Source organism: Bos indicus, chromosome 2 (genome assembly GCF_029378745.1).
Source record: "Bos indicus isolate NIAB-ARS_2022 breed Sahiwal x Tharparkar chromosome 2, NIAB-ARS_B.indTharparkar_mat_pri_1.0, whole genome shotgun sequence".
NCBI classification, from domain to species: Eukaryota; Metazoa; Chordata; class Mammalia; order Artiodactyla; family Bovidae; genus Bos; species Bos indicus.
Window position 1 is genome coordinate 91,842,239 of NC_091761.1, and position 72,089 is coordinate 91,914,327.

Consider the following 72,089-nt stretch of genomic DNA (forward strand, 5'->3'; position numbering starts at 1 on the left):
GTAAAGTGAACTGGGGCAGCTGGATCAACAGGAGACAGACAATCAGACAAGGCCAAATGAAATACCAATTCTGGTCCTGAAGCAGAGGAATGCTTTTTTATATATATATAAGATATTCATCTATTTATTTGGCTATGTTGGATCTTAATTGCATCATGTGGGATCTTTTCTTGCTGTGCACGGGCTCTCTAGCTGTGGCACAAGGGCTTCAGTAGTTGTGGCACATGGGCTTAGTTGTCCTGTGGCATGTAGGATCTTAGTTCCACGACCAGGGATCGAGCCCATGTCTTCTGCATTGCAAAGCGGATTCTTAACCACTGGACCATCAGTCCCAGGAATGCTTTTTAATATACACCATCTGATACTTCACCCTGCCTTACCTCCCTTTGCTACTCTGATTTAGGATCACAGCGTGTACATTGCATATTACAGAGCAGCATATCATAAAAGGCAATGCTCATGACGATTAATCCATTCACCACAGTTTTATTGAGTGCCTTCTCTGTGCTAGGCATTGTATTGGGCTGAAGTTTGGGGGTGAGCAAGCTAGGTGTGGTACCTGCCCTTAAGATTTTAGCCTCTAACAGAAGAGATAGACAAAGCACACACACTAAAAAAGAGAAAAATTACAGATTGTAGCAATTAAAGAAAAACAAACTGGATATTGAGGTAAGGAATAAAAGAAGCATCCAATTTACATGAAGGAATCAGAAATGACTCTCAGGAGGAGGAGCAAGGCCTGGGAAGGATATGAAGGGGAAGAACTTTCTAGGCAGAGGAAAGAGCTCACATTAAGGACCTAATACCTAAAAGAAACTGGTGTTTTAGAGGATAAAAAAAACAATGCTCATGAGTTTGCAGCAGAGTGGGTGACAGGGAGAGGTGGCAGAAGTCCTTCAAAGACTTTTGGATTTACTACCATGGAGGACAGGATGTCAGGTAGAGGGTGTAGAGAATTTACAGGGAAGTCAAGAGGCTTGACATCACCAACCAGAGCTTGAGATCTGAGCCTGAGTGTGGTCCTTCCACTACATGTTCAAAGTCTTGTCTCAGCTACTGTATGTCTCATCCTGTTGAGTAATGGTGAACAGAATGGAAAATTGGAGTTCATCTGAAATGCAGGAGAAAAGCAAATGCAGGCAGACCTGCAGAGCTTAGGACTGTCACCTGAGTATAAGATTAAAATGAGCCACCAAGTCAGGTCAGTGTTTGAAACTAGAGGCTAAACAGAAAACTGACATTGAGATCTACAATGTTACCTGCTCTTTCTGCTCCTTGATCTTATGTATATATCTGTCCAGGGTATAGACATGTGTGCTGTGCTGTGCTTAGTTGGTCAGTCATGCCCAGCTCTTTGTGACCCCATGGACTGTAGCCCGCCGGGCTCCTCTGTCCACGGGGATTCTCTAGGCAAGAATACTGGAGTGGGTTGCCATGACCTCCTCCAGGGGATCTTTCCAACCCAGGGATCGAACCCAGGTCTCCCACATTGCAGATGTATTCTTTACTGTCTGAGCCACCAGGAAAGCCCAAGAATACTAGAGTGGGTGGCCTATCCCCTTTCCAGGGGATCTTCCTGACCCAGGGATTGAACCGGGGTCTCCTGTATTGCAGGCAAATTCTTTACAAGATGAGCTACCAGGGAAGCCAGAAACATGTGGGAGGCGTCCTTTATAGGTGTCATTAAGATGCTGTCAGATTCTAATACTGAGATTTCAGGGCATGCAGTGCTTCGGGGGGGGGGGGGGGGACGGGGTGTGTGTGTGTGTGTGTGTATGTGTGTGTGTGTGTGTGTGTGTGTGTGTGTGTTCCATGTGTAGACTGATGAGATGCTGATGGCTGACTTAAGCAGGGTTCTTGACCAGGAATCTGATGTAATCTTGGACATGAAAAAAATGATATGTTCATTTTCACTAACCTCTCTAACTGAAATTTACCATTTCAGCAATGTATTGAAGCAACCAATCACAGTAATTTTAGCAGTACTGGTGACTTTGCCATTAATAGAAATCACAGATATTTTCATATCATGGAGTTGTTGCAGGTATCTCAAAATATCACTTACACTTATCATTACTTCAAAATTACAGTTACCACACCATCGCTAGATCTTTTCATTTAATGTATTAATAAAGCAAAATTTTTACTATATCACATTTAAAAAAATATTAAAAAACTGCATTTCAATAATTTTGGGTTTTTTTTTTGCAGTCCTATGTGGTTTTGTTTTTGTTTTTGTTTTGCATTTCAGAATAGGATTGTGAGAAGAGGTTTTTAGGCTCCCAGACTGCCAAAGGGGTCCCTGACACAAAAAAAGATTAAGAATTGCCAGACTTATTAGATGATCCTGCGAGCTGGGTAAAGTAATAGGAATGTTGGGGACAAAATGGCCACATACCCACTTTCACATGAGGCATTTTTGCATTTAGACTGAGTAGAAAAGGGAAAGAGAAAATAAGTGCTTGCCAGTCCTGTGTCTGTGCAGAAACGCATACGTGGCTTTGTTTGTTTTTTGGCCATGCCATGTGGCATGTGAGGTTTTAGTTTCCTGACCAGGGATCAAACCTGTGCCCTCTACAGTTGGACGTACAGAGCCCTAATCACCAGACCACCAGGGAATTCCCAGCACATACATATTTTTATGAAGCTTGTAGACCAACTCAGAGACTGAACTTCTCAGAAATAAAAAGACAGTTATAGACCCAGGGAGAACAGGCTTAGATCCGACAGAACACACCCACCATCTTGGCTACACAGGGTACATTTCCACAAATCTTTCCTAAGCAGAGATCTGGGAAAACAGACATCATTTTCATGAAACTCTGACCTCCAGGGCCTGGCAACAGTCCATTCAGTCAGCCTCAGCCCTCTCTATTCCTTTGGACTGAAGCCTCAGGTACATAGAGATGGCTGAGACAAGGCCAGTGCGCCTCAAGAGCCAGTTGCCACCGCATACTGCTCTCTCACCTGACGGAGGCTATTCTTAGGAAGTCTAATTTCTCAGCAGAGACATAGCACCAGCAGTGAAGCCCTGAGAAGTCAACCCAGTTTCCCAAAAGTCTGAGGTGGCATCCAGAGAAATGAAAATGCTGACATTAAAACGCTTCTACTGAAATTACACGCGTCTACTTCTGTATCTTGAAAGGAGGAAGAGAAAGAGAGGGAAGAAGAGATGTTTGTTCCCTTCTTCAGCGATTTTAAAAACTGAATTGAAACTTAATCACTCCAACCCTCAGGCTCCATCACAAAAAATGAATGATCATTTCTGCAGATGCCTGATTAATTCATGCAGTCTAGTGGAAGCTCCTTCTGAAGTGGCAGTTTATTGTCAAAGAGCAAGGAGTCAGACTCAAGGAGTTTGTCTCCCCTTTCCCAAGAGAACTGTCTCAGAACTGAAAGAAGTGTGTTTCAGTCCTTTTCTGTTACTTACTAGGTCTTCTCATCCATCAAATGTACCAAAAATAATGGCTCCTATAGAAGATTTTTATGAGATAATGTGCGTGACTTGAAACGTGCCTGGCCCACGTTAGTTAATCTCAACTAACTTCCATTTTCCTGGACAAGTGGGATGACCTCAAAGTAGTTTCCTTCTTTTTCATCAATGCTAAGGTGTTAGCTTATGTCCTAGGTGTATTCCTATCATCTCCTCCACTCTCCCCCTCCACACACAGATTATCCTCTCCCTCCTATTTCTTCAGCCTTTCTCTCTGTGATGTCTTCCATGCCTGAGCATGAAAACATGCTTCCCTCTGTCTTCTCACAAACAAACCCTACCTTGACTTTTCCTCTTCCTCTGGTTCCTGTTGCCTCCCACCCCTGTTTTTGAGACCTGCTTTCCTGCAGGGAGATGGTGTTCTGATCTGGGCGTCATGGTAGCTGAATGGTAAAGACTCTGCCCTTGTGGGTGGAGGCTGTGGATTTCTAGCGATGCCTATGATTGGTGGGTAAGTCTGTGTGAGTCTGGGGTGTTAGTTATGGCCACACACTTAGCCACATTCTCCAGTAGTACTTTATTGGGGATCTAAGCATTTCCACCATCATGACTCCTTTGTCTTTCCTAGTCTCTCTGATTTGATTTATAACTGAATTATCGAGGGCGTGGATGTGTGCAAAGTCCCTTCAGTCATGTCTGACTCTATAGCCCACCAGTCTCCTCTATCCATGGGTATTCTCCAGGCAAGAATACTGGAGTGAGTTGCCATGCCCTCCTCCAGCGGATCTTCCCAACCCAGGGATTGGACTCAGGTCTCCCACATTGCAGACAGATTTTTTACTGTCTGAGCCACCAGGGAAGCCCAAGAATACTGAGGTGGGTAGCTTAACCCTTCTCCAGGGGATCTTGCCGACCCAAGGATGGAACCCAAGTCTCTGATGTCTTCTGCATTGGCAGAAAGATTCTTTACCACTAGTGTCACCTGTGAAGCCCCAAATTAGCAAGTAGAAGGGTGCACTTTGTGAGCCTCCTCAAATCTCAATGATGGAAAAATGCCAAGATTCAAGGGACAGGTGGGGAAGAGCAGCCTGCAATCTGATCCACAGTCATGCTCAGGGAGCCAGAGAGCTTTTCCTGTCCTCCCCCATGTCTTTGCCATGCTCCCATCAAACTGGTATGAGGGCTCAGAAATCCCATTCACTGTGATTTGGGCAGTCGAGATCAATCAGTTGGAGTTAATGAGAGAGATTAAACCTATTTGAAAACCGGGATCCCATATGCTGATGTCTCCTAAATCGGTAATAGCATTCCTAACCTGCTCTCTGACCCATACAGTGAGGGGTCCTCATTGTCCTTAGTACAAAGGGCAAACTTCTTACCATGGCTTGGCCAGCCTGACTGCCTGTCACCTCCCTTGCCTTTCCTCTTTGTTGTTTCGACTCCAGCCATACCGTGCTCCCTGTGTTTCCCTCGGCAAACCATGCATACACTGTTGTTGTTCAGGTGCCCAGTTGTGTCTGACTCTTTGTGACTCATTGTGACCCCATGGACTGCAGCATGCCAGGCCTCCCTGTCCATCACCATCTCCCAGAGTTTGCCCAAATTCATGTCCATTGCATCTTGAGACTCCCTTGGACAGCAGGGAGATTAAACCCAAAAATCTTAAAGGAAATCAACTTTGACTACTCATTGGAAGGACTGATGCTGAAGCTGAAGCTCCAATACTTTGGTTACCTCATGCGAACAACCGACTTATTGGAAGAGACCCTGATGCTGGGAAAGATTGAAGGCAGGAGAAGAGGGTAACAGAGGATGAGATGGCTGGATGACATCATCAATGCAAACCATGCATATGGGCTTTTGCAAATAGTGTATGCTTGGCCTGGAAGCAAAATCCCATTTCCCCCCACTGCTGGTCTGGCCAGTTTTGCTCACCCTGCACATCATAGCATTCCTGCCCTGAAAGCCGCTCCTGGTAAGGTAGGGGCTTCTTCCTCAGTGCTTTTCCAGACTTGGGTTCCCTGGGGACAAGGATGCTGCTTTTATCTCCCCTGACTCCTCAGGGTGCAGAACAAGGTCTTCCCTATCATGGGCCTGGAACCCAGGTTTCTTGGATGAATGAGTTCATTTTCAAGGGTGCTGTAGACTTTCCTCCTCTTGTTAGTTCTGCTTTAAAGCCCGCTAAACAATTTCAGTTTTTTTAGAAGGTCCTTTTTAACAATTTTGCATAGCAAAACTGGGAAAATTTCATACAGTGAAACCAGAATAAATTAGATTTCTGATGTGGATGAGATTTCCTTGTGTTTCCGATGTCGATTCTGGTCCCTCAGTGAAGTAGATTTTAGTTGCCCCAATCCTGAGCAGTCTATATTATGCTGTTGTGGTTGAGTTACTAAGTTGTATCCGACTCTTTTTGACCCCATGGACTGTAGCACCCCAGTCTCCTCTGTCCTCCACTATCTCCTGGAGTTTGCTCAAGCCTGTATTATAACAGAAACTAAATGCTCTGAGGACAAGTTCAGTCTAGAATTTTCCTTAAGACCGTGAATATAAGACATGACATGCACTGCGGTGTTAATGGATGCTTCTGGATGAATTTCTAGACAAATCCTAGATTTGTGGGGATGGTGGGCCATAGCCTCTGTACTCTTGTTCTGTACTCTTACTACTGGGCTTCTTGTAATATCCCAGTTATAGTTTTTCCCCTTCGCTCCTTAACTTTCTTTTTTTCCCTTCTAATATTTCCAGGAGAAAATACAAAATCCTCAATTTCATTGCCTCTACACTAGGAGGTTAGTAAAGGTTTTCAGTCTCTCACTCTTGTGTGTATTAAGATGTGCAAGTAGAGAAAGAGAGAAAAATACTACTTTTCCCAAAACTTACAAGAAAAATTAAGGCCTAAACCTTGGGTTGCATCTAACTTTGTTCTTTATCTTTAATATAGCAGATGCTTAATAAAATTTAGCTGCAGTTCTCTTTATAATTATCAGTATTATTTTTAGTAGTAATAGGATCCAGGATTTGGAAGCAGGTTGTCTTTATAACAAAGCAAGTGTGGGGAATATATTGCCCTGGACCTACCTTCTCAATAGGAAGTGGAGATTGTATATATTAGCTGGAGTTCACCCAAGCTACTTTTGGGACAAACAGATCATGTGTTCTGAACAGAGGTCAACAGCTGTTTCTCCTCTGTGGCTTCCAGAAATGGGGACAGATGTATTCAGATTGACCTTCCTTATTCACTGAGTGTGGGAACGGTTGGAAAGGGTAGGGGGGAGGGAGATAAAACAAGAGGGAGGGTGGGAAGATTCCCATGGGGGCCCAGTAATATGAGAGAGCATTGAAAGCAATGTTCAAGTTAACAGTTCTATTTCCTGGAGGGTCTGTGCTAAAACACATGTGAGGGGGAGGAAGGTCCTTACATTTTTTCCGAAAGGAGGAAAACCAGGCATGACAGTTTTCCCAAGGCCCAGACAAGCTCGCACTTCCTGGAGAGGTCAGAGGTCATCTCCTTACCATTCCCCCTGACTGCACAGCAGGGAATAGAAGAGGGTCAGATCAGGTTCAAAACAAGATGTGAAGTGAAATACATTCCTCACCTTGCCCTCCCAATTCCAGTCGTGTTTAATTAACATTCCCCTTTCTAGAAAATATCCAAAATGTCCCAGTGGCTTCCAAAAAAATAAAACATTCGGCCGACTCAGGGCCCTAGGTAACTTTGTATAACGACTGCCATACACAGGTGCTGGTCTGCTGAGGTCGAAGGAACATGGCCCCATGAGACCATTAGATTTCCAGAATGAGAGGATTGGCACAGTAGACTTCCCTGATAACAATATCTTTGGATCCTAAGACTGTCAATTGTCACACTGTCACAGTGGTTTAGCCTGGGTCTGATTGGTAATAGTCTCTCAATCTTTAGTGACAGTGACGATGCTTTCAGTAGCTACCCCTCCGCTTCTGCTTTTTTTCAGATGACCAAGTGGATGAGCTTGTTGTCACAGAACCGTCCTAAAGCTCAGATCAGCATTGCCTGGGCTTGTGATGTATCCTTGTTGACAGCACACAAATTCCAGGTCTCATCAGGATTAAATCCTCTAGGATGATGTCACAACTACAAAAAATTTGTTTTTTCCTCTTGATTGGGTGTGCTTGAATATAGGATCAGCAGAGAAATATGGGCTTCCCTGGTGGGAGTTGGTGATGGACAGGGAGGCCTGGCGTGCTGCAATTCATGGGGTCGAAAAGAGTCGGACACGACTGAGTGACTGAACTGAACTGAACTGGTGGCTCAGATGGTAAAGAGTCCATCTGCAATGTGGGAGACCTGGGTTTGCTCCCTGGGTTGGGAAGATCCCCTGGAGGAGGGCATGGAAACCCACTCCACTATTCTTGCCTGGAGAATCCCCATGGACAGAGGAGCCTGGTAGGCTACAGTCCATGGGGGTCGCAAAGAGTCGGATATGACTGAGCAACTAAGCACAGAGAAATATGAGAACCCCATACTGCTGACTGAAGGAAGGCTCTGCACATCCTATAGAATTCTTGCTGAATTTTTATGAAGTTGGTGCTGAAGCATAGATGTGTCCATCAGGAAGATGCATGCCTCTTTACAAACCTTGCTCTTAGCCACTGCCCTGTCAGTAATAGATTCAAGCTGTTGGTTTTTCTATTTGGGATGGTGTCTTCCTTTCCCATGATGTTCGAATCTAGTTCAAATCCCAGCTTTGCTACTTACTGTGTGATTGTGGGTAGATTACTTAACCTCTCTAAACTTCTGTTTCCTCACCTATAAAATGGAGATATTTTATATCTCCATTTATAACAACACCTTGGGTTGTTGTGGAGATTGAGGGAGATAATGAGTACATGATGCTGAGCACATACCTGCTAGCAGGCAGCTCCCAGGAAATGTCATTCTAGCTACTGCTTTTACACGTGGAGAGACAGGACTGCCTCTGTTACTGGTCAAAAGATTCTTTTAAACTTTTTATTTTTATTGGAGTATAGGCGATTAACAATGCTATAATAGCTTCAGGTGAACAGTGAAGGGACTTAGCCATACATATATATGTATCCATTCTCCTCCAAACCCCCCTCCCACGCAGGCCAAGTGGTCAAAAGATTTCTGTTGTTGTTGTTTAGTCGTTAAGCCATTTCTGATTCTTTAGCGACCCCATGGACTCCTCTGTCCATGAGGCAAGAATACTGGAGTGGGTTGCCACTTCCTCCTCCAGGGAATCTTCTTGACCCAGGGGTTGAACCTGCATCTCCTGCATTGGCAGGCAGGTTCTTTACCACTGAGTCACCAGAGAAGCCCCTAAAAGATTTTTAGGTAATTGTTTTTCTTTCTCTCTTTAGAGTTTTTTGATGTAGACCATTTTTAAAGTGAATTTATTACTAGATTGTTTTCTGTTCTCTATTTTGGTTTTTTGACTGGGAGCCATGTAGAATCTTAGTTCTCTGACCAGGGATTGAACCTGCACCCCCTGCTTTGGAAGGTTAAATCTTAACCACTAGACTGCCAGGGAAGTCCCTAGATAATTGTTTAAAGTTACTTTTCACTGTATTTTTCATGAAATCCTTGATAAAGCCCCCCAGATTCTTTCTGCAAATATATCATTCTTAATATTTCTTTACTTGGGATTAGTCCATCAATACAGCAATTATTTCTTGGTTTTTGTTTCTTTTAGTGTTTTTTAATTTCTTCTAGTGGCAGTATAATTTTTTTTCAGGTTTTGGTTCTGGTGGCTTGTGGTAATATACAGGTTTTTAAACCTCATTTTTATCTGCTTTTTTGAATAAGATTTTCATACAAATAGCTGGAGTGATACCCCATAGCTCAAAGGGAGAATCTCAGGCCTCATTACTTCCCTACAACCACCACGTGAGCATTTGAACCTCTGTGAGGCAGAGGTTTGGGAAAAATTAGAAACTAATATGAAAGACAAGCTTCTAGCAGGAATTCAGATCAAAGAAGATATTATCCTGGTAGGCTTGCTTTATATGAGTTAGAGATGGCCAAGGGTTTCCCACTGACTGACTTGGCAACTCTGATTCTTAAAGACTCTTCAATGATAATTCATATAGTTTATATCGGTTTATGTTATTGTTAAAGAATTGCCTGGCAAGGAGGAGTACTATGCTGATTTCTGAAATGATTCTGGTAGCACTGTTGCTATGAAGTAAAGTGAATCCACAGAAGTAGATCGAACAAACATTCAATGATCTTTTGGTTGATCCAATAAATATTTCTTCATCCCTTGTAATAAACATGACATGGAGGTTCATTAAATCTTATTTCTATCTTTAGAGTGGGCTCTCCAGATGGCTCAGATGGTAAAGAATCTTCCTGCAACGTGGGAGACCTGGGTTCGATCCCTGGGCCGGGAAGATCCCCTATAGAAGGGAATGGTTACCCACTCCAGTATTCTTGCCTGGAGAATTCCATGGACAGAGAGGAGCCTGATGGGCTTAAGAGTGGAGAGATTCACTCATTGTGCGACATATGCACCCTATTGAGGGAGGCACTTTGATCCTCATTATACACATGAGGAATTGACATTATGACTTTCTAAGATTATATGGCTACAAGGTGACTCAGATGGAGTTTGACTCCTACGACTGTGGGACTTCATGTCCTTTGCTTTTTGCCATTGGAGTTCCCAAATATGTGATTCTTGTCCCCCCAACTCCCAGCAGGGTGTCCTACAATTCAACTCAGTTCTGACACTATTTACCTGGAGTTAGTGTCAGATCCATCGGAGAAGGCAACGGCACCCCACTCCAGTACTCTTGCCTGGAAAATCCCATGGACAGAGGAGCCTGGTGGGCCGCAGTCCATGGGGTCACGACGAGTCGGACACGACTGAGTGACTTCACTTTCACTTTTCACTTTGATGCATTGGAGAAGGAAATGGCAATCCACTCCAGTGTTCTTGCCTGGAGAATCCCAGGGATGGGAGAGCCTGGTGGACTGCCGTCTCTGGGGTTGCACAGGGTCAGACACGACTGAAGCGACTTAGCAGCAGCAGCAGCAGCAGTGTCAGATCCATAGGTTAAGGGCTCAGTCCAGTAAGACCACCTCCATTTCAGAAAAGTGAAAGTGAAGTCGCTCAGCTGTGTCCGACTCTTTTTGACCCCACGGACTGTCGGAAGGCAACTGCAAGTCCCTGGTTGTCACTTGTTCTTCTGACCAACGGGCTACAAATTTGGTTCCCACAACCCCCCTTGGGTTCAATAATGTGCTAGAGTGGCTCACAGATCTCAGAAAAATACTCATGCTTCCTGAGTGTTTATTACACAATAAAGGACTTGATAACTGAACAGCCATGGGAGGAAATAGATGTAGAGTGAGTTCTGGATTCCAAGTGCTGGAGCTTCTGTCCCATGAAATTGGGGTGCCCTACACTCCCTGCTTATGATGTGTTCACCAACCCAGAAACTCCCCAAAACCTGTAGTTCAGGGATTTTATAAAGTTTTTTTTTAATCACTTAGGCATGATTAACTTTTAACTCAATCTCCAGCCCTTCTCTCCTCCCCAGAGAATAGGGGATGAGACTAAAAGTTCCAAGCTTCTGATCATAGCTTGAACTTTTTGGTCGCCAGCTCACTTCCGAAAGCTCTCCAGGGACCTAGCAAGAGTTACCTCATTAGAAAAAAAAATGTTCCTATTATCCAGGAAATTCCAAGGGATTTAGGAGCTCTGTGTCAGGAACTGGGGCCAAAGACCACATATTAAAACAAAAGATCCTCCTAGCATTTTTATTGGAGAAGGCAATGGCACCCCACTCCAGTACTCTTGCCTGGAGAATACCATGGGTGGAGGAACCGGGTGGGCTGCGGTCCAGGGGGTCGAGAAGAGTCGGACACGACTGAGCGACTTGACTTTCACTTTTCACTTTCATGCATTGGAGAAGGAGGTGGCAACCCACTCCAGTGTTCTTGCCTGGAGAATCCCAGGGACGGGGGAGCCTGGTTGGTTTCCGTCTATGGGGTCGCATAGAGTCAGACACGACTGAAGCGACTTAGCAGTAGCAGCAGCATTTTTATTGATTAGGGAATTGAAAAAGTTTTAGGAGATCTTGGTAGGAGCCAGGGATGAAGACCAAAATACATATTTCTTATTATATCACAGTATTACATACCCTGAGACTTTTTTTTTTTTTTTAAAGGATCTTACCTCTAGGGTTAGTTCCTATTATGTTTCAAACAGCCTATAGAATTTGGTCACTTGTATTTTTCTCTGACGAGCCATGTAGTGTGGACTTCAGTATACCTGTTGATTTATTAAGGTCATTTGTTCCATCATAGAGCGTATGTCCTTGAATTGTAAGAGTGTATGTGGGTTTAAGGAATCTGGAATTTCTTCAGAAAAATACAGGTGAATGTTTATGAAACACTGTTTAATTAAGTCTTCCCAGTGCCATCTTGGGTCACTATTCTCTTTCTTCTCCACCCTCTGGTCACACATGTCTAATAAGACATCTTGTTACTATTTTTCTAGATTCTCTATATATGTATTAATGTATGATATTTGTTTTTCTGACTTCACTCTGTATAATAGGCTCTAGGTTCACTCACCTCGCTACAATGGACTCAAACTTGGTTTTTTTTAATGGCTGAGTAATATTCCATTGTATTTATATATCGCATCTTCTTTAAGTCTTTCTAGGTGGCTCAGTGGGTAAAGAATCTGCCTGCAATGTAGGAGATAGAGGAGAATCGGGTTCAATTCTTGGTTTGGGAAGATCCCCTGGAGGAGGAAATGGCAACCCACTCCACTATTCTTGCCTGGAGAATCCCATGGACAGAGGAGTCTGGCAGTCTATAGTTCATGGGGTCGCAAAGAATCAGACACAGCTGAAGCAACTGAGCGTGCACACACCAGAAAGGCAATGCATATTCCCTATCCTTAGTTCTGAAGGAGTTTACAGTCCTGGAGAGGGCTGACAGTAGGGAGGCAGTACGGGGCTGTGATTATGGCATGGTAGTTCAAGTTAGAAAGGTCTAGCTTCTAATCTTGGCTCCACCACTTCCTGAGACTTATTAACCTGCTCTCAGGGTCAGTCTTCTTATCTGTACAATGGGGATATAAAAGCATGTTTCTTATATAGATTGTGTAAGTATACTTTGAGATCAGGTGTGTAAAGTGCTTGGTTCATGAATGCCATTATTATTATGGGAAATGTCATCCAATCCTTTGGCCACCTGAGGGGAAGAGCCAACTCACTGGAAAAGACCCTGATGCTGGGAAAGATTGAGGGCAGGAGGAGAAGGTGGTAACAGAGGGTGAGATGGTTGGATGGCATCACTAACCCAATGGCCATGAGTGTGAGCAAACTCCAGGAGACAGTGAAGGACAGGGAAACCTGGTGTGCTGCAGTCCATGGGGTCACAAAGATTTGGACACGACTTGGTGACTGAACACGGAGAAGGCAATGGCATCCCACTCCAGTACTCTTGCCTGGAAAATCCCATGGACGGAGGAGCCTGGTGGGCCGCAGTCCATGGGGTCTCGAAGAGTCGGACACGATTGAGCGACTTCACTTTCACTTTTCACTTTCATGCATTGGAGAAGGAAATGGCAACCCACTCCAGTGTTCTTGCCTGGAGAATCCCAGGGACGGGGGAGCCTGGTGGGCTGCCGTCTATGGGGTCGCACAGAGTCGGGCATGACTGAAGTGACTTAGCAGCAGCAGCAATAGCAGTGACTGAACAACAACAGCAAGAAGGATGGTCTCAGTACTCCATGCATTGATAGATTGAAAGTCTCTTATTTCATCTCTATCATTTCTCCTTCTTAGGGTATGTGAATGCCATTGAATTTCAAGAGTAAATGTGAAAGGTCTGTAATGAATTGATTTGTTTCTTTAGTATGTTAAAAAAGGAAGGCAAATGCCAAAGTTTGTGTTTCTTTATATTCTAAAGAGTGAACATCAAATACCCTTAGTCAAGTAATAAAATCAAGTGTACTTAACTACTGTTTTGTGGGTTTGTGTAAATCAGCTAACCTCTCTGGGCATCAACATCCTCTTTCACAAAATAAAGGAGCTAGTCTATATCACTGCACTCCTTTCCGACTAAGGTTGATTCAATTAAGCACTACCACATACATGGTATCAACTAGATGCTCTATGCTTGAAGTGTATTTCTTTTCTATGCTGCTATTAATTTGCTCTTTAGTCTTTTGTTATTAATCACAGAAAATATGGGGGAGTCTTTGTTTCTACTGTACATATTCTTAATCTCTATGGTGAATTTTAGAGTCCCTTGTTCTAGATCTGGGTGGTGTGGGGACTCCAGAATAGGGGTAAGCTTTCAGAGAAGGATATCTTGACTTATTTATTTATTTGACTGTGCTGGATCCCAGTTGTGGCACTGGGATCTTCAGTCTTTTTTTGCAGCATGCACACTCTCAGTTGCAGCATATGGAATCTAGTTCCCTGACCAGGGATTGAAATGAGGCCCCCTCCATTGGGAAGGCAGAGTCTTAGCCACTGGACCACCAGGGAAGTCCTATCCTGCCTTTTACAAATTGTTGCTAGAAAGACAGTAGGGTAAGATAGAAGTTCCTCTATATCTTCGAGGAACTAGGAATACTGGGTCAAATTTGAGAAATGAATCTTCTCTAGAAGATGTCCCCCTCATGACTGGGGACATGACTTCATCATTTTCCTTTAGTTCAAAGGTGTAAGTGAATCATTTCCAAGGACAGATTACTCCAAAGGGCAGAAAGATATATTGGTATAGGAGAGCGGAGGTCATAAAAACTGTGTGAGAAAATTAAAATATGGACAAAGAGGGTCTACTAGAATGGGAAATATTTTTGATTTGTCACTTGCCAGACAAGAAGAATGGAGGACATGAAGTCTTCTTGCACTTATAGCTAAATCATGAAAGATGTTCAATATAGTACTTGGAAATAGCAGAAATTTGTTAATTCCATCAGGGGATTGTTAGACAACTTATGGGCTTCCCAGGTAGCTCAGATGGTAAAGAATCTGCCTGCAGTGTGGGAGACCTGGGTTCAATCCCTGGGTTGGGACGATCCCCTGGAGAAGGGTGGCAACCCCCTCCAGTATTCTTGCCTGGAGAATTCCATGGACAGAGGAGTCTGGCAGGCTACAGTCCACAGGTTGCAAAGAGTTGGACATGACTGAGCAACTAACACTCACAGACAACTTATGAGGTGATTATAGAATGAAATATTATTTATCAGTTTCAAATAATGTTTATAAAGAATGCTTACAGGTCATGGAAAAAATGCTCAGGATATAACCGATAATAGTATAGATCTGTTGAAAACTATAAATAAAACCAGATATTAAATATGTAAAAATCTTAATAAAAAAGGACCAGAATGTTAACAGTGTTTGTATCAGAGTGGTAAGATCATAGATGAATTTTGTTTTAGTGATTCTTTTGACATTTAAAAAAGTAAAAGTATCTCTTTCTAAATTTTCTATATGAAATATGTCCTCTTTTTATTGTTGTTGTTGTTAAGTCACTCAGTCGTGTCTGACTCTTTGTGACCCTATGGACTGCAGCATGCCAGGCTTCCCTATCCTTCACCATCTCCCGGAGCTTGCTCAAACTCGTGTCCATTGAGTCAGTGATGCCATCCAACCATCTCATCCTCTGGCATCCCCTTCTCCTCCTGCCTTCAATCTTTTCCAGCATCAGGGTCTTTTCCAATGAATCAGCACTTCGCATCATGTGGCCAAATTATTGGAGCTTCAACTTCAGCATCAGTCCTTCCAATGAATATTCAGGATTAATTTCCTTTAGGATCGATTGGTTTGATCACTTATAGTTAGAATAAAAATCAATATACAAAACATTATTATTATTTTTTAAGACATATACATAAACTTCAAACTAAGTTAATCACATAAAGCTTAGATTTTTCAAGAAACCAGAAAAAAGTTACTGGAAGGTTTTTGAACAAGCTGTGGAGTACAAGATCCTGAGACCCAGGCTCCCAAAGAGGATAGTGGGGCTGGCCATGACAGGGGAAGGCCCCTAAACACAGAAGACTTTCTCAGAAGGTAAGGCCTGCAGAGGCGTGACTCCAAGCAGCCTCCTTTCATGCCTGTCACTTAACCTCTAATTTCCTTGAGGAACATACAGACCACGAGACACCAAGAGGCTTTTGTCACCTCACTGCCCCCTAAAGACACAGGATACTTTCGACTCCCCCTTTGCTTAGGGAACCTCCTCCAGATATTCAGTAGGTGGGGTGCTTGCAAGTGAGGTGTCTCTCTCAAAGTTCCTTGAAGTGAGTTGGGAAAAGTTGGGCATAAACTAAACAGTTTATGTTCCACGCTCCATGGGGCTGCCTACATCCAACACAAACGTTCAATTCCTCATATTTATAAGTTTCAATGCTGATAACAAGTATTTCCCAAATCTTCAATATAATCTTTTTAAAAAAATTATTTACTTATTATTTTTGGCCATGCTGTGTCTTCATTGCTGTGATTGGGCTTTCTCTAGTTGCAGTGAGCAGGGGCTACTCTTCAGTATGGTGTGAGTTTCAGTAGTTGCGGTGTGTGGGCTCAGAAGTTGTGGCACACAGGCTTAGTTTCTCCACGGCGTGTGAGATCTTCCTGGACCAGGGATCAAAACCATGTCCCCTGCCATGGCAGGCAGATTCTTAACCTCTGGACCAGGGGGGAAGTCCCTCAGTATAATTCTTATTGGTGTCTTTTGGACACAGTCTATCCCCATCTTATGAAAAGCTCTCCTCTTTTAGAATCGTCTCATCTGTCTACCCTTACATTTTAGATTTCAAGCACAGCACCCGTTTTTCACAGCCCTGACACCCCTCTACAGAGCATGATTTCCATGAGACCATCATAGAGTGACTGATACTCTTTCAGTGACAAGAAAAGGTTTGCCTTTAAAAGAAGAGGAAAAGTCAGAAGTCATCAAAACAATGTAATATCCTGTGTGAAATGTTTGAGGTTTGAGTCCCTTGATCATGTGCCCTGAGACAAGTAAGTTGGCGGTGGTGGCTGCGGATGACGAGTCGAGTCACTCAAGTGTGTCTTCGGTTCCCCTCACACTTGGGCTTCTCAGGGAGGAGGGGCTGGAGCCGTGGCCCACCGTCAGCACCATGATCCTCAGGCTGCTCCTGGCTCTCAACTTCTTCCCCTCAATTCAAGTAGCAGGTAAACAGTTTTGATTTCTTTCTTCCTCCAGCGTTTTCTTTTGAGGCTTTCGGTTCATTTTATTTCATTTATTTTTCAGGAAAAAATGTTTTAAAATCATGCACTCTCTATTTGGTATATTTCAAAAGGTGCAATACTTTTCTTCATTTATCAGTAAATGGTTCATTTTAAATTTCGAAGAACTCAGGACATTTGGGCATTTGAAGTGTAGTTTTTGCTATGAAATGGCAACCTGTTATTGAAGAAACTCATTGATTCTCAGACTAGAGCCAGCAAAATACTTAAATAAGCATTCTTTGGAATGAAATCAGATTTATTTAACTATTAGTTGGTAATGTCCCAAGAATTTTTAGCATTTGTATATACATATATATTTTTAAATGTAAGAAAATTGCTGTATATGCAGGTTGGTTCTGAAAGCCCTGGATTTAGACTACCTGGGTTCATATCACAGATCTATTTCTTGATAACTGAGCTTAGACTAGTATTTAAACTCTCTAAGCCTCAGTTTCCTTATCTGTAAAAAGGGAATGATAATAACTTCATCTCAAGGTCATTGTGAGGATAAAATGAAACAACCATGTGAAATGTTTAGCACAGTCAATGCTTGGCCGGCAAGATAAATGTTGGCTATAATTACCATGTCTTGTTGTTTAGTCACTAAGTCCTGTCCGACTGTTTTGCCATGTCTACCTGAACTGAAAGGGTGCCAGAATGAATTCTGGAGCTGTCACACAAGCTGGTGCCATACAGATGCTAATAAATTAGTTTCTTTAAACAACTGGTTGATATCTATTTCAAGTGGTTGAAATTCTTTAAGTTTTCAGTGATGATGGGGATGAAGATGAAAAGCTTGATGTGATCACAGTTAACCCCATTTCAGATAAAGATTTGGGGGAAGGAATGTTAATTTGGCTAAAGATCTATATGTAGGAGTTGTTGGAACCAGGGTCTGAACCACCTTTGTCTGACTCTAGGGCCTGTGCTCTTATGCTACTCCATCTAATAGGATGTGCTTTATAATGTATTAGCTCCAGATATGTCCAGGGTTAGATCATCTTTGGTAAATCACAGTTCCCAACAGAAAGAGTTTGTTGCTTACTTGGGTGGGCTGGAGTCAGGTGTTCATTCAACTTGTTCTCAGAGTTAGAAAATGGTCCTACTTGGCTCGAAAATTGGACAGATAGGGGTTAATCGGCATATTGAAGTAAGGGTAGTTATTTTTCCATATAAGATACAATGAAAGGCCAGCATCTTCCATTTTCTTTCTCACTTATGTTGGTAGTATGGGGATTGCATGATTTCTTGCTGTCCTTTAAATACCACGTTCCAAAGAGTGTAATTACCCAACCTGTGCAATACACCCATCCATTGCATTGTTGAGGTGCCAGTGAGCACCTTAAAAATTCTGTGTACTTATAAAAGGTGTTGATATAATAAAAGACATGAGCTAGTGATGAGATAGGTTAATACCCAGCACTATGAGCTAACAAACATACTTAAAAGAATCTTCAATGTCTGTTTTTTAAGGGATCTCTAAAATTTATTTTTAAAGACTATTTAAAATCTCATAATTTATTAGGCCGTAAAGAATGGGCAGAAAGGAGAGAGAAGCCTCACTCCAACAGAAAACTATTTAAAACCGGGAACTGTGCACAGCCACCATCATCAATTCATTCACTCCCTTTTGGAGACAAGTTTTGTAAGACTCAAGGCTTTATATGTTTCCTTTAGCACATTTACTAAAAGGGGGATAGCGAGAGAAGCAATGAAAAGATCACACACATGGAAACTGTCTTTGACTTGAGGTACATCTATGTTTCAAATGCCAGTTCATCCCCCATAATCACTTTTAAGATTTGGTGCTGAGTGGCCATCTAATGAAGTAGGAAAGGGGTAGAGAAGGCAATTTCTTTCTTTCTCTCTCTTTTTTTTTTTTTTTTTTGAGAAGGCACTTTCAAAATGCCTCTTTCAGTAAGAAAACTTATGAGAAAAAATAATTACAGGATATAAAATGTCTGGTCCCTTCTAATCAGTGGTGCAAAATCTTCCGTGTGCTTTTTGTTTCTCTCCTCTTTACCCTCCATGAAAAAGTTACAGTTAAGGAAATTCTCTGGTCAAAGTGGAGCCATCCTCTTGAGGACTGTGAAAGACTAATGCTATCTCTGTGTTGAGATGTGTGCCTGCGTCTATGTGTGAAGGACAGTTTTTTTGACCAATTTAACAGTTCTAACTCTTCGTCCCAAAGCATAGCTTTAAATATTTATCCTATGAAGGTCAAAGCTGAACCTGATTCTTCATGATTTTAATGACATTATAAAAGATCTTTAGAGTAAAATTAAAAAAGAGTGACTCAGGAAGCATAAGAAAACCTTAACTGACACAATTCCTTTACTAACATGACATGTCTTTTTTTACTGGATAATTATGCAGTTGAGATCCGAAACAGAGGATTTTGTTGACTTTGTAATATGAATCCAGCTTAGAACTGGAGGCCCTTGAAAGGGAAATAATTTGTGGTTGATGATAGAAGGAGGGTACCTATAATACATAGTATTGTTCATTGATGATTTTTCAGTCAATATTGGTTATTTTTTCCAGCAAGCTAATCATCCAACATGAAGGCAAAAATCAGGACAACACATTTTTTTTTTTCAACGAGAGCTTTTCTTTTCATTTCTTCCCAAACCTTAGCAAGGAAACTGTCCAAAATGGCCAATTTGAACACGATTGATTTCTCTGGTGCTGCTCTATTCCCCACAGCATTTCTTTTTCTGACTGAGGCACAGAAGGCAGGAAAATGATTGATATTTAATGAAAAACCATCAGCAAAGCAAGGTAATTAAAGGCTTTATTTTTAGTTCAGCAAATGACCCCTCTGAGGTAGCTGTACACAAAAGTCATTGACTTCTCTCAGGAAAGTGTTGCTCTGAGGCTGGGCTTGGGGAAGTTAGGTAGAAAGATGGACATGGAAAATGCAGGGTTGCTATGTCTACAGGACAACCAATACACAGTAGCCAGTTATTCTGTTAAAAATTGACTGGGTTTTTTGTCATTTCAAGTAAAATTAATGGACATTTCCAAAGTGCAATTAAGAATTTGCTTTAAATTGAGAGAGTAGCACTGAAATATACACATTGCTGCTAAGTTGCTTCAGTCGTGTCTGACTCTGTGCGACCCCAGAGACAGCAGCCCACCAGGCTCCCCCCTCCCTGGGATTCTCCAGGCAAGAACACTGGAGTGGGTTGCCATTTCTTTCTCCAATGCAGGAAAGTGAAAAGTGAAAGTGAAGTCGCTCAGTCGTGTCTGACTCTTAGCGACCGCATGGACTGCAGCCTAACAGGCTCCTCCGTCCATGGGATTTTCCAGGCAAGAGTACTGGATTGGGGTGCCATTGCCTTCTCCGGAAATATACACATTACCATGTATAAAATAGATAGCTAGTAGGAAGCTGCTGTATAACACAGGCAGCTCAGTCCGCTGTGACCACCTAGAGGAGTAGGATGTGAGGTGGGGTGAGAAGGAGGTTCTAGAGGAAGGGGACACATGTATACTTGTAGCTGATTCATGTTGGTGTACAGCAGAAACCAACGCACCATTGTAAAGCAATTAGCTTCCAATTAAATTTTTTTAAAAGTAAGAATTTGTTTTACTCTGTTCTTACACCCAAAGATACTCCTTTTATTTATTTATTTTTTAAAGGCAACCATCCAGAAAGAACTTTTACAGCAAAGATTGTAAAATTAATGCCAATATATCAATACCAGGAAATAGGATGAGTCATTTTCACAGGTAGATTAGAAAAAGAAATGAATCTGTAATGGTTATTCTGAAGCTCCCACATTCAAACCTTTACTATGGGGAGGGGGAGGACCTCACTGTCTCTCCTTTAAACATACACCATCCTCTTTTTTAATATCCTTATTCTATTCTCGTGTCAAAATGCCACATGGCTACCATTCAGCTTTTATCATGTATGGCTATCTTTCTCCAAGTATTTCCTGCTGGCAATGTGCTGACATTTACAAAATGAAAATTATTATGCCACCAACATCCCAGAAGAAAACGCCGTTTGTGGTTTATCATCTTTAAAACAATAGCTCTTTATTCACATGTATTGGCTTTGATAACAATACACAATTTTCACTGCAGACTTTCTTGTCTAAAAATCAGAGGGCAGGCCCTCTGAAAGCACAGTTATTTATCCTTTTTCCTTTACATCTTGGTTCAATTTTTGTTTGCCTTTTTCTAAAAGAAATTTCTTGTTTATGAAAGTTCACAGAGGCTGGGACTTCTCTTCTTAGTAGATGGTTAAGCTAAACTTGAGAAAAAAAATTAACAGCTAGGTGACTATGTGACAGACTGAAGGGGTCTCTGGTTTTCTAAGATGTGTTAAGGAATCTGTGTCTCTTTTGGTAATTTCTTTGACTCTTTTTTGGTCAATGACATGGTGTGGTCATAAAAAAAAAATGTACCCAGAGTTTTCGGTCTGAGAATCATTGTATTGGTCCCTGAAGCCGGAGGTAAGGTAACCCAGGCCCCACGGAAAGTAGGTACCTAATTGCTTGTTTGTTAAATTCTCATTTTGATGACTCTTAGCACTAGAAGAGAGGTGGGCTGGATATGTTCAAGGGCTACTCAGCCGCTTGTTACAGGATATGAGAAAGAGTTTAGACTTCTTGGACATTAGGATTTCAATACTAATTTCCTAGGCATCTTAATTAAGTCTATGTGTGACCATTCAGGTTATTTTAGCTTAAATTTTCATTGTCTAAAGAGAAGTGAGTGGTCGTGGTAAATTTCTTACTTAACTGAGCTGTGACTTTATCTCTGCATCACCATTACCGTCATCTTTTTCATGTGTCATCATCTTCATTATCTTGGGGACTCTGGTTGCCAAGGTAACCAGGTTTATAGTTCCTGATGGTGTCATAAGAGTCACCCACTCACAATTTACTCTGATCTCTAATCTAATCATGAGCCCCTTTCTGCATATCTGAGTCACCTTGTTGGGTCACAATCTACCATGTAATGTATTGATTATAAGAGTAACTGCTAGTCATTACCCACTCACTCAAACAGGAATATACATTACGGACATATCTTACATTTTTAACAGTGACTTAGATTCCCCTGCTAAGAGCTTAGGTGGGTGATTTTTTTTTTAACTTGAAAAGATAGACAGTTGTGCTTTTCATTGCTTAGGGATATTTGACGTGTGCATTACTTTGCCAACAAAGGTCTGTCTAGTCAAGGCTATGGTTTTTCCAGTAGTATGTATGGATGTGAGAGTTGGACTGTGAAGAAAGCTGAGCACCGAAGAATTGATGCTTTTAAACTGTGGTGTTGGAGAAGACTCTTGAGAGTCCCCTGGACTGTAAGAAGATTCAACCAGTCCATTCTAAAGGAGATCAGCCCTGGGTGTTCTTTGGAAGGACTGATGCTAAAGCTGAAACTCCAATACTTTGGCACCTCATGTGAAGAGTTGACTCATTGGAAAAGACTCTGATGCTGGGAGGGATTAGGGGCAGGAGCAAAAGGGGACGACAGAGGATGAGATGGCTGGATGGCATCACGGACTCAATGGACCTGAGTTTGAGTGAACTCCGGGAGTTGGTGTTGGACAGGGAGGCCTGGCGTGCTGCAATTCATGGGGTCGCAAAGAGTCGGACACGACTGAGCGACTGAACTGAACTGAGCTGAACTGAAATGTCAGAACATCACTGTGGCTGTATTTGCAGCTTCTGTGTAACCCCGATGACTTGCTTTGAAATTGAACAGGACTAATAATAAGGGTACATAATTTAGACCAGCTTCAGGAATGTTGAGTCCAGGAGGATTCCGTTTCTGATTCACAGACTCTATCCTATAGAAAGTGGGTCAGAATGGAATCTTAGGAGAAGAATGTTTCCTCCCACCACGAGGCTCTTGGGGAAACTAAAAAGGGTGTTAGTAAGTTACTCTTCTCTGAAGTGCCTGCTCCTTCTTATGCCTTGGGAAGACAGATCTTCATGTCATCATTCAACAGGTATTTATTAACATCTTCTATGGCTTCCCTGGTGACCCAGGGATAAAGAATTCGCCTGCCAGTGCAGGAGACATGGGTTTGATTCCTGGGTTGGATTGATGCCCTGGAAAAGGAAATGGCAAGCCACTACTGTATTCTTCCCTGGGAAACCCCAGGGACAGAGGAGCCTGGTAGGCTACCGTCACGCGGTAGCAAAAGGTTGGAAACAACTTAGGGACTAAACAATAACAACACATGTTTTAGGTTCTGTGACTGATACAAAACCCAGTTTGAGCTTCAGTGAAGTTACAAATGAGAATTGTGAAATCTTTCCAGAATTTTTTTTTCTCTTTCAATTTAGGAACACTGTGAATGATTTCCTATCTATACTAATTGATTTTAAGGAAAACAGTTATAAGCTGAAGCATCCATAGAATTGCTGAATTCAACCACAGACATTTTTTAAAGATGGGAGGAAACTTAGACATCTCTGAATTTATAGAAAAGGAAGTTGTGTTGATGGTTCCTAGAAGATGCTACTAGAAGATGACATTGCAATGTTTTCTGGCACTTTGGGATGCTTTTAGCTTGGACCCATTTTACTTACCTAATCTATCTATCTCCTTTCACACCCTAATATAAGATCCTTAACCCTTTCTTATATTGTGGCTTTCTTCACTGTCTCACACACCTGTACTCATGTTTATGACCTTTCTGATGCTGTTTCCATTTTGGATTCCCTCTTCCTTTCCATGGGTGTCTTAGGTGGAAAAGGCAACCCACTCCAGTATTCTTGCCTGGGAAATCCCATGGACAGAGGAGCCTGGTGGGCTATGGTCAGTGGGATTGCAGACAGTCAGAAGCGACTTAGCGACTGAGCATGCATGCCTCCTTTCCATGCATCCAAACCCTAATCGACTTTCACTTTAAGTCTTTAGTGTAAGATCCATCTCCCCAAGGAAGCATTCCCTTGGTATTCAGTCTTTCCTATGATCTTATAAGAGGAGTCCCAGTGGGAGTGTAACTCCATCTAACATATCTATTAAACTTCTCTTATATTTCAGCTTCTATTGGGATCTGAAGGAATATAAAAACAGGAAAAGAGATATAGACTTAATTAGCACACAAGAATTGCTTCTGTAATTAAGTAGTTCTCTGTGCTTTTAGAGACTTCAGCTCTAGTTGGAAAGACTATATATAACAGGATATAACAGCTGGAAACAGATAAATAAAACTTGGCAGTTTCCTACTTCATCATGCTATTTTGATGCTATAATGGATTTGCATATATTATTTTTGTAATCCATTATGTTCCCTACTCCTCTCACCTAAGAAGTTCTTCTCTGAGACCCTACATGGCAAACTGAGGGACTTCTTTCCTCATCAGGATTCCTAAAATTATTATTGTGTGCTGGTACATCTGTTTTTTTCCTCTAGACTGTGAGCTCCTTACAGACAGGATTGTATCGTATCCATCCTTATAACCTCGAAACTATGTGTAGTGCAGGATGTGTTGTGGATGTTGGGCAAATATTTGTTGAAGAAGGAAATGAATGAACTAAAAAGAGGAAGTGTAAAATAATTAGTAACGTTAATATAGAAGCTTTTATGGAAATCTGGGAGTTAAGCTGGACTTTAAAGCTAGATGAGATGTGAATGCATGATGTTATAATAATAATTGCTAGCTAATATTTATTTTACACTTATATACACTGTTTTATCTGGCATTCCCTGTATTAAATCATTTATTCTTTCCCTAAATCCTTTGAAGTAGTTACAGTGATTATCTTGTCCGTAAGATGGGAAAACTGAAGCATAGAGCGGATAGAACAACTTATCTGTGGTCACACAGTCAGTGAGTCAGTCCAGGTGCTCTTGCTCCAGGGTTCATGTTCTTACCAATGTTATGTTGCCTCAGGATGGAGAAGAAATACAAATGAAGAAATTATACCAGGATTATCATCCCATGTTCTTGGAATAGATGGCCAGTCTGAAGGTATAGAGGCTTGGAGTGATGGGTTTGAGTCAGGTCAAAAGGATTGAATGCTCATAATGGAAATTGAAACTTCATTTTCAAGACATTGGGAAGCAGCTGAAAGTTTGCAGAAGCAGGATGATCTAGAATGTGTGGAGACTAGTGACCAGGAGATCATGTCACTCTGTCACTTTGTCAGGAAGAGGGTCATAGGATTTGGGCAAAGGTGGAAATAGAAAGAAGTGACTATTCTGAGAGATGTTTTGAAAATAGATCTTTCAGGGCTTAGTCCCTGGCTTGTGAAAGGGAAGGAGGGAGAAAGAATGATGTCAAGATTTTGGCTTAAGAGGAATGCTGGTATCACCACCTGAAACCAAGATTTTGTTATTCAACTGAGTTTTGGAGGAAAACAGTGTTTAAGTTTAGATGTACTGAGTTTGAAGTAAAGACTTGAGATGTCAGAAAAATGTCCAGTACATAGCTGAAGATATGGGAACCAGGTAAGAAGAAAACATTTAGGAATCCTCAACTTTGGAATAAAAGTGAAGTGATGGAAATTGATGGCTAGTAGAAAGGAGAGGGAACAACTATAGAAAGGCAGAGAGTTGAATGAAGTTTGGAAAATAGGTCTAGTTAGGACTTAGCTGAAGAAGAGGCTGAGCTAGTGAAGGGGACACAGAGTGTGTTGGAGAGAGAAGAGGGGAACGAGGCTCATGGAATGTCACCAGAGCCAGAAGAAGAGTTTCAGAAAGAGGCAATGGCTAATAGCATTGATTGTGTAAGGGAAGGAAGAGTGCATGTGCACACACACACATGCACAAAGTCATTGTTGTTGCTTAGTTGCTAAGTCATGTCAGACTCTTTTGTGACCCCATGGACTGTAGCCTGCTAGGCTCCTCTGTCCGTGGGATTTCCCAGGCAAGAATACTGGAGTGGGTTGCCATGTTCTTCTCCAGGGGATCCTCCTGAGCCTGGGATTGAACCTATGTCTCCTGAATTGGCAGGTGGATTCTTTACCACTGAGCCACCAGGGAAGCCCTGGAAAGATTATTGATTTTGGCTGAAAGGAGACCATTTGGGGTTTTTCGAGTTTAGGCAAATTGGTGAAGGAAGATAACTCTTCAAAGGGTTGAGAAAAGATGGAGGGGGGATAAAAATGAGATAGTGCAAAGGAGAGGAAATTTCTAGATAAAGTGAAGACCATGAGGGACTTATATCACCTATAGAGTTTATCATAGTAATTTGTACATAGTCCCCATGTAATGTTTGCAAGCCAAGTGACTTAATTACATTTGACATGTGGAAGGAGCCACGTGTTGGTCTTGAGTGTGTGTGTGTATTGCATGGGTAGTAGGGAGAGAGGGCTATTAAGAAAGAAAAGAGGAAGAGAGAGAGAAACAAGAGAATGGAGGCAATTTTCTTTGAGGAGATGGGGATGGAGATTTGGAGAATGGGAGTATCAGAAAGAGGAGAAGAAAGAAGAATGGACTAAGAAGAATGGTCTAAGAAGAATGGGAGGAAGGGAAGAGATTTATAGAGGTAGAGATGTGTTAGGATGAAGCCAGGGTAGATGAGTGATTCCACACTGGCAAACCTGACATGGAAAACGTTTGTGAAATAGATATATGTGTGTGTGTGTGTATAAATATAATTTTTATATATATATATATATATATATATATATATATATATATATTTGATTTCTTTCAAGATAGGTCATTGTGTTAAACCTATCTCAACAATGGTGAACAATGGTGACTGGGACAGTACATACCTTAACTTTGAAGAGTTAGTTGGTTTGTACCATAAATTTGCTTGAGTCTTCAAAACTGTACATGTGGCTAGACTTGGCCTCAGCTCACAGCTTTGATAACAGTATCACAAGGTTCAGACCAAGCCTGCCCAGCATCATGGGCAGGGCTCCAGTTTCCAGTCAGGGATGTTAATCTTGGCCTCTGCATTTTGTTTGTTTGTTTGTTTTTTTCAGAGGAAGGACATGGTGGGTTGCCCTTGGCTTTAGGGAGAATGTGACTGTTATTCTTTTTCCAAACTCAAAAGCTAAAACCCATGATTTATCAAGAGAGGGGAATATGATGAAGCGTTTTAATTTGTTACACTATGACTTAACTTTTCTGGCCTTCATTTCTTCATCTGATATAAAACGGGATTGGGACGAGAAGACATCTCAGGTCTATTTCTGGGTTAAAAAATGCTTCTTAAATGGGATAAAACGTTTAGCTTTCATCAGCTCTAGCAAGGCAACCAGATCACCCCACCCATTTGTGGATGCTCTTATAATAGAGAAAACACAAGAACTGCAACCAGTCACCTTGGAAATTGGAGAGATTGTGAACCAGGGTCTTAGATGCTAATATGCTTAGAAATGACTGCAGGGTTTTGGGGAACAATATTGCCTTTGTTCTCCCCATCTTCCTATATAATGTTAAGGTTTAACACTAATTATTTTTCTAACTTCCAGGTGATGACTTACCTAGAAGATTCTGAATGAGTCAAGGTGACCTTAAGCAGACTTCTCAAAGGTGTAGACTTCCTGGGTGGCACAGTGGTAAAGAACCCGCCTGCCAGCGCAGGAGACACTAGAGATGTGGGCTTGATCCCTGGGTCGGGAAGACCCCCTGGAGTAGGAAATGGCAACCCACTCCAGTATTCTTGCCTGGAAAATTCCCATGGACAGAAGAGCCTGGTGAGCTCCGGTCCATGGGGTCACAAAGAGTTGGACACAACTGAGCACACACACCCAAAGATTTAGGGAGAAAGAAACAGGAAAAATATACTGTTGTCTTCTTTACAGAGTTGTTTTGAATGAGGACTCAGAATGACGGTGGCTCAGGAGGAAAACAAGTTTCCGAGATTTGGTTACCGGGTTAAAATATGTATTTAGAATACAATATATTAATACAGCCAGCATTGACACCTATGGGCATCTGTTAACTGAATTACTGCCATAATATTTATGTAGAAAGTTATAAAATCCTGGTTCCTACCACTTGAACTATAAGCAACCTTTTGGGGTAACAGAATTTGACTTTTAGACTGGTCTGGTGGCTTTTCCAGTTGTGCAGCTTCATGGACTGCAGCCCACCAGGCTCCTCTATCCATGGAATTTTCCAGACGAGAATACCGGAGTGGTAGCCATTTCCTACTCCAGGGAAGCTTCCTGACCCAGGAATTGAAACTGTGTCTCAAACACTGTATTGGCAGGTGGGTTCTTTACCACTGAGCCACTGGGAAGCTCCAGCTTTTGTTATAGGTAACTCTTTCATATAAATTAAGATGCTCTGTCATGTTCTCTTAGATGATCTTTCCAGCATTAGGAGCTGAGAGGATAATGCAAAGCCTTGATGGTGGGGCCTGAGTCCCACCATACTCAAGTTTTTTCTTTTTTAAGATTTTTTGGTGTTGACCATTTTTAAGCATCTTCATTGAACTTGTTACAGTATTGCTTTTGTTTCACGTTTTGGATTTTTGGCTGCGAGGCATGTGGGATCTTAGCATTCCGACCGGGGATTGAACCCACACCCCCTTGCATTGGAAGGTGAAGTCTTAACCACTGGACTGCCAGAAAAGTCCCACCACTCAAATTTCTGTTGCTTTGTATGTATATGGCTGGGTAGTGTCTCTGAATGGTAGGGATGGATTATGGTACAGGCAGTGTTTTCTTTAGCAGGTTTAATAACAACTATTGCCCTAATATAGATGACATTTCAATGTATGTGTCTATCTCTGATTTTCTTGAGGTCTAGTCCAACTAGTCAAACTCCTGGACTTTTCCTCTATGATGTCTTACCTACCCTTCAAACACAACATATGTAAAACCCAACAGCTTTTTTCCAAACAAATTTCCTCTCTTCATTTAGCTAATTTTGTCCCTGGTCTCCCCTCTAGTCCATGAGCTACACGTCATTTTGATTCCTGCTCACCATCACCAAGCATAACCCAACACCAACACCTCGCCCATCCTTTCTATCCCAGCTGCTGCCTCTGAGCCTCAGACCCTAGGAGCTCACAGGGATGCTGTTGGCTCAGATCTTACCTGTCTCTCCCTCAGCCCCACCCTCACTCCTAGCTAACGCGTTCCCTGCTATTGTGCTAACCTTGCCAAAGGAGAGCTTACTACCTTAGTATCAGCTCAGGTGTTTTCAGTGTCTCCCATTGCCTTTCTAGTAAAATCTATGTGCCTTTTTCTTGGCATCAAAAGCTCACCATGAGGCACCAGGCATCTTCACTTACTTTCCTTCTATGTAGATACAATGTTCAGCTGATCCCCAATAAACCCCTACACTAAAGGGCATTTCCTTCACCTTAGCCTGTCTAAATCTGCCCAGAAGTTCAGGGCCCAGTTAAAGCCCAGTCTTCACAAAAGCAGACTCATGTCTGGAAACAAGGGCTCTTCCCGCACAAGTGTCAGTAACCCTCTACAGGCCTCACACACCATACCTGGCTTTGGAGCATAGCTAATTGTGAGCCTGCCTTAGGATCTCTCCTAGAAGGAAGAGACTGCATCTTTTACATCTTCCCATCTCCCAGAAACCTAGTACAGTAGGCCTCATTACTTAATTGCTGAGTGAAAGCTTGACATTGTCAAGGTAGAAGTCGGAATACCAAAGAGTAATTTTCTGACACATCAAAATTTCTTTTCAGAAAGTATTCATTGATCGTATTGATAATTTTTCTCTCTCAAGAATTAGTGCCTTAGATCTAGGTGCTTGGATGGGACTTTTTGTCCCTCTCTGACCTCTGAGTTACTTTCTGACAATTGCCTGGAGCATAGCAAGTTTTTAAAAGGCCAAGGACTATTGTCCTCTACAGTACAGTGTCTGGCTGTGTGAAAACACAGATCAAGGCTAAAGGTGGTGCTTAGACTGGTGAGGGCCAATAGAAGCTTCTATTTCTGTTGCTATTATCATCTGTCATTGTAGGTACTTGTTTGAACTAAGGTCTCTTTAGGTTTTGTTTGAAAGTCACACTTGCTCTTGGTAAGACTTAATGTACATATATAACTTGACAGTGATGCTTACACAATCCTGGGCAGGGCTGGTGGCTTGACTTGACTGTTTTTCCCTACAGAAGTCATTGCTTCTGTCATGGTGGCCTCCTTTACATGACTCTCTTTTCCTTCTGATTCTGGGAACCTTGCCCTCCCCTTGTCCCTTTAGATCTGGGGGTGGTTATAACTCTGCTGCTTTTAGCTACGGTTTCTAGTATTGGGTTGGCCAAAAAGTTCATTTGGGTTTTTCTGTAAGCTGTGAACATTTTGGCCAAACTGATATATATCTTGTGCTTCCAAACCTTTGCCAACAGTCTTTTTCTATTATTATTGTAAATAACTCACCTCCTATTGCCCAGTTTTGAGTGTGCTGTTCTCTGAATGAGACAAAGCATACATACATGGACTATGCTTTCTCAAAGCCCTTTTGATGGGAGGGGCTTCCCATCAATATTTATTCCTTATGAAAATGAGGAGAGTTTCAAGATGACAGTCAATAGAAAACTAGATGAAATGACACCAAAGTTATTTTGAAAACATCGTGTGAATTACCCCTTTTTTAATTTCCCTGTTTTAATATGGATTTCAGAGAGTCTGGAGCCTTTCAAAGTTTGATAGCTTTGTTTTCCTCTTTGTTTTCACTGAAAAGGATGGTGAGAGACGCTGTAGCCTGAATGTTTTGTGTTCTTTCTCACATCTGTGTGACACCAAGCCACCAGCTAGAGTTACCAGAGCCTAAGATGGCTGGGTGTCCCTGACCTCCAAGGAAGCACAGTTTGTCTTCTAAGTTCCTGAGCAAACACTGGGCTGGACTGTGAGCCACCTGCCCCGTGTGGAGCCTGAAAAAGGAGTCAGTGGTCAGATGGCCACGTGTGGAAGGGTATCCCAGGTGTGAACAGGAAATGTGCTTAGAGGAAAGTTACGGTAACTTCGTCAGCTCTGTGTGCCAGGGGAACCAGCGTCACCTTCATAGTTTGTTCACAAACATCGCAGGGCAAGATGGTTGAGAAGAGAAGGATTTCATTTTTTTTTTTTTTGGTTCCCGCCTAACATGCTAAATTCTGTCCAGTTAGAATTTTTAAAAAGGAAACAAGGTGATTAAGATCTTTACAATCTGATTGTTAAATGGCAGAAGAAATTCTGATTGTGATGTTCAGAAGAAAAGTATTAGTTGCTCAGTCATGTCTGACTCTTTGTGACCCCATGGACTATAGCCCACCAGGCTCCTCTGTCCATGGGATTTTCCAGGCAAGAATATTGAAGTAGGTTGCCATTTCCTTCTCCAGCGGATCTTCCTGACAGAAATGGGCCCCAATGAAGTTCTTAAGAAGTTCTGAAGAAAAATGATGTTGGTAAAGAAACATGTATGCTGTATAGCACAGGGAGCTCAGCTCTGTGCTCTTTGAAAACCTATAGGGATGAGATTGCAGTGGGAAAGGGGGGAAGCTGGGAGATAGGGAGGCTCCAGAGGGAGGGGATATATGTATACATATAGCTGATGTGGTTTGTTGTGCAGCAGAAATTAACACAACATTGTGAAGCATTTATACACCAACAAAAAAAAAGTGAAAAGAATGCACTATTTACAAACGACCAAAAAAGAAAAAACCCAACATGTATTCTATCTTCTTTAGTGCTTCCTTAACTTCAGTTAAGGAATACAGCCTTCAGTCTTAAGTGCTGTCTGCAACCCACTCCAGTGTTCTTGCCTGGAGAATCCCAGGGACAGGGGAGCCTGGTGGGCTGCTGTCTATGGGATCGCACAGAGTCGGACACGACTGCAGCAGCCTTTATTCCCATTTTGGTTCACCAGCCTCTGCATGCCATTGGATTTCTCTATGGTGCTATGGTAAAGAAATGGGAAGATGGAATGTTGTAAATTAAACATGACAAATAAGTATAATTCACAAAGGCCTTGAACTTAGGATTTGCCCAGTGACGTATAGACTGAAAGTGACTTTGTGTATTGACCGATGTTTGTCTTCAAACTCTCTTGGACATTTGAGCAAGCTGAAATGGAATTGTTTCAATGGTATAATTATCGCTTGTGGATCTGAAATAACTGATAAGAGATATTTCAGTGACAATCCTGTCTGTAGGCCTTATCTGGGCTCTATCTATGACCTTTAGGAAGTCTCTGACATTGTAAGCAAGATCTTTTGTGTAGAGGCAAAGTGAGTTTGGTGACAGACTTTTTCTAAATATGACCATAAAATCAAGTCAATCTTGCTAAATGTACAAAATTGGTTTTCTATTCATTCATGATTTAATACATTACTCCTAGAATCCTGAATACGTAAATTATATCTTAGCTCTTCTAGAATTTGTGTGACCTTGTTTATAAAGCCATTTCCTTCCTTGGTTTTCAGTTGCCTCTTCTGAAAATAAGGGGTTGGCTGAGATCACCTCCAACTTTCCTTCCAGCTGAACACTTTTTGTAGGATGGTGCTCTGGGAAAATAGGGTAGAAAATGAAACTTATCTTGGTCCTGTCCTCTGCCCACTCCACCGACTCCTCTACTCAACAGTATTCTCCTCCCTAATTCTCACTTATGTGCCATCCAACTATCAAGTCCAACTTTGAGAAGGTCTAGAAACAATCACTGGAGAAGGCAATGGCACCCCACTCCAGTACTCTTGCCTGGCAAATCCTATGGATGGAGGAGCCTGGTAGGCTGCAGTCCATGGGGTCACAAAGGGTTGGACATGACTGTGTGACTTCACTTTCACTTTTCACTTTCATGCTTTGGAGAAGGAAATGGCAACCCACTCCAGTGTTCTTGCCTGGAGAATCCCAGGGACGGCGGAGCCTGGTGGGCTGCTGTCTATGGGGTTGCACAGACTGAAGTGACTTAGCAGCAGCAGCAGAAACAATCACTGAAATTATGTTGAAATTTTGATGCAAACTAGTGGAGGGAATAGAACATGGAAATTTACAAATCCATATGTAAAATAGATTGCCAGTGGGAATTTGCTGTATGACTCAGGGAACTCAACAGGGGCTCTGTTACAGGCTTAAGGGTGGGATGGGAGGGAGATGGGAAGGAGGTTTGGGAGGGAGGGAACATGGCTGCTATAGCTGACAAGAATCCTATAGCTGATTCTTGTTGATGTATGACAGAAAACCAGAAAATTCTGTAAAGCAATTATCCTTCAATTAAGAAAAAAAAGAACACTAGAAGTCATGAGGCATGAGCCAAGTCCTCAGGGTCACATACTTGTCCGGAAACCTTGGGGAAGAATTAGACCTTCTGGACCTGTTTCCTCATCTATGAAATGGGTGTAAAGATGACTGTCCTGTATTTCACAGGTTAATGTGGAGCTCATATGAGATAAAATAGGAGAAAGCACTTTGTAGTTGTATGAATATAGACCCTAGGTACTAATTTGTCAATATGTTTCTCACATTGCATTTTAGGCTTCACTTTATTTTGAAATCAAAGCATTAACTGAACAGTGGGGAGTGTCCTTTTAGGGTCAGGGTTCCTTCCCTGGTGTTTGGAACCACACCTTAGAGATGGTTATCCACTCCACCTGTTCAGAGCATTGTTTATTTTTATAGTAATTGGCCCATTTACAATAGGCCAAAAGGGAAAGTTTTGTTTTGTTTGTTTTTGGTAACCAAGCTCCCTTCCTCTCTTTCTCATGGAAGCACAAGCAACTTTCAATTTTCCAGAAGTCAGCTATATCACAAAATTCACAGATTATCTGTGGGAAATCTTTCAATTCTCACTGCCTTGCTCATAAGCAGCAGATAAGTACCTTCTCACCTCCCATCTTAACTCTTCATGTTGCCTGTTGTCAAGGAGGAGTTGTGAGGGAAAGAGGTTTGAGGTTACTGCTTCCTGTCTCCACACCTTTAGCTGGGTTAGCTGCTAGGAAAGGCTTTGAAAAGCAAAGCATTAAATTCATCATCAAAACAACTTGCCAATTCAATTAGAGACATGTCAGTCAAGCCAATCTTTTGAGATCAGAAGCCAATACAACTGATGGATTGACAATGTCTCTCTTTTAATCTAGTAGGTTTGACCTAGGTAGACCTTATCTAACTACTCACAAGATGGAAGACCAACTGTTTCCAGGGAAAAGGGTGGGTCTGCTAAGAAAAAATTAACCTGAGAAGGATGTTTTCCACTCCTAGCACTAACTGGAAAGCAAAGAGGAATCAAACAGAACTTAGTGTGGGGAAGCTAAATATTTCTCTGGTTTCTTCTTCTGAGTCTAGATAGGTCCTTGAATTTTATAATATGTCCTAAATTATTTGAAGTACTGTGGAATCCCTAAAACTCAGAGAATCAAAATGTGTATCAAATCCAAATGTCATTTGGGGTTCTGGTTTTTGGTTGCTTTGATGGATCCATGTTATTACTTTAGTATCACAGAGTAAGGCGTGTGCATTTTTTACACATGCTCCATTTTAAGAAAAAAGTAAGAGGAATCAGAATTATTGTGTCTACAGGAAGTCATAGTGATGACATATATTCAATATTACTTAGAACAACTGATTATCTTTTTCTAGCACCAAAAGTAATCTCCTTCCTTTAGTGTTTCTCTAAAGCAGATGTAGATTTTGAAGTCCTATGAACTGGTTTCTCACTTAGGCTTCTCTGAATGATGGACATGAATAAACCAAGGTGGGACCAAGTACTGTAAGACTATACATATTGAAAAACAAGAGGTTCTGTTGGCCAGAATGAATTCAACCTGAACCTTAAACTGGGAGGCTGTTGTCCACACTAGCACATATTAAATGAACTACTTCAAGCATAGCTGCTAATTTTAAAAAGATATGTGCTGATATGGAAGAGAGAGGAAAGTAAACCTTGACAGATAAATTGGATCGCTCTTTTCCCTCAAATGGCCATTTAACCATTTTTTGAGCTTTTTCTCAACAAAATATTGGTAGAAAGGGTCATGCAAGAAGGCACTTTTCCTTCCCTTGCTCAATTGCTGGATAAGCCATTAGCCAGGAGAATACTGACAGTAACAGCCAGCCTAAATACTAGGATCTTGGGTTGCTCTTCCTTAAGTAGTACTGGAGGAGAGTGGGCTCAGGAGAAATCTGATTGATCAGTAATAACACCGCTGAGGTCTGAATTGGAGGTTTCATGATGAACAGAAAGAAAATATATCTTTCAGTTCTCTCACTGTATTATGCTTTGTGAAGGAAAGCAGAGGATGACCACTGCTTCTCCCTTCTGAAAAAAGAGCAAATACTGACTAAGCTCCATGGAGTTGACTGTGGGCCTGGGAAGCTTTGAGGTAATTTGCTTTTTCTTTGCAACGATCCCCTAGGCTGGAAGAATGTCTTCCTCACAGCCCACATGTCCAAAGGTCCCCTCAGTTTCTGAGTTGTCTATTCTGGTCATGTAATGAATGAAGACATAGGCAAAAGGAAAACAGGGTTACTTACTGGTTGGTCTGTGTGGTCTGAGGACAGCATTTTTAACTCCCTCACTCACCACATCTAAACCCATGCTGAGTTCTGCCAATTTTAGCCTGTAAGTGTTTCTTGAGTTCATCCACTTCTTTGTAACCATAGTTCAGACCCTTATCATCTCTTGCCTGCTGCAGCTGCTGCTAAGTCGCTTCAGTCGTGTCCGACTCTGTGTGACTCCATAGACGGCAGCCCACCAGGCTCCCCCGTCCCTGGGATTCTCCAGGCAAGAACACTGGAGTGGGTTGCCATTTCCTTCTCCAATGCAGGAAAGTGATCCTAGACTACTGCAATTGCATCCTAACTGGTCTCCATATTTTCACTCTTGTTCTCTTAAATTTACCTTCCACATTTACGCTACAGGGATCTATATAAAATGAAAACTTGTATGTATGACTCTTCTGCTTAAACTCCTTCAGCAGGTCCTCATCATCTGCAGGAGAGAGCCCAAGCTTTGAACTGTGCTCACTTTGCCAACCTTGTCTTTAACAACTCAGGTGCAGCAAATGGGGGTGGGTGCAATTCCCAACACCTGCCTTCCTCTGTATTTTTCTCTTTGTCTTTATCTTTCCCACAGTCCCCTACCTCCTCCCTAAAACAAAGACTCAGCTAGGAAACTTTTACTTAATAAAAATGTGCTGAATCAACATATGCATAATCCTTAGAAGACTCAGGTCAGCAGTCACCTCGTCCAGAAATCTTTAGCTGGCTCCCTTGTTGCCCCCACTAATGCAGATCACTGTGCCACTGTTTTTAGAGTAGCTGTCTGTTCATAGCGAACGGACTTGTGGACACAGTAGGGGAAAGAGGGGGTGGGATGAATTGAAAGTAGTATTGACATATACACTCTACCATGTGTAAAATACAGCAGCTAGTGGGAAGCTGCTGTACAGGACAGGGAGCTCAGCTTTGTACTCTGTGACAACCTAGAGGAGTGGGATGGAAGGTGGAGTGAGAAGGAGGCGCTAGAGGAAGGAGATATATGTATACTTAGAGCTGATTCACATTGTTGTACGGCAGAAACCAACACAACATTGTAAAGCAACTATCCTCCAATTAAAAAAAAAAAAAAAGGAGCTGTCTGTTTATGTATCTTTTGTTCCCCACCAGATTCTGAGCTGTCCAAGGACAGAAGCTGAGCCCTGCTCCCCTTTGGGAAATTGGTTTCTCTCTCCCAGTGCATCTTGGAAGGGTGTCACACCTGGGTTATCAAGATGCACTAAGCAACTCCTGGAGTGTAGATGCTTGAGCTTCTCTTCCTGCTTCCCTCTCCATGTCACTGTGGGTGCTGGAGGAGGAAGCCAAACTGACCAATGACCCAGGATTTCTCTTTAGCCTTACTCAGTTTTCTTGCCCATGCGCCCACCTCTGCACCCTCCTTTTAAAAAAATCTCTGCAAAGAAATTATATTCTCATGTTTTTTTCTTACATCAGCTTTCAAAGGAATATCAGGAAGAATTTGAATGCTCATTAGAACAAAATTCAAGTAATTAGTCATGGAACCACACTTTCTGGGGTCCTCAATAGGCAGAAATACAGATACCTAACCTGAAAAGGAGTGGCAATGCTAGCATTTCTTGCTGGGGTTGATTCTTCCAGTCAGAACCAACCCAGTGATTCTTTCTAAATAAGCAAAGAAAAAGGCCATGGAAAATAAAACAAAAGATGAGTTGGATTTCCCAGTCAAGACAAGCTGAACTTTTGGAGTCTTAACATGTTAACTTCTCAGTGCTTTTAGAGAGTATTTGTTAGGGTGAATAATAAATGAAGTTAAAGTTGCTGTTGAGACAGATTTTGAATAAGGACTTAATGAGATGCTAGGCAGAGTTAGCTGCTAAGAATGGTACAGTCCTATCACCGTCTTTCACTTGTCAATTATTTAATGAGACTCCCTTATTCAGACAGTATTGTACAAAAAAGTGTAACCTCTTGTCCTTGCTCAAAGGAGACTTGGAAACTAGGGGTGTAGAGAAAATACATGCAGATCAAAAGCTAAACAACTGGAAGCTTCTGAAACCAGAGATATTCAAAATGTAGAAAAGAGAGTAATAGTTTGGAGACCTAAGAAGGGAGAGACACTGTAGGCCAAGGAGTCACTGAGCAAAGTACACAGAGAGTCCTGGGAAGACACACTACTCACAGTGTGTCCTGGGGAGGTACCTTAGATGATCTGGCTAACCTGGAGGGTTTTGGTTTGAGGAAATGAAGTTGGAAAAGCTTGTGGAAGCCCATGAATTGGGGGTAAGAAATGAGTTTCAACTGTTAAGCCACTGGTTCTTCAACTTGACTGCACATTAGAATCTCCTGAGAAATTTAAAATATACTGATGTCTGGGTCCTATACCCAAAGATTCTGATTTAATTGGCCCAAGAATCAAGAGTTTCTTAAGCGCCCAGGTGACTAATGTGCTGTCAGCTTGAGAACTCTGTTAGGCTATAGCGGTTTTCAATCCTGACTGAATATTAGAATCACCTGGGGGAATTATTAAACTAATACCAAAGGCGACACAGAATCAGGAGAAAATATTTGCAAATCACATATCTTGATAAAGGAACGTGCATCAAAAACGTAAAAAACTCCGACAACTCAATACTAACAAGATAATGCAGGTAAATGGGCAAATGATCTGAATAGACGTTTCACTAAAAAGGATATACAGATGGCTAACAAGTACATGAAAATATGCTCAACATCATTAGTCATCAGGGAAATTCAAATCAAACCATAAAGAAATACCACTTCACAACTCTAAGATGGCTATAATAAAAAAAAGATGGACAGCAACAAGTGTTGGCAAACATGTGGAGAAATTGGAACCCTTATACGGTGCTGGTGGGAATGTAAAATGGTGCAGTTGTTTTAGAAAACATTTTGGCAGTTCCTTAACAAGTTAAATATAGAGTTTCCATAATGACCATCAGTCCCACTCCTGGCATACACCCAAGAGAATTGTTAAGGTTCATCCACACAGAAACTTGTGCATGTTCACAGCAGCCTTATATAAGATAGCCAATTAGTGGGAACAACTGATCCATGAAAAAACAAAATGTGGTATATCCATACAGTGGGATATCATTTGGCCACGAAAAGGAATGAAATTCTGATACATGGTACAACAGAGATCAACCTTGAAAACATGCTATGTGAAAGAAGTTAGACATAAAAGAACACAGACCGTATGATCCCATTTATATGAAATTCCAGAATACGTAAACCATAGAGATAGAAAATAGATTACTGATTGCCAAGGGCTGGAAAAAAGAAGGAATGCGGAGGGGCGGCTAACGGGTATGAGATTTTTGGGGGGAGTAATGAAGTATTTTGGAATCAGTGATGATCCATTCACAACTTTGTGACTGTAATAAGTCATTGAATTGTATACTTAAAAGGGTGAACTTTTAAAAAAGGTGAGTTTTATGGTATATGAACTATATCTTGAACATGAAAGTCGCTCAGTCATGTCCAACTCTTTTCAACCCCATAGACTGTTCAGTTCAGTTCAGTTGCTCAGTCGTCTCCGACTCTTTGCGACCCCATGAATTGCAGCACCCAAGGCCTCCCTGTCCAACACCAACTCCTGGAGTTCACCCAAACTCATGTCCATCGAGTCGGTGATGCCACCCGGCCATCTCATCCTCTGTCTCCCCTTCTCCTCCTGCCCCCAATCCCTCCCAGCATCAGTCTTTTGCAATGAGTCAACTCTTCGCATGAGGTGGCTAAAGTATTGGAGTTTCAGCTTTAGCATCATTTCTTCCAATGAACACCCAAGACTGATCTCCTTTGGGATGGACTGGTTGGATCTCCTTGCAGTCCAAGGGACTCTCAAGAGTCTTCTCCAACACCACAGTTCGAAAGCATCAATTCTTCGGTGCTCAGCTTTCTTCACAGTCCAACTCTCACATCCATACATGACCACTGGAAAAACCATAGCCTTGACTAGACGGACCTTTGTTGGCAAAGTAATGTCTCTGCTTTTGAATATGCTATCTAGGTTGATCATAACTTTCCTTCCAAGGAGTAAGCATCTTTTAATTTCATGGCTGCAGTCACCATCTGCAGTGATTTTGGAGCCCAGAAAAATAAAGTCTGACACTGTTTCCACTGTTTCCCCATCTATTTCCCATGAAGTGATGGGACCAGATGCCATGATCTTCGTTTTCTGAATGTTGAGCTTTAAGCCAACGTTTTCACTCTCCTCTTTCACTTTCATCAAGAGGCTTTTTAGTTCCTCTTCACTTTCTGCCATAAGGGTGGTGTCATCTGCATATCTGAGGTTATTGATATTTCTCCTGGCAATCTTGATTCCAGCTTGTGCTTCTTCCAGCCCAGCATTTCTCATGATGTACTCTGCATATAAGTTAAATAAGCAGAGTGACAATATACAGCCTTGACATACTCCTTTTCCTATTTGGAACCAGTTTGTTGTTCCATGTCCAGTTCTAACTGTTGCTTCCAGACCTGTATATAGGTTTCTCAAGAGGCAGGTCCATAGACTGCAGTCCATGGAATTCTAAAGGCCAGAATACTGGAGTGGGTAGCCTTTCCCTTCTCTAGGGTATCTTCCCAACCCAGGGATCAAACCCATGTCTCCTGCATTGCAGGCAGATTCTTTACCAGCTGAGCCACAAGGGAATTCTAAGAATACCAGAGTGGGTAGCCTATTCCTTCTCCAGTGGATCTTCCTGACCCAGGAATTGAACCAGGGTCTCCTGAATTGCAGGTGGATTCTTTACCAACCGAGCTATCAGGGAAGCTGAATTATATCTAAATAAGTTATAAAAAATAAAACATGAAAAGAATCAATCCATCCCCCACCAGCATTAGCCAATTAAATTAGAATTTCTGGGAATGGGAGTCAGGCACGTGTTTTTCTTCTTTTGTGACAAATTTTATTTTTTTGTTTATTTGGCTGTGTTGGGTCTTAGTTGGGCAGGTGAGATCTTCCATGCATCATGGAAGATCTTTCCTTGCAGCGCATGGACTCTTTAGTGGTGGTGTGTAGGCTTCGGGGCACTTGGGTTCAGTTGTTCCTCAGCATGTGGGATCTTAGTTCCCCAACCAGGGATCAAACCAGAGTCCCCTGCATTGCAAGGCAGATTCTCAACCACTTCTCCCTGGGAAGTCCCCAGGGACAGGTTCTAGGTGTACAACTAGGACTGAGAACGATGTAGTGGCACAGTGGTAAAGAATCCATCTGCCAATGCAGGAGATGCAGGTTCAATCCCTGGGTTGGGAAGACCTCTGGGAGTAGGAAATGGCAGCCTACTTCATTATTCTTGCCTGGAAAATTTCATGGACAGAGGAGCCTGGTAGGCTATATAGTCCATGGGGGTCACAAAAAGTCGGCCATGACTGAGCGTGCAGGCATGTGCAGGAGATGAAAATATATTAGTGATCTATGCAGCTTTGTTTTCCCCAAAGCAGAAACAAAATACTTGAGTTCAGTTCAGTTCAGTTCAGTTCATTTTAGTCGCTCAGTCGTGTCCAACTCTTTGCGACCCCATGAATTGCAGCACCCAAGGTCTCCCTGTCCAACACCAACTCCTGGAATTCACCCAAACTCATGTCCATCGAGTCAGTGATGCCATCCAGCCATCTCATCCTCTGTCGTCCCCTTCTCCTCCTGTTCCCAATCCCTCCCAGCATCAGAGTCTTTTGCAATGAGTCAGCTCTTCGCATGAGGTGGCCAAAGTATTGGAGTTTCAGCTTTAGCATCAGTCCTTCCAATGAACACCCAGGACTGATCTCCTTTGGGATGGACTGGTTGGATCTCCTTGCAGTCCAAGGCAATCTCAAGAGTCCTCTCCAACACCACAGTTCAAAAGCATCAATTCTTCGATGCTCAGCTTTCTTCACAGTCCAACTCTCACATCCATACATGACCACTGGAAAAACCATAGCCTTGACTAGACGGACCTTTGTTGGCAAAGTAATGTCTCTGCTTTTGAATATGCTATCTAGGTTGGTCATAACTTTCATGGATTCAAATCCAGTTTCAACTGTAAATTTCATTTTAAGAGATTATTTTATTGACCCTTCAGTATGGATATGTGGGTGTATTGCTTCAAATAACCCTTTTCAAAAAATGCAAATAGGTAGACAATTGTTAGTATACCTCAAAGCAATAGGAAAAAAAATGTATTTTGTGTTGAATTTTAAATCAAAGACACCAAGTGATTTATGACTTTAGATAATTTTGGAAAGTCTTGGTTGCAAAGTTGACTCTCAGTGCTTCAGTGGCCTCTTTTTCAAGTGATTGTAATTTACTTAGGATTTAGTCTTCACTTTGCTCACCATCTGCTCAGTGATACCAGGTAGATCATCCAATGTTTCTAGGCCTCATATAGTCATTACTAAAAAAGGGAATATAATGTCATGTGCTAGGGAATGGGGATATAGTGGGGAAAAAAACAAGCTAGAATAGATATGCTTTCTTTCCTTAAGCAGATTTCAGGTTCTTTGCTTAAAAGAGACAGAACTAGGCGGTCTCCAAATTCTTTGATCATTTACTGAGGATAACATAAAGGTAGAAGACAGACTAGAGAAATAACTCTTGTGGGCCTCTTGGGCCTCTTCCATCTTCTGTGATTTAAAGAAATAAATATGCAAGTGTCTTGGAAGGTTGCCTTCAGAATTTGCTATAGAGGATAAATTCGTTGGGTGACATTTTTGTTACCTCCTTATCCTATTCTTGGAATGGACAATAAAATAAAAATGTTTCAGAACACTTACATTCCTTCATAAAAGGATGAATCATAGCTTAAAATATCAATACAAATCTACTTGTTTATCTATATCAGGTGTTAAAAGCCACTTTCAAGTAAACCACTTGATTAGTAAATTAATACAATTAAGCATGATTAACATGTTAGAAATCTCAGCATAGATTCAAAAATTCCAAATGCATAGCTGTGGTGTTCAATACCAACAGAAGGCCACTTTCTGCCTTCCAAGTGCCTTCCAACATACTCCACTGTTCCATTCAAAGGAGAATGAAAATAATATCAAAATGTAAACATTCAGTGTAATCATCTCCCAAAGAGCTCCTGTGTCTTTGTCTGCCAAGAGAAAGTCTTTGTTGGAGATCTGTTTGTTAATTAACGTATCTTGATTTCATGAAAAAAAAAAGTTCTTATATTCTTTTTTCTGTGTGTGTTCCATTACTTTAATTACTTACAAATTAGAAAGTTAGCATGGTTTGTTAGAGTCAGAGCTAGTCTTTAAGTCCCAATTCTACTACAAAGTAGCCCTGGTTTTCAGTTTCATCTTATGATACATGCCCTCCTTCCTTATGGACCTGAAGGAAGAAAAAAATGAGATGTTATATTGAAAAGTGCTTCAAAATCTAAGAAATCACACAAAGATACTATTATTAATTATTAATACTGGTTATATATGTTACCTATATTAACTTTTGAGTAACCTTAACACCCCATTTCTCACCCATTTTTCACTTAGAGAAAGTTAATAAACCTAGAATTTTTATTTTGCTCAGCAGTCACCATGTATTAAAAAATTGAGGCTAAAGAGAGGAAGCAACTTATGAAACAAGCTGTTGTTGTTTATTCGCTAAGTCATGTCTGATTCTTTTTCAACCGTGTGGACTGTAGCCTGCCTATGGGATTTCCCAGGCAAGAATAGTGGAGTGGATTGACATTTCTTTCTCCAGGGGATCTTCCCAACCCAGGGATCAAACCTGCATCTCCTGTGTTGGTAAGTGTATTCTTTACCATGGAGCCACCTGAGAAGCCCATGAAGCAAGCCAGTGACAAATAGAACTTAGGATGGAGTCCAAACTATCCGTGCTTTCTTCTCCCCTTCTGTCTCTCCTCCCATCCCCATCTCTCTCTCCCTCTTTATCTTTCTTAAGTCTTTATACTCCTTTTTTAAACAAATGATTTTCCGCCCCTCCAGAAAACAAGATTTTGGTGAAGCAGTCGCCCATGCTTGTGGTAAACGACAATGAGGTCAACCTCAGCTGCAAGTACACGTACAACCTCTTCTCAAAGGAGTTCCGGGCATCCCTTTATAAGGGAGCAGATAGCGCTGTGGAGGTCTGTGCTGTGAATGGAAACCACTCCCATCCACTTCAGTCAACAAATAAGGAATTCAACTGCACCGTGAAAGTAGGCAATGAAACGGTGACTTTCTACCTCCAGGATCTGTATGTCAACCAAACAGATATTTATTTCTGCAAACTTGAGGTTCTTTATCCTCCTCCTTACATAGACAATGAGAAGAGTAATGGGACCATTATCCATGTGAAAGGTAATGTACCACTTGGCCAATGTCTGCTCTCAAGTAACGGTTTTCAACTACAGTCTTGAAAACTAGGTCATGATCAGTGGTGGGGGTTGGCTAACTCCCAAAGAGGAAAACCAGAGAGGAGGTCTACACATGTTAAGCTAGTGATATTTTGCGTATTTTGTTTCCTCTCACATTCTGCCCTGGGAAGAAGGAAGGAAATGTACTCAAATGCCATTCCCATATCATTTAATGTACTCTATTCTATTTTTCAGAGAAACATCTTTGTCCATCTCCCCGGTCTCCTGAGTCTTCTAAGCCATTTTGGGCCTTGGTGGTGGTAAACGGAGTCCTAGTTTTCTATAGCTTGCTAGTAACAGTGGCTCTTTCTAACTGCTGGGTAAGAGAAGCAACATTGCTTTCATGTAACTTTTCTATTGCATAAGCAATTGGACATATTCAAGAATTTTGCCTATGTGGCTTATTTTCCATTTAACATGTGATTATTTTCTTTTTCTCTGCTAGGTTTGAGTAGGTTCCCTGCTAGATTCTCTTTTAGACTATTCAGTTTTACCTGAAATAAAAATCTGATGTGAGTTTTATGTTCCAGAAGCCATTGATTAGGTGGCCAGGCAAGTAAGAAGCTAAACAGGCAAATTAGGGTGGGGGACAAATTAAGGTAGAAAGTTACTTTTCTTTGCCATTTTGCAATGTCATTATGACATATAAAATATGTATAAAAACATAAGTGACTTGGGAATCTAAGCAACTGAAGCTAATGAACAATTTTTGTTCATAGTCAAAAATCATGAGAAATTTGACTACTGAAATTACACATTCAAACCTAGCAAAGAAACTAGGTCTGTTTATCTGAGTCATATTTTTATCTCTTCTGAAGCAGTTAAATTTTGTGAGGCCAAGTATGGTGCTGTCATTATGAAACTATAATGGGAGTTAGACTGTTCTGAGCTCTCACTGCTGAATTGGAGTTTACAAACTTTTGCAATTGTTCATGCAATTAACTTACAGTGTTTTTCTCTACCTTCAATATTGAAGTTTTGGCCTAGGTTTGAACACATATTGATAACCATATATACTGTGAATCAGGGACCTCCTTATTTTCTTTCCTTTTCTTACTCAGAAGCTTGCTGTTCTTGTGTACATGGGGGCACTATTCCATATTGTCTTTGAATTTTTTTTTCTAGAAGTCAGATGCATGCATGAATCATTTCCTCAACAAGAGATGTATGTTCCTCAAGGATAAAGACTATTTCTCTTGATATTCACCATCCATCTGGTAGTAAATACATTTAGTTTAGTGTTTCTAGAATATCTATGAATTGATAACTCCTAGAGAGGCCAAACTAAGGACTTAAATGAGTATGCCTGGAGCACCATACTCTTCTCGAAGGCACAGTCCATACATCTGATTTGTTCATGGACCAGTGATTTCTGGGAGTCATGTCACGTTGAAGCCACCCTGTTTACTATAGCCTTGGTGCTGGGCAGGCATGAGTAGAGGGGGAGGACAGTTGGGTACACAGTCATGCCCAGGATGAATTCAGCCTGTAATCCTTTTAAACTCTTGTTGGTCTGTGGCCAAAGTTTGCCTCTCCCTTGTTTCCCACATGCTTCTCCCATTTGGGGAGACTAAGGGGCAGATGGACATTTGTCAGGCAGCCTGTTGCCTAACCTGTACCTCCAGCAAGATCTGTAAGCACCAAAGTGGCTGCTTGTTCCTGGAAATCCTTTATACCAGATATTATCTTGAGAATTTGCCTGCCTTGCCTTCTGCAACTTGCCCAGCCCTGATGGGGGCCTTTTATGTAGTAAAATATTGCTCAGGTTCTTCCTCTGATGTTAGTTGAGTCCCTTCATCTTTGTGGATCTTGCTATCTTCATCCAAGATACCTTCCATCTTTGAACCTCTGTGGAGTTTGTCAGCAATATAATTTAGAAACTCAGTTCCTGTTTTTATCTTGATCCCCTTAAAATAACAACTTCTTAATTAAAATCCAGGTGCAGTGTCTTTGGGGGTACGTTTTCAGGACAGGTACTCCCCTGTACCATGCTGACCTAGGTCAATGTACTTTCCTAGCTTTGTGAAAAGTAATTTTGGAAACTGTTTTAACTTTTTGAGGCCAGAAGGGTATTGCTCACCATTTAAAATGTATTGTCAATATGCAGTAGAGTATAACCAGGTTATATATTATATAACTAATTATATAACTATAATATATAAAAGTTATATATTATATAACTATAATATAATTATATATTATAATTATATTATATAACTAATATACTAAGTGGCTTGAATTACTCAAAGGGACAAAAGTGGCTTCTCATTTTTAATGTGTTTAAAAAGTAGATTTTCAACTTGGAAATATCATAATGCAATACATTTTTCTTTGGCAGCACTACTAATTCCTAGGGCTTCCCTGGTGGCTCAGATGATAAAGAATCTGCCTGCAATGTGGGAGACCTGGGTTTGATCTCTGGGTCAGGAGGATCCCCTGGAAAAGGGAATGGCTACCCAGTCCAGTATTCTTGCCTGGGAATTCCATGGACAGAGGAAACTGATGGGCTACAGTCCATATGGTTACACAGAGTCAGACATGACTGAGTGCCTAACACTAACTCCTAGTGAGGTTCATCTTGCTTTGTCTTGAGCAAACTTATTCTGGTCTCTTTCTGTCTCATGAGCTCCCTGAAAATTGGGAAGTCTCGGTGCTTGGTATACCTTATCTTCTTCTGTGGCCTCTTGTGGTTAATGAGGTTACTCAATAAGAAGTAACTTTTATTTGCATCTCAAACATAGGTGTTTGTACTTTCTGACCAAAAGGGGATGAAATAAATATATCTGTATACTTTATTGAATAACACAGGATTTTTCCCTGGTCTTGTCTTTTCCCAATACTGTTACTGTTCAAGTAACCAGCACCTTACTGAGACAGGCAGGCGGATCATTAGGAGTCCCTAGAGTTTAGCCATTTCGGGGGCACTTTTCTAGGATCCTACTTTTGGCTGGTCTGCACTGTGCCTTGGTGTAAGCTGCTGTTTTCCAGAACTTCCCGAGGACCTGTGATGTACTGCCTTAAGCAGTTCTAGGCTGAGTGGGTTTTTGGGAGCAGCTGCAAATGCTATCTCAGTTCTTGACCTGTTGCTGACATTTGAGTCAACAAAGAGCTCCCCTCTGCCAGGCAGCCACAGACCAGCACCTGTTACCCTCACTCAATCCTCCATTTGCTCCATGGAGCTGGTAAGCCCATTCTCCTTCTTAGTCTAAAGGAACATTTGAAAAACAGTTTTCTCCTCTATAAATCACACTGTGGGGAATGTGGGGAATGTGTGTACAGGTAGTATCTGTCTTTAAATCCAGTGGGTGTGCTTTTAAAAATCAATTATTAATAATGAATTAATTTGGCTGCAACGGCTCTTAGTTGCATCATGTAGGGTCTTACATTGCCGCACATGGATCTGTAGTTTGGGCTTCAGTACTTGCTGCACCTGGGCTTAGTTGCTCAGCAGTATGTGGGATCTTCAGTCCCTGACCAGGGATCAAACCTGTATCCCCTGAATTGCAAGGTGGATTCTTAACCACTGGGCCACCAGGGAAGTCCCTCCAGTGGGTTCTTGAAGACCATGTCTTTTAAATACATTGTCTTATGTTTACCTGTGTCTTTCTGCTGCTTCCAAGAAATGAATGTGTAAGGATTGGGTAGGAGGAAGAGAAAGGGAGGAGTGGTCCTGAAATCAAAATCACATGTCTGTGGCAGAGAGTGAATGGTGAAGTGTTGAATGACTTAGTCACCCAGGCATGTAAAGTCAGTGCTCTGCACACATTTACACATATGCTACATGCTCATGGACACTGTGGGTTCTGTTTACTGTTCCCAGCCATGCATGTGTCATTTCTATCCCACTGTTGTATTTACAGTTAGGGTGAAAATGACTAAATCTGCTATCTGATAACAGCAAGAGGGTAAGCATGGGAGCGGACTGCAGCAGATTTTTCATAATTTTGGTGCACTCCAGAGAACTTCAGAATCAAGACATCTTCATTATGGGGATCCTTCTAATTGGCTATAGTTTAATTTGAGTGTCCAGAGGCAAAAACTGTCCTTAGAACTCTGGCAAGAGGAGTCCTCAAAGTTAGAGTAAGTACTAACTTACTAAGTAAGTACTATCCTGCCTCCCAGGATATCAGCAGCAGCCTTTCACATTTATTTCAGGGCAGTTCCTTGCCTCACTTCTTCCCTGCCATAACCCTGTACTCAAGAGGACTCTAGTCTTTTATTTATTGAAAGGATGTAGAACCAAGATGTTTCAAGGGCAACTTCCCTCACACACTTGGTTTCCATAGCTATCTCTCTGAATCTATCCCCCAGTTATGTCTGTATAATGCTGTCCTCTTCTTACTTCCAGCTAGATAATCCGTCCATCATCTCAAATCCCAAATAACCAAAACTGAATTGAGAGCCGCTCTTAAATCTACTTCACCTCTCTTCTTGCCTTATACCAGTGGATGGAACACTATCCTCCTGGTCACCCAGGCTCTGATCATCAGTCATCTCTGAGTATGAGCGAGAAGAAGGACCCAAACAGTCTAACAATACTCATTCTAACTTGATGATGTATTTGTATCCATTGCTTCCTTTTCATTCCTTTCTTTGTCATCATCAGACTTTTCAGATCAGGATTTCTTGGTCTTGGCACTACTAACATTTTGAGCTGGATAAGACTTTGTCATCAGGAGCTGCCTTGTACAATGTAGGATGTTGAGCAGCATCCTTGGCCTTGACCCACTAGAGACCAGTAGCACTCGTCGTATTTGTGACAACCCAGAATGTCTTCAGATGTTGTCAGATGTCCCCTGGGACAGGGGATAAGGGAACTGGAGGTGTCAAGGATGAGGCTTAGGAGGTCTAGCTTGGGCAACTATATGTAGGATAGTGTCACTCATTGGGATGGGAAACACCAGTAGGGACCAGCCTTCATGCCTTTGACCATGTTGAATTTAAAGCACCTTTGAGATCTAATCCAGAGATATAAATTCAGGTGAATAGGTGATAACTGAAGCTGTGAATGTGCATGAAGTTGCCTAGGAGAGAGGATGAGTAGAGGAGAATGCCTAGGACTATGAGGAACTCTAACACTGAATGTCTAGTTAGGGAAGAATGAGTTTGCAAAGGAGGCAAGGAGGCAGTGGCCAGGGAGGTAGGATGAAACCTGGATGGTACCATCTCACAGAAGGCAAAACAGAAGCGTTTCAGAAAGGAGAGAGTAGTGGATCATCTAGAATGCAGCTGAGAGTTCAAAAGATGAGGCTGAAAACAAGTGTTTTGCCAACCTTCAGCACTTAACTCATGGCCCTTTGACAAAGAAGATGGGAAGGGCTCAGGTAGGAGTGCATGGAAATAAGGCCAGTCTTTCGCTTACTTATTCAGGTGTTCATGACATTTCTGTCAAACGTGTTTACTTTTGTATCAGGCCTATGCCAAGAAATAGACTTTTTTTTTTTTTTTTCATTTTAGAGAACTCTGAATCCAGAAATCTGGATGGCTTTCTATTTTTAGAATTTTTATGGGTCTTTTATCAAACAAGTAAATTTTACCAGCACATTGATCCAGAAAAGATGTTCTTAACCCTCAGTCAAAACTTTGCTAAGGTTCATGGTGTATATAGCTCTTGTTCCAGGGTTAGTATCATGCCTATTTCCCTCAGCCCTGGTAGAACTTCATCCAGAGGGAGCTGAGTCTGAGGAACGGAGATGAATGATGCTGTTGTCTTTAACGGAGTGGGTTGCCATGCCCTCCTCCAGGGGATCTTCCAAACCCAGGGATTGAACCCAGGTCTCCCACATTGCAGGTGGATTCTTTACCATCTGGGCCACCAGGGAAACCCTAATGGAAATGTACATACACACAAAGGAACAGGAATGTAACAAGTTGCCTAGAATGTAACACTCAATTAATCTGGACTCCACTGCTATATATTTGTGACCATTCCAGACTCTTGTGGGCTGACGGTCCTCTGGTTAATTATGGGGAAAAATGGCTTCTTTAAGCAAATGGTGAATGTAAGAAGATTGCCATGGGGACACTTAACCTTTTCAAAGGAGGAAGGACCTTTAAGAATATTCACGTATCAACGGTTGATATGTTAATTAGACATGCTTTTGGAATTCATTCACATGGCTGCATTGAGAATACACAGGTGCCTTTCTCTAAAACACTTTCTTCGATTCAAAATTTTCAAGTTAATTTGGAAGAGTCCAAAGTAGTTGGGTTGGATTAACCATCCAAGTCCAAGGTGCTCAGTGAACTCATGGCTTCATTTGACTGGCCATGCTCTGAGTGGTTGTCCCCAAATCTTAGAACTCCTCCCCAGACACCTCTCTCTGTGTCCTGCCCCCTTCTCAATGACACTTCTTTTTTTTCACAGATGAAGAATAAGAGAAACAGGATGCTTCAGAGCGACTATATGAACATGACCCCCCGCAGGCCAGGGCCCACCCGGAGGCACTACCAGCCCTATGCGCCGGCACGGGACTTTGCGGCCTACCGCTCCTGACACGGACGCCTATCCAGATGCAAGCCGGCTGGCCCCTCTTCACCTGCTCAACACCACTGCTCTGGATAGGAAAGGCCTGCCTTGTCTTCAGCCAGCCACCTTGGCCTCCTGTTAGGCCACTGATGCCAAATTTTCTTGAATGACTAGACCGAAGAACGTCATTTTGAGACTCGGAGATGAAGCGAAGGAATACTAGTGCCACAGTCCAAATTCAAACTCACTGTGTATTTATTGACTGGATTGAGAGGTTGGGGTGGAAAACCACAAGTGAGTGCATTCTGTTAAGCCTAGAAATCTGCCTCCAGTTCCACTCCTTTCTAACTCACCCACACGTTGTGGTCAAGCGAAGTGTGATGTCGAAAGACGTTTTCGATGGAGAAGAAGTTAGGGAATCACTCCCTTTGAAGAAATGGGGATTTAAGGTGGGGATAGGTTAGAAATGGGGAAGGAGTGGTGAGACGTAAACATTTTTAAAACCATTAAAACACTGTCTCTCACTCATGAAATGAGCCACTTAGTTCCTATTTAATACTGTTTTAGTTTGTAAAGATGTAGATACTCTTTTTGAATTCTGGTCCTATTTGGTCATTTTGACCAAGAGATTCTCTTTAGTCATGGGAGGCAAACCAACTTGCTTTATTTACTCCCTATGATGCGAACTCAATGTAGTCTTCACAATATGATTTTGAAAGAATAAAGTAGTCCTCCCACACCAAGGAAGAATGTGTCAGGAAATAAGGTCACTTTAGGTCAAAAATTATTTGAATACGATGAAGGGCTATTTATTCAGCAGCTCATTTCAGTCCAATCATACAGGGGCCCCTTCTGTTTCATGTATTTTAGATCTGCACAGTTTGTTTCTTTATTGTCTGCATGGAAATCTAAAGTGGGATGCAGAGGGCGCATCCGGAGGGAGAAGTAAAGATGCTGTGAAAGAAGGATGTTAGCATCCATTAGAACAGGAGGATGAGTCCTGAGAAACTTCTGAAGGAGGCAGAACAGAAGGGAATGACACAGTTCTTGCCATGTGCTGAGGGGATGGCCAACATTTGGTGGGAGTTTTCCAGAAACAGCAGGCAGAAGGAGCCATGATGAGAGCTCCTTTCTGGGATTTTTGGGCTTTAGGGCTCAGAGCTCCGGAAATCTGTGGTTCGGCTGCCTGTTTACCCTGGAGATCCTTCAACATGGAAAAATATTTGATGCTTTTGAGATAGCATCAAAGTTCTCAAGACACTCTGCAAGGCCAGACCCTGGACACACTATGGATATTTTTCTGGTTCCAGTTTGAGTCAACTGGAGTATGTCTGGGGACCTTGAAGAACAGCTTTACTGTTTCCATTATAATTTCTTCAGTGCTTTGATTCATTCAGATGTTGGAGAAGTCTAGGTTTTAGAGGCAGGTAGACCTGGTTCGTGGAGAAGGCAGTGGCAACCCACTCCAGTACTCTTGCCTGGAAAATCCCATGGACCGAGGAGCCTGGTAGGCTGCAGTCCATGGGGTCGCACAGAGTCGGACACGACTGAAGCGACTTAGCAGCAGCAGCAGACCTGGTTCAAGTTCTATTGCTAGTTGGCCTCAGGAGAGTCTCTGCCTTTCTAAAACTCTGATTCTCCAACTATAAAATGAAGATAACGATCAAAAAAGTTTATTTCTATACTATCCTTTCCATGAGGGCATGTCCCCAAGTTTGTCTTTTTTTCCCTGCTTGTCACTGACAAGTAGTACCATGCCTGACATATGTTAGCTATTATTATTGTTGTGTGGATAACCTATGTATAAAAATTAAACTGGGCAATGACCTGAGAAAGAAAAGACTGTTATAACACAAATTTAAACCCACTACCCAGGGATGAGGTGCTACAAAATTTGAGAGCCTCTAAACTCCCTCACATTCCCTGTTTCAAAATACTTTAGCTTGTAATAAAAATGTACAGCGTTCTGCCTCCCACTTTTATGTATATAAAGAGGTCTCCTCTAACTTTTTTTGGTAACATGTGGAAGAATAGAAATCTTATAATTCCAGATAGAGGATATTGTACTTCAGTTGATTTTAAAATGGGTTTCCCTCCCATAAGTTTAATTATTTCAAAGAAGGTCAAACCTAGCAGTACTTGGGTGAGGAAGAACTGTTGAATTTATGTGACACATGTGACACATTGCCAGGCTCTTGGCATACAGAGTTCCTTAATCCAAGTGATCAGATTGAATTAGAAAAGGATAGAGCTAGAGAATTTTTAGAAAGGGTAATGACAAAAAATAATTTAAAAAGTGGAAAGATTTGCTCTTTGGTAATAAATGGTTTTATTTTCTGATGGGAAAAATAGGTCTACTGAAGATGAATCATACTTTAGATTTCTCTTACTCACTCTGAACAGAACCAAAGTAGAAATGTTAACAGGGAAGTCCGTTTTCACTATTACTATGAACCAAGAAATGGTTTAAAAACAGTGGTTGGAGCAAGGCTTTTACAGTTTCAGATATGGCAGTTGTGAAGAAAACAATGCCATTTGCTTCTATTTTTATCAGAGTCTTATAATTAACAGTGTTTCTGTAATTTTTGATTGTGAGCTCACTTATTTGGGGATGAACATGCCAATTTAAAGAGACTTAGTGTACATGATGTTCTGTGTTCAGTGATAAAATTACTGAACTACCATGTACCTGTTTTTAAATTTGTGCTTTAACTGTGTAGAGCAGGTATGCTTTACTTTTGGTGATGAATCTGGAGAAAATCTGTTATTTAAAAAAGTATGGGATAAACCCTTCTAGTAAATCTCCAGTTTAGTCTTTAAAAAATTCCAGACTTTTAAATATTAGTTTTACTTCAAAGGGAAGTACACTTTTGGATTGTTTGCATGGCTTTAGTCACAGCTTCTCATCAGAGCAATGGTTTATGTCTCTGAGATGTCAGGCTGGGCTTACCTGTGCATTCTGTGTGATGTAAACGCTGAATCCGAAAGATCAAACTTCAGCCTTGATTCCGTCTGTTCCTCAGGTTAACTAACTGAGCCACCAGTTCTCACGGTTAATTCAATGGGGATGTTGGTGGTTAAATGGATATCAGATCCCTCATCTCAGCCTTCTGTACTGTTATAGAGGAACCATAGCAGGCCTGGGGACTGACTCCACAGTGCTAACTTTAACTACATGCTGGAGGTTGAGATGGTGGCAAGAATGCACCTGGAACCAAGGGCATCACTGCTGTAGACTTGTTACTACACAGGGCTTGGTATCTGCAAGGCCACTTGAGGCTCAGGAAATCTCTTTCTTCTAAGTATACTTTCTGATGCACTCCTCCTCAAATATCACAGACATGTTCCAACCTCAGGGCCTTTACACATACCGTTTCCTCTGTCTGAAACGTCTTCCGCACATATCTACCTGGCTTCCTCCTTCCTTTTCTTCAGGTTGCTGCTCAAGAGTCACTTTCTACCATTGTGAAATCCCTCCAAGAAACACCTGATTTTCTTGCTTGTTTTTTTCCCATAGCATTTCACAATTTCTTACACATGATTTTTAAACTTATTTGTTTACTGCCTATTTCCCCAAACTAGATCTAAGAGGGATGGTGCTTTGTCTGTTGTCACATCTCCAGTGCCCAGAACAGAGTCTGGTGTTTAACAAATATTGATTGACTGAATGAATGAATGTCACCAGCTTTTATGAATTAATGGCCAGTCTAAAGAAAGTAATCAGACTCTGAGAAGAGAGCCAGTTCTGTTTTCTACTTTCCTATTAGTAAGCTCAAAAATCTACTTTATTCATGAGACAGGAAGTAAAACATATACATAGCCAAACCTGGTGAAAGAAAACCTGATAGCCATAAGTTCATTTACATTTTAGAAATATTTGTGCAGTGAGACAAACCAATACTGTTAGAGTCATCTTAAAAAGTCATGCTAAGTCAAGATTAAGTCGATTTCTCATTGAAGTCTCCAAATTGCCTCTTAATGGAGAATTGACTGTTTTAAACATGCGTTTAGTATAAATCATCTGAAAATGTTGGCTTTGCTGTTAAAATCCTATCCTACTACAAAATCACTGCTCTTTCTTTTCCTTTTTTCTTGACCCACTGAATTCTATAAATGCTTTGCCTGGCTGTGATTCTAAAAGAACTCAAGGATGGGAATGCTGAGGATAGACAGTTTAAGCTTCTCCTGTCATACTCTTGTCTTAACTGAACAGGCCAATGGCATGCAATAGTTTAAAAGAAGAACAATAAACAAAACTGTGACATTTGGAGCAAGTTGAAAAATTCAAATAGGTATATTAATCACCACACACAGTGCTATCCTCTTGGGGGTAGGGAAAGGCCCTTGCACAAGAGACACAGCTATTACTTCATGTAATAGCTACCATTACTTGATTACAAATTGTGCTTTGAGTGTGGCCTGGAGTCACCTAGGTGTGCTATGACTTCATCTCTAAATAGACTATTTTCTTTGTGGAAATGGAGCTCATTAAACTTAAAGATAACCAAAATCTCCTACTCCAAGAAAGACTCAAGTTAGCTAGTAACTCATGAATTTGATTGCATAAACCAAATCAACCAGAAAAGGATAAGTTGGTAAAAAAAAAAAAAAAAATCAAGCATTAAATGAATAGCCTTAATAAATATTCCTTTACTGGGCTAATAAAACTAGTGTAATCTGGTTCTGTGAAAAGGTTTCAGCCCTTTGAAACTCAAGTGCAAAATGAAATAAATTGCAAACCTTTCATGACTTCACCTAACAGACCTCCCACCCTGTTCTAACTATGTAGCTAAGAGACCAGTGTGCCACAGCCCTGACTTCACTTTTTAAAATCCAGTCTGATAAGAGATTGATTCCTTTTAAAGCAGAACACTTTCTCCTCTCCTTGTCTGGAACAGAGATAATGGATGAGTGAGAAAAAAATCAAAGAAACTTCTGGATCAATCATAATAGGGGCCCTAACCCCTACCCTGGGCTTCCCTGGTGGCTTGACCACCAACCTAAGCAGTAGTAAATGGGATGGTTTGGGAGTTACCAGAAACTAGTTGGTCATCTTATCTGTGTCTCTTTAGCTGAGGCACCAACTCTTAGCTTTTCAATAGTGGTGCTCAGAAGTTTAGCTCTTCTGGAATGAATCTCAGTGGGTGGTTCTCGGATTTGGCATCCCAAAGGAATGTGTGGCTTTCTCTTTGAAGATTCCCAGGCTCTCAGCACTTAGAGATCCAGGCCACTGTCCAGGGCAAAGTGGAGCTCACTTCCTCAGGGTGACTTTTGTTCCTTTCAGAGTACAGAGACTGGGCTCCATGCTTGAAAAACACTAAGGATGAAATATGGGTGATCCAAGAATATGTCATCTGTGTCGAGCTGATCTCATTATTGAGGCCATTCTAAAGGCCAGAATGTGTGCTTCCTAAGCCCGTTTCCTTATCTTATTTGCCTGTGTAAACTCAGTGAAAAGTTTTGGAATGCTGGGAATTTGAAGGGACAAAATGTCACAGAAAGGTGAATTTATCTTTGCGTAAGGGTGGATTGGATTCTACTTACACTTCAACAGGCAGAGCTATCTCAATGATAGATTGAAACACTCCTCTGGCTCCAAAGAACAAATTGTGAGAGTTAGGTGGAAATGTCAGTTGAGACAGAAGAGCAGCAAACAGCTTTGTTTTCCTATAGTTGTGGTTTTGCTTGGTGATGATGACACACGCCGATGAAAATGTGTAGCATGAACTCCAGTTGTTATCTGAGTGAGCATCTCTGCCAACACTGAAGGATATGTGTGGGTGTCACCTGCAAGCACAGAGAGAGAGAGAGAGAGAGAGAGAGAGAGAGAGAGAAAGGCCTTGGTTCGGAAAGAAGAGCCAGTTAATCAAAGATCAACAGTGACAAGTGGTGCTGTTTATTTCGTGAGCGTCAGATTTGACTTCCTTCCCCTTGCTAATCTCCAAGTCTGAATTTAGTCTCTGGACTAAATAGATGAGTGTCTGGTGACTGAGGAAGTGGGTGGGACAAGGTGGGCTTGAGTAGGCGTCATGGCAATTACCATGGTTACTTAGTCATATCTTGGTCTTCTGGGCACACACTTAGTATTAGATATGTTAGCTTCCAAAATGTGCATTCTTGCTAACTTTCAAGAACCTGTTACATATTCCAAGAGGGTAGACAAATCTGAGGTTTTCTTGGGGTCCCCTTTGCATTTCCAACCCTATGCAACTCTTGTTTCACTTGTTCTATATCTCTTCCTCTTCTTTTTTTTCCCATCCACTTTATAACTATTTAATGAGCACTTGCCCAGCTCTAAGAAGTAGGCTAGGATGGAGACGTGGCAGCAAGCAACACAGTGTTACTATCTTGATGCTCACCAAGTACAGAGTGTAGATGTTGTATGTCTCTTCTTTTTAAAAATACCCTAATCAGGATAACCACTTATTCTTAATTATGTGTTCAGACCTGAATGTGGCTATTTGATTTCAGGTTTGCTTGAAAAAATTTTTTGAGATGTTCTTATTTCCCATCTCTAACATGTTTCACATCTTAGCTCAGGATTGACAAATTTTTTTCCTGGAAATGGCCCGATAGCAAATATTTTAGGCTTTGTGATCATACTGTCTCTTCCAGTTAGTTCTGCCACGGGAGTCCAAAGGCAGCCACAGACAAGATGGAAACTAGTGAACATGTCTGTGTTCTCATCAACCTTTATTTGTGGATATTTGAATTTCATGTAACTTTTGCACATCACACAATATTAATATTCTTTTGATTCTGCCCTCCCCCACCCCCAGCCACTCATAATGTAAAACCGACTGTTAGCTCATGGGCTGCTCAGAGGCAGATGGTGGGCTGGATTTGGCCTTTGCTGGCTCTGGACTTGGATCCAAGCCACAATTTTAGCTACAAGCTTGTCTTTGAGTTCCAGTCACTCTCCACACTTTTAGAGCTGGAAGGAGTTAGTTTGGGTGTGTGTGAACTTGGGAGTGGTGAATGGTAAGTATCTGTTTTGAAACAAGGACCTGGATCAGTGGAAGAAGAAGAGGAAACTTCCTCTGAGGGAAAATCACTTTTGACAGAGATGGGAAATTATAAATAGGGAGAGAAGCCAATTCGGGATGATAGCGTCCCCTGTACATTATGGCTAAAAGCTTACCAATCTTTGGAATTGTGGCTCCTCTTCTCCTGTTTGCCCTTTCTCTTCTTTTCTCAGCATCACATCAGTTTAATCTCCAGGGGAACAAAGCACATTTTGAGTCACAGCACAAAGAGGCAAAAAATGACCTCTGTCCTATGTAATGAAAGGGAAGGACCATTTTCCTGTTAATTCATCCATACCCAGCCCCCTCAAATCCAACTTTGGGTGGGAATGACAGAGATCAGAAGCAGCTGGCACAACATTGGCCTCCTATTTTCTGTCCATCACATTCTTTCAGTCTGCACTTGGCTGCCATTTAATGGGTGACCGAGAGTGACCGCTCTGAAATTCAAACTGAGACTCAGCATTTCCCAGGTAACTGGTGAAATCACTTGTACTCAGATAAGAAAGGCCCTGACCTGACCCTTACCATTCCCTCACCTCCATTCCCTTCTCCTGTCTACAGCTGCTGGTTACACCCAAGGTATAAATAGTCCTTGGAAGTAGCCCAGCCTGTGTGTGGACCCTGAGCCACACACCCATTCACACCATCTGGGCAATTTAAAAATAGGGCCAAATGTAGCATTTAGCCTGATCTATCCAGCCAAGATGAGGAAATCGCCTCTAAAAGGTCAGATGATTAAGATGATTGTGCCAACAGTCAAGGATGCCAGTAATGAAAACAGATTCTGGTAGACTGGATTTATCCTCACTTTGTACATGGCATTCAAGTTCTGGGTCTGGATGAACAGCCACAGGAATTCCAAGAGTTTTCTTCTCCAGCACGCAGGGCCACTGTGAACTCTTATGTGTTGTGTGCCCTGTGCGAGGACTCTAGGCAAAGGGATGAGGAGGCTAAGACACAGTAAGGATCTGATCAAAGCAGTCAGTCCTAAAGGAAATCAACCTTGAATATTAATCCGAAGGACTCATGCTAAAACTGAAGAGCCAATCCTTTGGCCACCTGATGTGAAGGGCAGACTCACTGGAAAAGACCCTGATACTGGGAAAGATTGAAGTCAGGAGGAGAAGGGGATGACAGAGGATGAGATGGTTGGATGGCATCACTGACTCAGTGGACCTGGGTTTGAGAAAACTCTGGGAGGTAGTAAAGGACAGGGAAGCCTGGCATGCTGCAGTCCATGGGGTTGCAAAGAGTTGGACACTACTTAGCAACTAAAGGACAACAAAATAAGCTACTCCCCTAGAAGAGCTATGCCCACCTGAAAAGTGTACCTTTCTGTAATGACAACATCTAAGGGTTATTGAAGTCCTAATAGAACGCTTGACTTTCTGAAGCTTGATTACTGAGTTCTTTATGGAATAAGTTAGATCCCTATCTCAAAACAGGAATGATCCAGGATGAACAATAATTAAAACAAAAAACATGGCATACCATAACAATGTCTCTCTGGGGGCCCTTCTCTAGTCTTCTCTTTCCTACATTTCTACAGAGTTTAATTCAATTGGTTGGTTTTTCTTGACAATCATCTGGTGGGGTTGTCTTTTAGGAGTAATGTGAGAAGAAACTTCCTGGTTCAGATTTCAGAGGAAAACAAATTTTTGTGACCTGGAGAGTATCAGGATTGGGGTTTACTCTTAGGATGTCCCTGAAATTTTTCACTTAATGGCAGGGTCTTCTCTTATTTCATGGTTATCAGTAGGTGAAGGGGCTAAACCAAATAACCTCAAGTTTAATTCCTATGAGTTTTCAAATTTTTTATTATAACTCTTCCAGGATAATTTCCCCAAAATAAATGCCATTGTTTTGGCTTTTCTCCCATCATCACATTCCCAAGTTTTACAGATATAAATATTTTATGTTTGATATTTGTCTATCAGGTTTATTGGAATAAAGCTAAAATTTCCTATAACTTTTAAATTTAATAATTTATTAAATAAATAGGAAAGACAGGCCTTAGAAAGTATAAAATAATAAGTATTTTTAAAAATATATTAGATTTTTACGTTAAACATGTATGAAAATATAAAATAAAAAATCACATTGTTAATTTAGATCAGTGGCTTAAACTTTTCTTTCCTTTTTCTTTCTTTAGTGGCTTCACTGAGTTCTCACTGTGGCTCACAGGCTCTTTGCTGCTGTGAGTGGGTTTCCTCTAGTTGCGAGTCTAGTGGGGGCTACTCTTTAATTGCTGTGCACAGGCTTCTCGGTGTGATTGCTTCTCTTGTTGCAGAGCATTGGCTCTAGGGCACGTGGGCTTCTGTAGCTGTGGTGCACAGGCTTAGTTGCCCCAGGGCCTGTGGGATCTTAGTGCCCTCACCAGGAACCAAGCCCAGGTCCCCTGCACTGGTAGGTGGATTCTTAATCACTGGACCATCAGGGAAGTCCCCCAATGATAATTTTTTTTCCAAGTGGCAGAATCTTTCTCCATTTTTCTCCTGATATAATCTTATCAGAAAGTCACAGTCAGTATACATGGCCTGGCACCCTCATCTTTTCAGTCTCTCTTAGCTACTTGTAGTGGCTCCCCAGGCAAAACTCATTTTCCTTGGGGTTCTGATTAAATGAAACAACTTATTTGTATTCATTGTCATTCTTAGTCTCAACTGAGATTGTGTCTTTATCTCAAATGGCCAGAAAATAGTCCCTAGAGGATTTAGCTTCAGGATTATTTATATGTGAATCTTTTCCTTCATATCCACACAAACAGTTTTGCTTTTTGTTCTAGTTTCTTTATATTTTGTTAAAATGCCTCTTTTTTTTTTTTTGCATTTGCATTCTTTTCATCTAGAAAAATAATTTACTCTAAAATGAAAATGCTTTAAATTTGTTTTAAAACATCCATGTTTTTGTAATAAATGATAAGTAATATATCATGCCAAATAACCAGAACAAGTACAGAATTAATCTCATTTTCTAACAAAGACCACAATCTGCTCTTTACTTGAGGATCTTCTACTGTTTCACATAATTCTTCTAATGTGTTATCTATTTGAGATTTACCTATTTGCTTCAGTGCAATGTTAATAGTATTTAGTCGCCATTCTCATCATATACTCAAAGCAGTTATATGGTCGAATTTGCTATGTATTTCATCAAGATTTATCTCTTATAAGTTAAGTTTAGTCGCTCAGTCATGTCTGACTCTTTTCGAACCCATGGACTGCAGCACACCAGGCTTCCCTGTCCATCACCAGTTCCCAGAGCTTGTTCAAACTCATGTCCATCAAATCAGTGATGCCATCCAACCATCTCATCCTCTGTCATCCCCTTCTCCTTTCCAGGAGGGCTTCCCAGGTGGCTCAGTGGTAAAGAATCTACCTTCCAAGCAGGAGACCTGGTTGGGAAGATCCCCTGGAGAAGGGACCCGCTACCCACTCCAGTATTCTAGCCTGGAGTCGCAAAGAGTTGGACACGACTGGGCGACTTTCACTTTCTCTCTTTTAGAACATCCATAAAACATTGTGCATAATCTTTGAGTTTTTCCAAAGAATGTCATTATTTTCAGCGCATTTGAACTCACAACTCACAGTGCCAAGTATAAACAGTGAGACATATGTGACTTTTGTATTTTGGGCCAAAATTCTGGCTTGTACACATTTTTATTTTCAACCACGTTAGTGTCACTTTCATAGGCTTTCCTTTTACAATTAAAAACAAAGAACAAAATAAAGCTAAAATTGTTTAGTTTTTTGAAGATTTAAATATAACACACACACACACACACACACATATATATATATATACTTTGTATAAAATAGATAACTAATGAGAACCTACTATACAGCACAGGGGAAAAAATCTGTTTGTAGGACATATACTGTGCTATGTTGTGCTTAGTTGCTCAGTCATGTCTGACTCTTTGCAACCCCAATAAATTGTAGCTGGCCAGGCTCGTCTGTCCATGGGGTTTTTCAGGCAAAAATACTTGAGTGGGTTGCCGTGCCCTCCTCCAGGACATATATTAAGTTAACCTTAAAAATGTAATCCCATATACATTAGGTGCAGACAATAGTGTTTGATTCCACTTTTTGAGATACCAGAATTGTCAAATTGATAGCATCAGAAAGTACACTGGTAGATGTCAGGGGTCAGGGGAGTGGATGAAAAGGGGGACTGGGGACTTGGTGTTTAATGGGGACAGAGTTTCAGTTTAGGAAGGTGAAACATTCAGGAGATGGACAATAGTGAGAGTTGCACAGCAGTATGAATATACTTAATGCCTTTGAACTATACAGCTAAATATGGCTAAAATAGTTTGTTTTATATTATGTGACTTTTATCACAAAAACTTTTAAATTTAAATATTTAAATAGATAAGAATTTGCAATTCTACCATCTAACTTCCATTTAGTTGCCATGTCAACATGATGGACACAAAGATGTGCCATCCAGACTCCATGCAGGGCTGAGGCTTCATTTCTGCAGCTGCTGTGTTTGCTTCTTATGGTCCCGTCTCCAGGAATTGCTCTCTCCTCCAAGGACCTGAGTCACCCTGGGTTATGCCTTCTCCCCAGGAACAGACTATTCAGCGCTAGGTCAGGTTGGCGGTACCACCATTGGGATAATTCTAAAGGACCAGCCATTGATGTTCTGAAACTTGTGGTAGTATTGACCAAGGCTCTGTTTTAACAGGGACTGCACCACAGTTCAATTTCTCCCTGGGCCCCATCCTGCTTCCTTCACTGCTCCTTTCCACTGAGCATTTTTTCCTTGTAAAAACTCTAATAAATTTCAGGCTCTCAGAGTTTGGTCCCAGGAAACCAAACCTATGATAGTAAAAGACCAGCATCAGTTTTCGTGTACGCTCTCTAGGTTTACAGATTTACATATTTTAGATCATTTAAATGGCTTTATATTGCAAAATGGTCCAAAATATCATGTGAATCTGTAGCAAACACTGTGCTACTTTGTGAGAACCTCTGGAACTGCAAATTGGAGCCCAAAGAGAAGAAAAAGGATGTTTAGCAGTAGTGGGAAGTGAGATCTTCTCATAAAAGAATCTATTGCTTTCATGATATCTGAGATGAAGAATTTAAAAGGCTACTTTTTCCTTTCCTTTGATGAAAAGTTTCCAGATCTCAGTCCTCCCCAAACTTGGATGCAGTATCTGTGTCTGAGATTGGCAGAGGTGCAAACTACAGAATTTATGGCATTTGGAGGGCAGTTGCCCAGTATTTTGAGGTCATAGGTCAAGAGACGTGGAAGAGCATTTTTCTGGAGCCTGATATGCAGAATTCTCAGGGCAGAATTCTTTTTCCCATGGGGGTTTTCATAGTGAGATGAAAATACAGAACCCGGAGAACACCAACAGCTAAGACAGGAACTGAGGGAGGTAAGCCTAAAAAGACCTAGCAGGAGTAGCCAGAGGAAGAAAGTAGAACTGTTAGGTTGAACCACGTAAAATTGCTGACATTTGACCTTTTATTAAAAAAAAATTAATAGACTCATTTTGAAAAACACTGTTAAATTTACTGCAAAATTGAGTAAAAGTACAGGAAGTTCTCATAAATTCTCCCCACCCCTGCTTTACCTCACCCCATACAGCTTCTTGCATCATCAGCTTCTCCCTCCAGAGTGGTACGTTTATTGCAATCGATGAACCATCGTTGACACATCATTACCAGCCAAATCCATAGTTCAAATTAGAGTTCACTCTTGCTTTTATACTTTCCACAGATTTTTGACAAATAAATAGTGATGTGTATACAACATTGGGCTTCCCAGGTGGAGCCAGTGGTAGGGAATCCACCTGCCAATGCAGGAGATGCAAGAGACATAGGTTTGATCCTGGGGTTGGGAAGATCCCCTGGAGCAGGAAATGGCAACTACTCCAGTATTCTTGCCTGGAAAATTCCAGGACAGAAGAGCCTGGTGGGCTATAGTCCATGAGGCTGCAAACAGTCAGACATGACTGGACACATGCATCATTATAATATATGGATAGTTTCACTTCCCTAAAACATTCCCATGGTCCACCTACTCATCCTTTCTTTCCCCCAAATCCTGACTATTTGACTGTTTTTGATTTACTGAAACTGTTACTTCGTATAGTTCAATGTAAAGAAGAAAAAGAAGAAGAAAATCCTAAGTCTGAGAGTGTGCTCAACACTAGGTAAGTGAGATGAGCGATGAGTCAGCTCTTGGAATTAGCAACTAAGACCTTGGCAAGACTGGTTTCCGTGGGATAGTGAGGCTAGAAGTGAGGTCCTAGCAGGGAAAATTGTGATCAGACAATGAACAGGAGGTCAAAAGAGCAGAACTTATGGCAAGACATTTCTTTGTGAAGAGAAGCTTCTGGGCACCTTTATTGGTCTGGGAACTCCTTGGTGGTATTTCCAAGGTCTAGCACACTATGCAATAACCGGGGCCATGGTGGGCTCACAAGTATTTGTTGATTGGAGAGACACTATGCAATAACCGGGGCCATGGTGGGCTCACAAGTATTTGTTGATTGGAGAGCAAGAGGAAAACGATAAGGTGAAGGAAAGTTTTGCTGATGTTAGAAGGCAAAGATTTAAGCTGTCTAAGGACAGGGGGCGTCTAGTAGAAACAGAGAAATGAAAGCTGAAAGAATGAGAAAATAACAGATGGAAAAAGACTCTTGAGCACTGAGGTGGGGTGGTAGAGTTGGAGAAGATGAGACAATAGGAAGGGAGGAACAAGAATCTTGGCCTGGAAAGGGTTGCTGGTCTCCTTCTCACCCATACATACGTGCAGGGTGCAGTGAGCATCATTATTTTTAGCATGTGGGTAAAGGCCATTGCATTCATTTGCTCTCAACTCTTTTTGCTGCACTAGGCAATGAATGGACTGTGGGGGATTTGCTTCCTGCAAAGCAAGCTCTTCTATTCTTCTCTTGGTGCAAAGTGCACAGGGTGATTTGATATTACAGGGGCAAAGACAAATCATCAGAGCTTGCATTATATTTCTTTTATCTCTGGGAAGAACAGTAGAGCCTTCCCTTCGTGGGATCAGTTGGCTTTGTGAGGGCTTTTGCCTACATCTACAAATGATACCCAAAGGGGTGAGTGCCGTCTCCTCTCTCTGCACCACTGTTTCCATTCTGTTACCTACATAACGGTTAATGTGTAACAAACCATCCCAGACTTAGTGGCATACAACAACAACAATATATTATTACTATGTCTTACAGTTTGAGGATTGACTGGGGTCGCACAGAGTCGGACATGACTGAAGCAACTTAGCAGCAGCAGCAGCAGCAGGTTCAGTTTAACAATCCTCTCTTGGGTCTCTGGGGCCATCTTGAAAGCTTCTTTGTAGAATCTGGCAGCTGATGTTGGCTTCCAGTTGGGGTTTCAGAGAATGCTGTTAGCTGGAGGCTGTTGGCCTATGTAGAGCCTCTCCAGCAGCCCTGGGCTTCCTAATAATATGGCAGTTGGGATTCAAGGGCAAGGATCCTTTGAGAGATCCAGACAGAAGTAGTTTGCCTTAGAAGTTAGAAGTGAGTCACTAAGACGAACTCATATTCAAAGGGAGGAGAATTAGGCCCTAGCTCAAGATGGAAGGAGGGGCAAAGAATTTTTAAATAGCTATATCCCAAATCAACAACAGTACCATGAAACAAGCAAAGTGGATAGGTCACAGAATTTGGCGTCAGGGGACTTAACTTGGTGATACTAATTTGCTGTGTAAGATCATTTTAACACTCTCCACAGCCTTAAACCTTGGAGGGAGAGATGTCAAAAGACAATATAAAAGTCAGTGTTGGCTGGAAACCCTTCAATGGCATTCAGCAGCTCCTATAAATCCTAAATTCCTTTCAAATGCCATGTATATAAGTATAGCTTTCATATCCTGGCATTCAAGAAGCAAACATATGAAGCTTCCATCATAATATTATGGTCCATGTTTAGAGAAGCGCCGTAACATGTGCATTACACACAGGGTTTTATCCAATCTTTGCAACTCTTCTATGCACTTGGCTTTGTTATTAGAGTATTTTGTTTATTTTATAGTCAATGAAACTAAAGACTTAGAGAATCTAAATGACTTGTCAAGGATTCAAACTCAGAGCCAGAGTTTTTAATCATTTAATCTTTTAAATTAAAGATTAAAGTTTTAATCTTTCCAGAGCCACATTTTTAATCATTTTGCTTTACATGGTCTTTTCCTTTCAACTTGTTGAGAACCATCAAGGCCCATGTCTTGTAGTAATTTGTATTTCCCCCACTTACCTAGAGAACGAGCTCTGCCAAGGAGTTTCGATTTTTGTGTGTGTGTGACCCAGGGACTAAATAGAATGAGGACCAATGACTTGAAATCCTAGCTGCTGCTGCTGCTGCTGCTAAGTCACTTCAGTCGTGTCTGACTCTGTGTGACCCCATAGACGGCAGCCCACCAGGCTCCCCCGTCCCTGGGATTCTCCAGGCAAGAACACTGGAGTGGGTTGCCATTTCCTTCTCCAATGCAAGAGGAATCAATTTAAATTCAGTAAGATTATTGAAGCCTCTGTCCCTTTCATTCCAAAATGGCAAAAGATATCTGTTGTTTAAAGCAAGAATGTGGTGGTTTGGTTGGGCTCAGGAGAGGTACTCTGTTTAATATGTGGGACCAGGATGCAAGGTCCTCAAATTCCTTACTCTAAGCCAAAGTGATAGGGGAAGTCACCTGATCTTATTAATGACTCTGAATAAGTATTCACCTATCTGACATCAGAGCTTTGGCTAACAACTCATGCCTTGTAAGAGGGAAAAATAGCTAGCATCTCCTAAATGCCTTCAAACTTCCTCAGATGGCAGCATGGGAAATAATGATTCCTTGCTGAGGCTTTTCAGGTGGCACTAGTGGGGAAGAATCCGCCTGCCAATGCAGGAGCCATGAAAGATGTAGGTTTGATCCCTGGGTTGGGAAGATACCCTGGAGGAGGGAATGACAACCCACTCCAGTATTACTGCCTGGAAAATCCCATGGACAGAGGAGCCTGGTGGGCTACAGTCCATGGGGCCATGGAGAGTCGAACACAACTGAGCAACTAAACAGCAGCAGCTTCAATTCAAGCTGCCTTTCCCCCTCCAATCCATCCACACAGAAACGGCTGGAGAGTGAACTTTCTTTGAACAAGTCTGTGGGGCTTGAGAGACAGGTATGCATACATGTGTAGGAGAGCTGGAAAGGGGCATGGCAACCCACTCCAGTATTCTTCTCAGGAGAATCCCATGGACAGAGATGCCTGGCGGTCCATAGGGTCACACAAAGTCGGACATGACTGCAGTGTCTCAGCATGCACACACATAGGAGAGTTAATGAACACGCTGACCTGACTGAGCCTGAATTTTTTTCTCTTCTGATCGATCTGAATCCACAGTCTCCTCTGCTATTCTTTAATGTAGCCCTCTCTACCATTTACCCCAATCTCATCCTTGGGAATTTGGCGACCCCAACAATAAGAAGCTACTTTGTAATTCTTGGAGGACTTTCCAAAGATGGAGTGGGCTGACTAAGGAAGCACAGAGTTTCTCATCCCTGAAGTTAAGACAGCAGGATGATCATTTATCAAATACGTAGAAATTAAATAGCTAAATAAATGAGATCATAGCTACCATTTGGTGCTTGGCACAACTTTAAGCATCTCAAGTATGTAACCTCATATCTTCATTATAACCTTTGCACATTACTTTCTTCATTTTTCATTTGAGGAAGTTGAGACTCAGGGAAGTTAAGTAACTTGTCTAAGGCCATTTGACTAGGAAGCAGCAAAGCCAACCCATTTTGTGGCTTTAAGGTCTACTCTCATTTCACTAGTACACATATTGATCTCATCATGGGTTAGGTGCTTAAACCATCTTGACCTTAAGAAACCTTCTCATTCAGAGATTCTACAAGTCTGTGAACTTTTGTGTCAAGGCATGGTAGCAAAAGGAGATGAAACAATACTGTAGGCTTCCTTCCCACTTGTTTTTTCCTTCATTTTTAGGGGATGTAGGGGGGTCCAGAAATAGAAATGATTAACACATCTTCATAAGTATTTTAACAAACAAGTGAGTACATTGGTTTTCACACTCAAATCAAACCCAAGTTGTTTTCTGACTCTAGACAGACTTTTGCAGATGTAGTCATTTATAAATTAGGTGGAGCTTGTGTCTGGCTGCCCTAAAGGGAGTGGAGAAAATGAGCCAGGAGGGTCTGTGGGAGTGTGGGGGTCGCACTAGGGGAGGTGTAGGTGAAGTTTAGAAAGACAACTGCCACGATCAGAGATGCTCCACACCTGGGTGGCCTCTGGGTGTTTGGGAAGGATTATAAGTAATACTAAATATGATACAAAAGGAAAAAAAGAGGGGTAGGGGAGTTGAGTTTGGCCCAAGAACTTGAGATCTGACTCATAGACGTGAAAACATTTGAGAGAAGAGGAAGGTGCGTGCTTCAGGCAGATATGAGTGCATGCAGAGAGTACAGCGAGCTGACGACTTTGACAGCGCGCTAGAACCTTTCCATGCCCCAAATAAGGAAGTGAGTGTCACTTAGGCTATGCTAGGGCCTGAAATGTGCCATGTGAGAAAACTTACTCTGCACTCTGTTTTTATATTAGTGTAAAACCAGTGCCTGTAGAGCTCCATGTCAAAGAGTACAAGCTCCTAAAATTACCATGAACTTGAAAACATGTAGCTGAGATGATAGGTCTTAAAAATCTAGCATAAAGAGACATGTGATTAAGATTTCATATCATAGTATTGCTTCATAAGAAAGAATAATTAAGTATAAATAGTGATGGTTGATTAATTACCTTTACAAAAACCTGCTTTGTGGGTCGGAGAGGGGTAAAGTATTGCTACAGTACAATTCATGTTTTTGATGGCTTTGGTTTCCTGTTAATATTTTGTTCCCTTGAGTTCCTGTAACTGTATTATATAGAGTGGGCTTAGCCATGGTGTTTTTGCTCCAACAAAACACTGTTTTGGAAAAATCTGTTATTCTCCACCTGCTAACAGAAATCCAACAAAACAGAAATTAGAGAAAATGCTCTAATAGTTAGGAAACAGAAAATAGGAGTGCAGAAATGGAAGAGAGTGGGCAAAAGATAAAATTGTACTTCCTAAAGTTTGCATTTTGCAAAAATAAAATGGGGAGGGTGCAAAAATTTGGAGTAAACACTACAGATGATATTTCTTTCAGAGTATCACTGAGTACATTGCATATTAAAGGTTCTGAGAAGTCCTGTAATTAAAAAAAAAAAACAAACCCTGATTTATCTTTTAAACAAGTATTTCCTATCTAATTTTGATTCTTTTACTTAAAACACACACACATACACAATATCTATTAATAACTCATGGAACTAGTGTTCTGTACCGTATGTGGGGATTTTGGTCTGGGACCCTCCTTGGTTCTACCCTTGACCTCTTTAGAAGGTTGCCAGTCTTATTTTATTTGAAGCTGAGAATTAATATAATACTATCATATTGCATTTTTCATTTTGTGAAATGCTATCACATATACTTTCCCTGTTGATCATGGCAACACGCTGAGGTAGACATTATTGTTTTGATTTTATAGATGGGGAAACTAAGGCATTCACTCTAAGTCGCTTCAGTTGTGTCTGACTCTTTGTGACCCTACGGACTGTAGCCTGCCAGATTCCTCTGTCCTCGGGATTCTTCAAGCAAGACTACTGGAGTGAGTTGCCATTCTCTTCTCTAGGGGATCTTCCTGACCCCGGCCTCTTACATCTCCTGCATTGGCAGGTGGGCTCTTTACCACTAGCACCACCTGGGAAGCCCAGGAAACCGAGGCATAGAGAGTTTAAGAAATTGTCATGGTAACACACGCAGACGAGAACAGGGCTGAACCCTAGTCTTCTGCATCTAAATGACAAGCCCATATTGGCCATGCTATTGAAAATGTTTCTTGTGAATCTACTAACCTGATTAAACAACTGTAACTGATTTGGGTGGAGATTGATGAGAGACAGGAGAGAGAAGTGTGTAACTACATATATATCAGTGAACAGCCCAGTGTCTCTTTGGATGATCAACACTCCCAGCTAGAGATTTCTTGTTCTCCTCAGGTCAGGATCCATCTTTGGGGAACTGCCTTAAAGAAGCCCAAAGTGTTTAATAGTTTAAGGAGAGAAGAGATATTGAAGATGGGCAGACTCTGCATCCTTTGGTCGGCCCTTCCGGAGCAGCCCAGCCTACTCTTCACTCCTTAAACCTTAAACACTTTGGTCTTCTTCAAGGCAGTTCCCTAAATGTGGATCCTGACCTGAAAAGGACAAGGAATCTTTAGCAGGGAGTGTTGATCATCCAAAGAGAGACTGGGCTGTTCACTAATATATATGTAGTTACACACTTCTCTCTCTTCTCTCTCAACAATCTCCATCCAAATCAGTTACATACGTTTAATCAGGTTAGTAGATTCACAAAAAACATTTTCAATAGCATGGTCAATATGGGCTTGTCATTTAGACGCAGAAGAAAACAAGTATTTTGTTTATTAACATGGGGACTTCCCTAGTGGCTCAGATGGTAAAGAATTCTCCTGCAGTGCAGGAGATGTGGGTTCGATCCCTGGGTTGGGAAGATCCCCTGGAGAAGGAAATGGCAACTGATTGCCATTTCTCCAGTATTGGAGAGTACTGGAGTATTGCAACTCCAGTATTCTTGACTGGAGAATTCTATGGACAGAGGAGCCTGGTGGGCTACAATCTTCAGGGGTCACAAAGAGTCAGACACAACTGGGTGACTCACGCACATTGACATGAATTCCATAATGACTCCATGCTTATTATGATTTGAATTAATCAATCTCAAATTTTAAAATCTAAACAGTTTAGTCATTGGGAAGAAAGAGCACACCAAGGACTGCTGCTGAATTGCAGACCGTCTTATTCCTATATCTGGTAATTGTATGTGCTAAGTCACTTCAGTTGTGTTCAACTCTTTGGGATCCCATGGACTGTAGCCCACCAGGCTCCTCTGTCCATGGGATTCTCCAGGCAAGAATACTGGAGTGAAAAAAAAAAAAAAAAGAATACTGGAGTGAGTTGCTATTCCCTTCTCCAGGGGATCTTCCCAACACAGGGATCCAATCTGCCTCTCTTATATCTCCTGCATTGACAGGAGGGTTCTCTACCACTGTACCATAATTAGACGATGGCTAAAACAAGGACAGTAATGCTTGTTAGTTTCCAGTAGGATTTCTGAACAGTCAGAGCCAAACATTTTAACAAGAATTCTTAATGGCATGTGAATTTTAAAATTGCATAATACTGTTGTCAAGAATCAAAAGTTTAATCTTTATTATGTATCCATGTGCCTCTGTGTGTGTACAAATGTGAGTGTGTCTGTCTATAGCTGTGTTAGGCATGATATAGTTAGAGTATGAGATCTTCATGAGTCAAGAAACATACTTTTTTAGGTCAACCTATTGAATTCAAGGGTGGGAGGAATTTTCATAGTATGAATCAAAAAGCAACCATAAAAAGGAAAAGGCTTATGAATAATGGAGGAGAGAAATTCAGGTCACACTAAGCCCAGAAGCCACACATTTTTTCTGCCTCAGGTAAGGAGATCTTTAAAAATATCATCTTTATAGGTATAAAAAACATTTTCTGGAGGTCTTTCCTAGGAGATAGTTTAAAGATAATATTCTAGAATGTATTCTATACAAGCTTTGCTGAGTTTTCCTGAATTTTCAGCATTTGCATGGAATATATGTAATAACATTTAGGAGTATTATGAACTATACTAATAGACACGGTTAATTAGACAAGCGGTTGAATTAGAAAGTTTGGGTTAAAATGGAACTTGGGGAAGAGAAATTGGGGATGTGTTATAATTTGTGTGTTGCTGTCAGATTTGATACAAGAATGTGGTTGTTGTAGAATGTGGTTGTTGTTTAGTTGCTAAGTTGTGTCCAGTTCTTTTGCGATCCCATGGACTATAGCCCACCAGGTTCTTCTGTCTGTGGAATTTCCCAGGCAAGAATACTGAAGTGGGTTGCCACTTCCTTCTCCAGGGGATCTTCCCAACCCAGGGATTGAACCCATGTATCCTACAATGGCAGGTGGATTCTTTACCACTGAGCCACCTGGGAAGCCCATAAGAATTGGGTGGCAACCCACTCCAGTGTTCTTGCCTGGAGAATCCCAGGGACGGGAAGCCTGGTGGGCTGCCGTCTATGGGGTCGCACAGAGTTGGACACAACTAAAGTGACGTGGCAGCAGCAGCAGCAGCAATATATCACATTGACATGAATGTGATCAGAGCATCTAGACAGAAGACTAGTAGGGACTGGAATTCTCAGAGTTTCATTAATACTCTATCTCCTAAGATTTCATTCAGCTGTGAGTGAAAGACAGTCCTGCTTCAATAACAAATTGCTCACATCACCAGAAGTTTCCTAGGCTGTGCAGGGGTGGTACAGGAGCCCAACCACATGTTCAAAACCAGGCTTCTTCTATCCTCCTGTGCCACTATCTTTAGCATGTGGCTATTGTCTCCAAGTTGTATGTTATTTGCTTCATTTCTTGAATCATGCCTGTGTAATATTCTGAAAGAAGACTGAAGGGGCAAAAGCCTTCATGAGCAACCCGTTGGTGGGGGGGTGGGAAGCCTTCATGAGCTTGTCTTTCAAGTGTTTCTTTTTTTCATTTTAAAAGTCTTCATTGAATTTGTTACCATATTGCTTCTGTTTTTGTTTTTGTTTTTTTAATTTGGCCAGGAGGCATGTGGAATCTTGGTTCCCTGACCAAGGATTGAACCCATATCTCCTGTATTGGAGGGGAAGTCTTAACCACTGAACTTGCAGGGAAGTCCCTGTCTTATTTAAGTGTTGTATTTATTGTGAAATACATCATACTTACAAAAGTGTTCAAATAATGTAAATGCAGTATGTATGTGTCTGCGTATATACAGACACATGGGATGCACACGCCCAGGCTCTCAATGCCAGAGTCCACGCTGGCACTGGAGCCGCTGGAGTCCTCCTCCGCCTTGAGCTGCTCCAGTTCCTCTGCGCTCTGCAGGTGCATCACCGCCGTCTCATTCTCAGTAATCAACTCCTGATAGTCCTGTGTTTCCGCACCCTGTGCTGCTGCCAGGCTGCAGCTGGTGGTGGGAGAGGGCTCCTCGTCTGGGGCTGGCGGGCAGCTCACCTGCCGCTTGTTCTCCAGCTCCAGCTTCATGATGGTGTGGAGGTAATGAGTCCGGACCCGG

At 41.6% G+C, this 72,089-nt stretch overlaps 1 protein-coding gene across 2 annotated transcripts; it reads left to right on the forward strand.

Moving 5' to 3' along the window:
• Positions 1–14,873: 14,873 nt before the first annotated feature.
• CD28 (CD28 molecule) lies at positions 14,874–53,500 on the forward strand. 2 transcript variants are annotated; one of them, XM_019975530.2, is made up of 4 exons: positions 14,874–16,609; positions 42,950–43,303; positions 43,555–43,679; positions 49,727–53,500. In XM_019975530.2, the coding sequence occupies exons 1-4, from the start codon at positions 16,420–16,422 to the stop codon at positions 49,853–49,855; spliced, it is 798 nt and encodes a 265-aa protein (XP_019831089.1). In that variant the 5' UTR covers positions 14,874–16,419; the 3' UTR covers positions 49,856–53,500. The 2 variants fall into 2 exon arrangements, with proteins under 2 accessions (XP_019831089.1, XP_070626533.1); XM_070770432.1 differs by lacking the exon at positions 14,874–16,609 and adding an exon at positions 21,767–22,637.
• Positions 53,501–72,089: the final 18,589 nt, after the last annotated feature.

Bases quoted from the DNA above. Each gene is read 5' to 3' on its own strand.
- CD28 (XM_019975530.2), top strand. From the start codon at position 16,420: ATGTGCCCTGAGACAAGTAAGTTGGCGGTGGTGGCTGCGGATGACGAG. The intron at 16,610-42,949 runs GTAAACAGTTTT...CCGCCCCTCCAG, and splicing joins CCCCTCAATTCAAGTAGCAG to AAAACAAGATTTTGGTGAAG. The intron at 43,680-49,726 runs GTAAGAGAAGCA...TTTTTTTCACAG, and splicing joins TGGCTCTTTCTAACTGCTGG to ATGAAGAATAAGAGAAACAG.